This window comes from Lepisma saccharinum, chromosome 9 (genome assembly GCF_977018435.1).
Source record: "Lepisma saccharinum chromosome 9, izLepSacc3.1, whole genome shotgun sequence".
Lineage (NCBI taxonomy): Eukaryota > Metazoa > Arthropoda > Insecta > Zygentoma > Lepismatidae > Lepisma > Lepisma saccharinum.
This window is the reverse complement of record NC_139237.1, coordinates 85,266,146-85,338,234: the sequence shown is the minus strand read 5'-3', so window position 1 is coordinate 85,338,234 and position 72,089 is coordinate 85,266,146. Positions and strand designations below refer to the sequence as shown.

At 39.9% G+C, this 72,089-nt stretch overlaps 4 pseudogenes across 1 annotated transcript; all 4 read right to left on the bottom strand.

The window, feature by feature from the left end:
* Positions 1-4,208: 4,208 nt before the first annotated feature.
* On the bottom strand, positions 4,209-6,068 carry LOC145992524 (glucose dehydrogenase [FAD, quinone] pseudogene; annotated as a pseudogene).
* A 10,161-nt stretch (positions 6,069-16,229) lies between these two features.
* On the bottom strand, positions 16,230-32,886 carry LOC145992800 (glucose dehydrogenase [FAD, quinone] pseudogene; annotated as a pseudogene). The gene is made up of 2 exons (XR_014442216.1): positions 32,778-32,886; positions 16,230-18,270 (listed from the first exon to the last, which is right to left on the bottom strand). The product of XR_014442216.1 is annotated as a glucose dehydrogenase [FAD, quinone] pseudogene (transcript).
* Positions 32,887-41,827: 8,941 nt separating this feature from the next.
* Positions 41,828-43,687, bottom strand: LOC145992523 (glucose dehydrogenase [FAD, quinone] pseudogene; annotated as a pseudogene).
* A 9,697-nt stretch (positions 43,688-53,384) lies between these two features.
* On the bottom strand, positions 53,385-55,491 carry LOC145992799 (glucose dehydrogenase [FAD, quinone] pseudogene; annotated as a pseudogene).
* Between the last annotated feature and the right edge of the window lie 16,598 nt (positions 55,492-72,089).

Sequence of the window (72,089 nt, the reverse complement as noted above, 5' to 3'; positions counted from 1 at the left end):
AAATTAATTGAAATGTAAATAAGATTCATGCACAAAATTGTGATTTATTTCATGGTACCAAAACAATCGATTACTAAACTTTGTTTTAAGTGCTGAAACGTGAAGATTCTTGTGTTGTCCCTAATTAGAGATTTTTATTGACTAAAATTTCGTTCCATATCGCATAAAGTAATAGGAGTATATTTAAAATAATCAATGGTTTTCACTGCGAATGCTTCAGATTGAGTTCTTTATTGTTGAAACAAAATTTTAGAGTAACAGATGCGTTGCCTAATATCAACATTTAAAATAAAAAGAGTACAAAACTAATAGAATACAGAAGAACTGAAAACCTGTGGTATTTATCACGAGAACGGATAATGTAGTGATAGCATGAATGTGGAATATATGTCGGAAATGCTTTGAAAATGACGAAATTATATATAACAGTAAATAAAATATGTAAAATATGTGCTATGAGCTAAAATATACAGGGTGTCGCAAAACTCTGGTAGATATCATAAAAACAAGTAACTTTTCCCTATAAAGATTACCTCGAAAGCGCTTAGTTTTTGCGCTATAAGCGCTTAAAATCTATCCTGTACCTATGCAACCCAACACAGCAAACGCTTGCTCTGACATAACTACCAGGGGCGCGTGGCAGGGTTGCCACTAGCGTTCCTCGTTAAGAGAGACGAGTTCAAAGCAATAACTTTGGAGTCTTGCATGAGCAAAATCCAAAACAATAATGATACTTGCGATGTTGTAAGAAGCATTGACATTATTTATAAACTGACCAAGACAAATAATGGGCAGACTGAAATTCAAGATTACTCATTCTAAAATATCTCCATAATTGATTGATTGATATTAATTCGCTTTTCTGCCATCTTTGGCTAATCGCGAAGTTGAGTATGATATGATGAAATAACCAGTGTGATATTTAAGAAATTTCCAGTGGGGAGGAAATTCTACTGACTGTCTAGGGACAGCATGAAATAATGTCATATAACATTTCCCCCATAGATAAAAATTATCAAGCAGAGGGGGGAAACAAGTACGCAGAGGGGGTGAAATCCCGCAATCCCCCCTACAAATACCGCCCTGGAAATAACAAATGACACCAATATCTAGGCCAGGATTTAAACCCGAGACATCTGGCGCCGTAGCGAGCTGTGCTAACCACATCACCACCGAGTGTTTCGTGTATCATGCAATATCAACAATTGCAAGGGACACGTGAGATAGGGGAAATCAACGAACGAACAAATGTAAACATGATGTGTTTGCTGCCTAGTTTCAAACACGCAGACTGTAATGTTATTACAATTTATTTATTAGAAAGTTGTGAACAAGTGCTATTGCGAATCGGTTCGTTATAAATAGCAGGCAAACCTCTATACTGAAAAGAAACAAAAATCTCCTGCAGATGAATATTTTTGAGCCACTTCGGTGACTGAGTACGTTTAGTGATCAACATATGATCTCTCTACGGAATGTTCCAGACACGAGTTCCGACCTGGATAAAGGTGAAACTGGATCTTTCGTCCTCATAGTTGCTATTTGCCTGAATGTACAGAAAAATGACGTACAATGAGAAGAATAGAAATTCACAAGAATTATCCCGGAAGTTCATCTAGATGTCAAAATCTCGCTCATTTGCTACAAAACGTTGTTTCCAGGCTAAATTAAAGTTGACATTTTGGTGCCTTCCGAATCCCTTTACAGTTTTGGTTTTGGCTTTGGTTTTCAATAAGCACTAGTTTTAATGTGTGAATTTATTCATGTCTAAACGACGTTTTTCATTAAATTAAAAGCCGGCCCCCGTGGCGGAGTGCTTAGAACATCGCGCTACGATGCCAGGGGTCTTGGGTTCGAATCCTGGCCTGGGCATGGATGTTTCTGAGTATCCATTCATCAATTTCATCATATCATCCCTCATTCCCATCTTCGCAAAGTAGCCAAACGTGGCGCGAAAAGCGAAGTAAAATAAAGCAAATCAGTCAATCAATGAATCAATCAATCATTATATTAAAAGAGCCTTGCAATTATTTCCTTATGAGATGAACACGATTAGCAATAACGCTAGCACAGATAGGAATAATTTTCAAGTAAATTGTTATAACATTACAGTCTGCATGTTTGAAACTAGGCAGCAAACACACCATGTTTACATTTGTTCGTTCGTTGATTTCCCCTATCTCACGTGTCCCTTGCAATTGTTGATGTTTCATGACACACGAAACACTCCGTGGTGATGTGATTAACACAGCTCGCTACGGCGCCAGGTGTCTCGGGTTTAAATCCTGGCCTAGATATTCGTGTCATTTGTTATTTCATCATATCCTCATCTTCGCGATTAGCCAAAGGTGGCAGAAAAGTGAATTAAAATAAACCAAAACAATCAATCAATCAATTGTGGAGATATTTTGGAATGAGTAATCTTGAATTTCAGTCTGCCCATTATTTGTCTTGGTCAGTTTATAAATACTGTCAATGTTTCTTACAACATCGCAAGTACCATTAATGTTTTGGATTTTGCTCAGGCAAGACTCCCAAGTTGTTGTTTTCAAGTCGTATCTCTTAACGAGGAACGCTAGTGGCAACCCTGCCACGCGCCCCTGATAGTTATGTCAGAGCAAGCGTTTGCTGTGGTGGGTTGCATACGTACAGGATAGATTTTAAGCGCTCAAAGCGCAGAAACTAAGCGCTTACTAGGTAAACTTTATAGGGAAAAGTTACTTGTTTTTATGATATCTACCAGCACCCAAGCGTTGTTGAAAGAGTTTTGCGACAACCTGTATATGTAAATGGTCCTCCTCCGCGGCCGTGCGGTCTAAGGCGCTGTACTTTTGGCTCCGACTGCGGGACGGAATGGGTTCGATTCCGCCTGGGTTCGCAGCCTATGTATTAGGACTGGTGGCAACCCACCATCGCGAGGAAATTGGTGAGCTACGGGTGAGTAGCGTACCCCGTTCACCGATATCTCCTATAACGGCTGGGAGTTCGACGTGCTGATCACACGTCACCCCATTATTGGTTGAAGATCTCCACACCTCTAAGTAAGATTGTGGAAGATAGACTGTCAGTCGGGAGATAGCCCAAGGTCCTTACAGGGCTGTAGAGCCACGGGTTATTATTGTGTATCTATAAAGGAGGAATTCCACGTGAAAATCCTCCTGATCCTCAATTTCTAAAATTAAAGTAAATGATAAAACTTCATCCTATGTTGTGAATGAACAATCTAAATATGTCATTTGCATAAAAATTCAGGCATTGTACATAATTAAGTCCGAGCGTAGAAGATATATTATAATTGTTCGTCTATTTTAACTTTTGATTTACTTTTGTTCTCTATTGTGTCCCATCCGTGACATAAAAAAAACAATTAATTTCTCCTCGCTTACTGTTAAATTTTCCCCTCAACTCCACTAGAATATTAAAATGTCAATTCTCTCTTTGTCTTAAATAATTTATTTTTCATAATTGGACAATTCACAGAAATTAAAATTAATTTCTTATTTAGTGAAGAGGCAATGTTTTGTCTGTCCCATCCGTGACACAAAATTGTTCACTTATAACTACAGATCTGAGAAAGTATTTTAAGGTTAGTTATGTTTAATCAACCGTTTTGGGATTCATATTTCATTGCACAGAAACTATAAGAAAAATGTTGCTTAACAATCAGTAGAACGGTTCCTTTAATATTTAATATAAAAAATGTAGTCCACGTACACACACACACACACACATACACACACACACCCACACCCACACACACCACACACACACACACACACACAGACACACACACACACACACACACACCCACACAAACACACACACACACACACATACATACATATATAGAAAATTAAATTGCGTTTTCCGAGAATACTTACCACAATTCGCAAAGGTGATACAAAATAATATTGATTTTAGCATCATATGAAGATAACTATTTACATATAAACCCGTTACCTGGTAACAAGTAATTGAAAAGTATGTAGTCTGACACTTATAATAGCAATAATATTAAATATAAAAACAATTTGAATTAAAGAACTGTCAGATACATATAACTTGTTTATTTTACTAAGACGAAATATATATAATGTTTTGAAATTTAAAGTAATGACAAAATGTATAAAGCAAGTAGAGATTAAGATGCATGACTACTGCAGAAATAGGTTTTTAAAGAAGGGTCGGTATTTATCAGAAGTTACCTTCTACACTTTCCCCCATGCTTTCTTAATTAGGTCTGACCCCTTCTCCCCAATCATGTAGCAGGGAGTTGTCAGGTGGGCGCTTGGGAGGGTGGGTATAATAGAGGCATCGATGACACGAAGTCTTTCAACCCCGTACACCTTCAGTTCGGGACTCACAACAGCACCAGGATCCGAAGATGGACCCATCTTGCAAGTGCTACATTGGTGATGAAGTGGGAAAGAAAGGTGTCTTATTGCACACTCCCAGTATTCGTCTGAGCCAAATTCCAATTCTTCACATCCAGGCATTGGTCTTCGATAAAGAGTGGAGTCAAACTTTTGCAAGGGATCTGTTTCGCTCAATGCAATGATTTTCTTCACTCCCTCAACCATTATTTCAATATCGCGATGCACATCAAAGTAATTGTGGTACATAAGTGGATCATCAAACGGGTTAGTACTTCGAAGCTTCACCAAACCTCTACTTTGAGGTCGCAATGTCAGCGGCATACCAACCCATGCGTGTTTTAAGAGAATAGGCTTAACATACTCATCGAAGGTGTCTTTCCTTAGATTTATTCCCAACGCTATACTTGGAAATAGTTCCTCCGAACTTATGCTACCACATGCTAGAATTAACTCTACGTCAGGTCGCCCACTGCTTGGATTTATGTATTTAGTGTATTCCCATCCTAGAGCCTCAACAGCTCCTGGAATGGTCAGAAGACCGGTATGGCGAACAAAATAGTCCACAATGACTTCCGGATTGAGTAAGCGGTAATCTTTTATGGACACAGTTTCGTTTATGAGAAAGATTGCTGACAATGACGTAAGATGATCCTGAAGATTGTGTCCAACCTTCAGATCTTGTAAGACAGGAATGCCTAATTCATCTAGATGTTCCCGAGGTCCTATTCCAGACAGCATTAAGAGTTGAGGGGAATTAATGGCTCCAGCTGACAGAATGACCTCCTTGGTAGCTTTCACAGTTCTTAAACTCCCATGTCTAAAATATTCCACTCCATATGCTCCTCTGGACTCGGGATCAATGAGGACTTTGGTAACGTAAGTAAGTCTTGCGATATGTAAATTAGGTCTGTTCCATACGGGTTTTAGGTAAGCCGTTGCAGCATTTACTCTTCTCCCTTCTTTCGTTGTAGCTTGCACGTAAGAGTATTTAAATTGACTTGCCCCATTGTAGTCTCCTATCACAAAACCTTTTTCCCTCGCCCCTTCGAGAAATGCCGGTCTCAAAGGTGTCTGATAGTGGGGTTTCTCTATAGTAAGATATCCCCCTGTAGAATGATAGGGAGAGTTCATGAGTTCAGGTATAGTCATGTTCTCCAGTTTAAGAAAGTATGGGAAGATATCTTTATACCCCCATCCTGTGTTCCCCATAGCTTCCCAATCATCATAATCATGCCTATTCCCGCGAGTGTTGATCATGTAGTTGAGCATGGAAGTTCCACCCAAAGCCTTGCCACGAGGCCACGAACAGCGGTTTTCATTCATGGAAAGGCATGCAGAATCGGAAGGCTCAGTTTTGTAGCCCCAGTTGTAAGGTGTTAGTTGGTTGTAACTCGTTGTCAAAGGTATATCTGTCAAGAAGGACGCTTCTTCTCCAGCTTCTAAAAGAAGAACGTTCCACTCTGGGACTTCAGTGAGTCTATTCGCCACTGCCGATCCCGATGGACCAGCTCCCACGATGATGAAGTCGTACTCGTCCAGAATGATTTGGACATCTTCATCCCTTTTCTCAGGAGACGTGTTCGCTAGCCGTTGCACTTGCAGGATTTTCAACTGGACCGGAATATCCTGATTAGCATAAATTTCCACGAAGAGCAGCAGAGAAACGCACTTCAGGACTCCAACGGGGTTCATTGTTGATATCTTGAATAATATTGACATGACCTGAAAGAAGCAAACAATGCAGGTGTATGTAAACCAAATATAAATACTGAAGACAATAGTCTTGAACGTGTAATCAAGAGTGTTTCTAGACTTTTGACTTGAAAGAAGACCTTCTGGGATGAGCACTGTAAAAAAATTAAGGACTTCAATTCTTTATTTATAGGCGAAGTTCAGTCTGTGGCTACTCTACCACTTAACCCGCAAAATCTAGTACGTACAATAAAGCAAACAAAATACAATTACTACTATAACATAAGAATTCCATTACATTTTCACTTCTAAATATTTAAGAAATTTACACCCTAAAAAGATAAAAACCATTTCACTCATTCACACACATAAAAATGTTCATTTTGGGTTCAAATCTGCTCATTTTTTGTTTTGATTTCAACGTAAGCATGCTGAATCTAGTCATGTGTACTGAGGCTCTGTCCTTGCTCATGTAGAAGTACTTTTGTTACTGCCCTTTTAAAGCTGTTGTATGTCGCACACGAGGTAGCATCTGGTGGCAGCGCATTCCAACAATATGCAGAAGCAGCTTTGAAGGATGACAGGAATATTGATTTTGAGAATCTGTCCAGATGAAGTTTCTTAGAGTGTCGAGTCGTGTAGTTGTGTATGTCGTGTCTAAATTGGAGTCTGTCGTATAAGTATGTCGGTGTTTTTGTTTGCAGAAAATTGAATGTTTATTAGTTAATAGTTAGACACAAAACATAATGATTTTTTTTTAAAAAAAAAATGTGTATCTGTACGTATTTGCTTTTGTATACGTGTATCATTGACTGCTTGAATGATTTATGTTTTGTCGCTTTTCTTGCGATTTGGCTAATCGTAACGATGGAGATGTTGGCTGATAAGTTGAAATACATGAAGGTACAAGCACAAACATATGTGTATGACACTACAGAAAACCCTAGGATGATTGTACCACGGATAAAAAAGTTACGAAATTGTAAGAAAAATAGCAGGGAAAGTCCAAAAATCGATGTTCCTACAGGAAATTGCTGACGTGTTTTTTTGAAAAGTACCCGATTATATTACGTTATTTACTTGCTAACCTCTTATTTGTGAGGAATGAAATGTCCTCGTGACAGTTTGTTTCCAAACATGCAATCGGGACAAGGTCCGTGAAGAGTTTCCCCCAAGGGAGGAAGACTACGTTTCGACGGACCTTGATCCGGTGCACTGGATCTTGTGAAGTAACGCTTCGCCAGTTAGATGAAACATAGATATCTGGGGTTCATATTTAGCAGTGATCTTGATCTTTTGTAAAACGTTTTGGTCTAGAGGTGATAGCAAAATATAGCAGTGGCGCCTGTCAGTGGTGAATGGTAGAACTTCATGCGGATGGTTATTCACAGCGAAGATGGTTTGCTTATATTACGTTTCTCTGTAATTGTACTGACTGTTAATACAGGCGCCAGTGAATAGTTTGTCCGCAAAAATACAGCCTAGTGTGTACTACGTGGAAGAGAAATTGACATTTGACTGATTTCAGCTAACATCACCTTATACATTGTGTGAGTATGTTGTGAATATGTGTTGTATTTTGGCTTTTTGGCTGCGTCTAACAGTGTAAAAGCTGTTATTTTTATTGTTAATATCCAGAGTAAGAGTGTAATTTTGTAACAGAGTAAAATTTTCGAGACTGTGTTACAAGTATACAAAGATAAGAACGTCACTTCGAAAAACAAATGCATCGTGTGCGTCTAAATGTTTGTTTGTTTAACTTTAGTGGTATCCTACTATGAGTTGAACACCGAAGCGAACCTGAAAAATTTGAAATGAGAAAGGAAACACGTTTTCGAATTATGCTACTAGTTTCCAATGGATATCAGAAAACTATTGTGCGCAGAAGATTTCAATGAGTCCCAAGCTTCGTAACAGGCAAAAAGTTTCGAAACGAAGAATACATTTCACACGTATACAAACTGGTGGCATCACCTCAAGAGACTGTCCAAGGCAAGTCGATACATGATATTTTCAAGTTTACTGGAACATCTTTAAAGGGGATACCCAAATATCAAATGCCGGCCTCCGTGGTGGAGTGATTAGCACATCGCACTGTTAACACCAGTGGTCCCGGGTTAGAATCCCAGCCTGGGCATGGGTGCCCCTTGTGAGTGTCCTTTCATCATATCATTCACTCACCCACCCACCCATCATCATAATCATTATTATTATTATTATTATTATTATTATTATTATTATTTATGTAACATGTTGGAATTAGCTTTCAGGTTGAGCCCGTAAAAGTTATTTCAGATTTGTTGACACACATAACTTCTTACAAACTACTCTGGATCAGAATGAGAGAATTTAATAGTAATGGTTGCTGGTCTGTGTAATCAAAAGTTGATTAAATGCTTGCTAAGATCTTAGCCTGTTATATATTTGTTATAAATTGTCTAAAGAAAAGTAGACTTGGGCTCCCAATTTGAAAAACGGAATATTAGTTTTCTCATTCCCTTAAAGTCTTGTGTAAGACTGTTGCGTTATAACATCAGGGCTGTAGTCGAGGGTATACGGTGGTAGACGCCGTATAAATCGTGTTTAACCGTATACTCATTCGCGGGTAACGTTGTACATATTTCAGTTTTAACACGGAGAGAACAAACAAACAAACAAACAAAAGATAATCATCGAATAAGATAATACAATTCTCATATTCAAGCAATTCACAATTCGGTAGAATGATTAGCGGAAACGCCGTCGCAGTGTCCCTGGTTCTGTATCCACTGGAGGCATATAGTAGTTTGGTTCTCACTTTAAACAGTAGCCTATCTGTGCAAGAAAAGAAAAATACGCATAAAAACTTACCAAAAGATGACTTAGGAAGAGGGTATTTTGTGGCTGAAGTTCCTAACACCCTAATAAATGCAGGTCTAAAGAGAAACACAGTTTCACTTACCTCGTGTTAATCTCATCTCCACAGGATTGATTTCTAAATCAGAATCTAAGTCGTATTTTAACTCTGGTATCTAACAGCGGGAGGCATAACATTCTTCTAACGGAATATTTTACCTTACGGTTCACACTAGCTACATTAAGTGGAGCAAGCTGTATTTTTCCTGCTGTTTTGCACCCCAGCATATTACAAAAACAGCATTTATAATTGGATGTAATAATGCACTTCGGAATAAAAAGAGGACCGACATCGTCAGCGTGGTTCAGTTGTTAGCACAGCACACTACAACGTCAGGGGTCGTAGGTTCGAATTCCGACCTGGGGATGGGGTGTTCTTTATCAGTGTCCCTTCATCAGTTTCGTCATATCATCACTCATCCTCATCTTCACGAACAAAAATCAAATCAAATCAAATAATTAAAAAGGATAAACAAGCCTGAGAGACGTATTTTCAATAACCTTTTATTCAGCAAAGAAATTTAAGCGGCTAGTCGCGAAAGGCATGTATGAATTGTGTTAAAATGTTAGCTAAAAAATGTACAACTTTCTTAAATGGAAAAACAGATCCTTGTGCTGGAGAAGTCTGCACCCAGCTGTCGTCTCTGTAGTATACTTCTAACAGCTTTGTTGCTAGATATTTTGGAGCCGTAGACAGTATTATAATTTCACGCCGCACCCCCTTTGCCCTCCGAACCGACATTTTATGTACGTCCTTCGATGTTTTCTTCTTATGCCATGGTTTGTGATATTTGCATTCTAAAATTTTGAAATTAGGGAACAAAGAAAGAAGAATGCTGTTGATTACAAAACGAGCTACAACTCTACACGTTTATATGCCGTACTCCTCAATGTGCACCCCTCTAGTTGCTTTCAGAACATCAAGGTGGTAATCCACTTCTGCCCATACACGCCCCAGCATATCACCAGTAACAGTTAGGATACTCTCCGTTATTAGTCTTCGCAGAGTAGCAATATCTGGAACAGGAATGAGGTAAACACAATCCTTGACATGCTCCCAGAAGAAGAATTCCATGGGTGTGATATCAGGAGAGCGCGGTGGCCAGGGAATAGGCCCATCACGGCCAATGCACCTGTCATGGAAATGCCTATCCAGAAGACCTCGAACATCCTTGGACCAATGACTGGGTGTAATAGAGTGATAAGTCCATTTACCTTTGCTGAGAAGTCCATTACCAGTAACATTTAGTACTACGACATGCTTGAACAGTACCTTCTTCCTCAGTTTCCGAGCTATGTTTTTGTAATGGTACCGGGACTTTATGAACACCCTGCATATCAAATTTAAGAATATTTCAGTAATGTCTCAGTGTCTGAAGAATAACTTTACAAACCCTCTACCTATACTACTTTGTGAAACAGAAAATTCCAGGGTTGTGTTAACAGAAAATACCGTCCGTTCATTTCGATCTTCAGCCGAGAGATCGGGAGAAGCGTGGCGGGCAGCGCTGACGGAGATGCCGACATTTGTGGCCTGTAATGGCCGTTTACTTTTATGGACATATGCAGACATTTATATAAATATTGCAAAACGAGCACTAACCTGTGTTATAACACGCAAAAGTTCTTCTGTAATTCATCCACGTTCTGCCCTTATATACACAAATAAATACTTTAGAAACGATGTTAAGAGCCACAGATAATAAAACATTTTAATCATAGTTTGACCAGTAACGTCCTGCTTAAGTTTATATCCTTGAAAGAGTTTTGTGTCGATGGGGATCGTTTGGAGGTTTCGAATGTGCAACACTGTATCAAGATTACGCTGCAGACGAAACCGTTAAAAGTCAATGGTTTTCGTGAGCTTCCTTGGAATCCGAAATCTCCGAGCTCGAGTTTTTGTTCCTTCGCGACTAGATGAAGACAGAGCTGTGAATATAGTGGGGAGCAGATGTAAACCAAGAGCGTGTTAATTTCGTACTCTGCGCAAGAGTGTTATTCTTGGTTACTTGCCGTTACTTGTTTGTGTTATTGCAGTGTGTATGTGTGTTGTGTCAGTGAGACGATTGGAATGCCAGCCGCAAGGTTCACTTTAGAACAAATAATTTTTATGTATGACACGTGAAAACAGAACAGCAAATGTCGGCATCTCCGTCAGCTCCGCCCGCCACGCTTCTCCCGATCTCTCGGCTGAAGATCGAAATGAACGCACGGTACTTCGGCAATGTGCAAATTTATCCGTCGCATATTCTGACTTTGTTGTTTTTGGTCTTTAAAAAAAATGGCTGAACGGTGCCCTAGGCTTCAATATCCCAAGCCTACCCCTCGCTATGGCGAATTTGCACTATTGCTGCTGTTTTAAGTCCACTTTATGCACAGTAAGGCTAATTGGGACTGGACCTACATTTTAAAGTGGGATCCGAACCACTTGTGCCTCCACCGGGTATCGAACCCGAGACCTCTTGATTACAAGGCAATGACGCTACCACTGCGCCATGGGGGAGGCCCTGAATTTGCACTATTGCGACTTGCAGTTCAAATTCTTTGACGGACAAGGGTCGTTTTGAAAATAAACTACTAAATTATAATCCACAATTCTCCTGGATTGCTAGTGCAACAATTACTCGGAGCAGCCTTGGCTGCGCAATCTAACAGGAACTCCAGTTTCTGGCAGAGGAAAGAAATTACGGAAATGGACGCTGACATTTCAGGCTTACTACATCGAATAGTATCTTGCGATCTCTAAGTTTGCGTCTGTTCTTAAAAGGGCATTTCGAGATTACGTACTTAGAAATGGAATTCCGTTCCCGAACTATGAAGTAAGAATCTGAGGACGCAGTTCAGTCTAGATAGGTTTGAGCAACTTGCCATGGACGAAATAGAAAGTAGAATTCAATTTTAAGAAACTGTAAAACTAAAAAAAAGAATGCATAATTTACTCTATCGATTTACAATCACATGAAAATTAGGAGTCTATGGAAAGTTATTATTTAAAATTAACTCATTTTGATACTTAAGCGAATCACAGTTACCATTTTTTAATAAAAGAACAACTGCAACTGTAGGTTACAGCAAATATTGATGCAAATATTACTTCTTATCAGAGCAGAGATTGTGTTCAAACACTATGATGCATCTTGCATACTTATGTCATGTTTTTTTTTGTATCTTCTTTTTTATTTCTTTAAGTGTGTACTTGTCTTTTCACCATTTTTGTCTATGTGATTTGATTCACATGATTTTTATTACAATTAATTGATCAATAGTAATATTCTGTAGCTAGATCGTACATTTTATATTGTGCTGTATTAATACTGGAACCGGATATCAGAAATGTAAAATTAAATGTAATCTATGACTCGGGTTAGATGGTAGAACAGCCTCAGGCTGAACCTCAACCACGTGAATAAAGAATTAGAATTTGAATTGGAATTTGAACTTTTCTTCCCAGATAAATCAACACTGAATGCTACTAGCAATAAATGGATTTCTATGCATACTAAAAATGTGTTAGGTATTTATATAGTATATATTTAGTTAGTTATTATATATAGACTTACAATTGTGTAAAATGGCATTTTAATTCTTAGCTAAATAAAATGCAATAGGTTCATTCCACAGTCACGTATGTGACAACATACCCCAACATATGGACACAAATAAGGTATTGAGATGAAACCTATTTTGTTACATAAATTAGAATATTATTCATAGTAAATAATATCAGAGAATACATTACACTGAATATTTGAAAACACTAAGTTGCTGACCAAAGCAGTTTATTAAGATATGAAAACATTTAACATGTAACGTTTCAACCCTGTATCAGGGTCTTCCTCAGACGAAGAACTAAACTAAAATGATGAAATACACACACAGAAATATTACATACACATAGCAGGGTCACTAGCCACACACAACAAATCAAGTTGACAGTCTTTATCTTAGACGATTTGTCCAATGGAATTAAATACATATCGCCTCTTGACAGTTGACTAATGGGTCTACAACACTGAAAGGTCATTGGCAAGTCAATATTAGCAAGAGTCTGGAACTACCTGTTGATCATTCCTCCACCCCTCCTGCCTTTTTGGATATGGATATTATATTACAATTGAATATTTGACTGTTTCAATTGTTTTTATATAAAGATATTGTATGTGACAAAATATACACGTTACATTTGACATATATTTCTTCTTCAAAATTCTGTGAATTATTCAGAACAATGTGCATGTTCAATTCTTTTACAGGCTTCTAAGGGACTAACAAATAATTATCACTTAGCAGAATTAACAGAATAGAATCCTACTTATAATTATTTTTTGAGTAAAATTGCTCCAGTCATGTATGTGACAGGCGATCAGGTTTGTGACATTGTATGAGAATACATGGATATTGGTTACTTGGAAAACTCTTGATATTAATTTATTAATATAATATAATATAATTGTTCGTGGGGAACATTTTTTCTTCTGCTTATGCTACTAGTTTCCAATTGATATCAGAAAACTATTGCGTGCAGAAGATTTCAATGTGTCCTAAGCTTCGTGACAGGCAACTATTTTCAAAACAGTCAATACATTTCACAAACTGGCGACAGAAACAAACTTATTTTGGCCAATTCAAAATTCGGTACGATGCACTTCCAGAAGATAACTACCTCCCAGATTGATTATTGAAAACGTAGTCGGAGTGTCCCGGGTTCGATAATCGCTGGAGGCATATAATACTTCGGACCCCAATTTAAACAGTAGGTCTAGTCCCGATTAGCCTATCTGTGCATCAAAGATCCTCATAAGACAAACTCACCATAAGATGACTGTCCCAAGATCTTGACTTAGGAAGAGGGTATTGCAGTAGCCAAGGCCCTAACACCCAAAACCAAGGGCTCAAGAAAAGCAGAGTTTCGCTTACCCGGTACTATTCCTATCCCAGTAGGGTCGACTTCTAAATCAGAATCTAAGTCGTATATCAAAGCTGGTATATAACAGCGGGAAGCACAAGCAGTAGATTGAGTCCGTCTAACGGAACAAAATATCTTATGGTTGGCACTAGTTGCATTGAGTTCAACAAGCTGTTTTTCTCGTTGCATGTTTTTGCATATTTACATTACAAAAACAGCATTTGTAATTGAGTAATAATAATAGATTAGCACTGCAGAATGAAAGAAAGGCCGACCTCCGTGGATAAGAGGTAAGCACAACGCACTACAACGGTTCCAGGTTCGGATCCTAGACATGGGTGTTCTTTGTGAGTGTCTCTTCTTCATCAGTTATCATAAATAACAAAAATCAATTCAAATCAAATACTAGAAAAACTAGAAAGCATCTGAGCTCCTCATTGTTGAAAACCTCAGGTCCAGCAAACAAATTGAACTGGCTAGTAATTGTGTTAAAATGTTGACTACAAAAGGTACAACTTTTATGGAATCAAGATCCCTGTGCTTTAGGAGTGTGCACCCAGCTGTCGCCTCTATAGTACAATTTTAAGTCAGTAAATTTTCACTAATGTGACGTGCAGTTTAAATCCTTTGACGAACAAGAGTCGTTGCATCACATCACATTGGCACTGAGATGCTCGGTGAACTGGCTCGCTGTTTTGCTGAATGTCCTTGCAAGTTCATGTTAATATTGTTGCGTATTAAGTACAAAAGTGTTGTTGAACTGTGATTTAGCTTACCTTTTAACTCAAAACCTGGCGTCAAAGTCGCTTTCTGAATTCGTTTCCACAGATGAAAAACAACCCTCCATAGTACATCAGGTGTATTACAAAGAATTCTTTTAAAATTGAAATTGTAAATACGTAAAGTAAGAAAATCGCTTTTGTTTCTTAGTAAAACTACATCATGTTTGTTTTCCTTTTTTTATTCCACTTTACGCACAGTAGACTTAAAAACGTATTTCCGGGAATAAATGTTCCGGTACTCTTCAAGTAGTTTTGTTATTCTGTTCCTCATAAGAACTACTCAAAATATTGTGATATCTTTACAAATGACCGTGCATCCATGTAGTTACAAACACACACATACATTTCTTTCGTTTATTAGTCATATTCTCACCCACAAAAAGGTTTCGGTGTGGCATATCGTTGCGTACCCCCAACCCTCCCAAAAAAATCACGTAATATGTGTGTATTTTTCTTTATTTCACACTCACTATGTTGTAAAACTTTTCAATACGAACTCAGCACGCACTAACTAGACAGAGGTAGCACGCGATACAACCCTTGGCATGTAGGGTATCAGCTACGGAGAATGTATGATTATATGCGTAAATAAACCGTAATACTATTCAGTAGTTCTTATGATTAACATTGCATCAATATCGATTATGGATCCATAGCAAATTAATTTGGAAATAATAATTGAACGGACAAAAAGACACTGAATGTAATTAGCAAGAACAGATTTATACTTACTAAAAGTGTTAGAAATGGAAATACATGTTTAGTTATGTTAATAAAAATATGGAATTATATGTGAAAAATGGCAATGTTCATTTATAGCGGATCACCTAGCTAAATAAAATGCATTAGGCTTACATGAAATTAATTGTAATGCAAGATTCAAACACAAAAAAATTGATTTATTGTTTGGTACTAAAACAATGGATTACCCAAACTTCTGTTAGGTGCTGAACCGTGAATATCCTCCTGGTGTCCCTAAAGAGAGATTTTTATTGACTAGAACTTCGTTCAATATTACATGAAGTAATGGCAATATATTTGAAATGATCAATGGATTTCACTGCGTATGCTTGAGATTGCATTCTTTATTGTTGACAAAAATGCTATAATAACAGATGCGATTTCTAGATTTAAAATAAATGGTATTTATCACAAGAAGCGAAATTGTAGTAATCGCATGAATATGGAACAACATACGTCTGAAAATGTTTGAAAGTATGGAATTTATATGTATAACTAAAATATGTAAAATATATGCCAAAAGCTAATAGTACTCGTATATGTGGAAAATGTGGAAAATAAAATGAGCATTTTTCCAGCTTACATTCCACGATTCGTAAAGATGATACAAAATAACATTGATTTTACCATGATATGAATCAATCAATTTTTAATTTTGAACCTAACAGCTTTTAAGCCGTTTTTTGTCCATGAGTTATTTCCTTAACATCATATGAAGAGGTGTGTTTACATATAAATCTGTTCCCTAGTAACAAGTAATTGAAATATATATATAGTCAGACACATACAATAGCAACAACACTGAATATAACAACAACATCAATTAAAGAATTGTCAGATATTTAACTTGTTTATTTTACTAATACGAGATGTATAACATTTTGAATAAGAACAGATAGAGTGTATAAAGCGGTTAGAAAACAAGATGCATGACTATTGTAGAAATGGGTTTTGAAGAAAGTATTAGTATGATTGTTACCTTCTACGCTTTCCCCCATGCTTTCATAATAAGGTCCGCTCCTTTCTCTCCAATCATGTAGCTGGGAGTTGTCAGGTGGGCGCTTGGAAGGGTGGGTATAATGGAGGCATCGATAACACGAAGTCCTTCAACCCCGTACACCTTGAGTTCTGGATTTACAACCGCATCTAAATCATAATAGGGGCCCATTTTACACGTACCGCATTGGTGATGAAGTGGGAACGAAAAATGTCTGATGGAACACTTCCAGTAATCGTCCGAGCCAAACTCTAAATCTTCACATCCAGGCACCGGTGTTCGATAAAGAGTAGAGCCCAGCTTTTGCAAGGCCTCGGTTTCACTTAAGGCAATGATCTTCTTTATTCCCTCAACCATTATTTCAAGATCGCGATGTACCTCGAAGTAATTATGATACATGAGCGGTGCATCAAAGGGATTTTTGCTGCGGAGCTTAATGTAACCTTTACTTTGAGGCCTCATCGTCAGTGGTAGAGCGCACCACGTGTCTTTGTTCAAAGTTGGCCTCAAGAAGGCGTTGTAAACTTCATCCCGCATGCCCACTCCTAGCTTTACACTTGGAAACAATTTCTCCGAACTTATACAAGCAGTTCCTAGAAGTATCTCTACGTCAGGACGGTCACTACTTGGATCTGCATACTTGGTGTGTTCCCAGCCTAACGCCTCAACACCTCCTGGAATGGTAAGAGGTCCGACATGGTCGTTATAGTAGTCAAGGAAAACTTTTAGATTGAGCAAACGCGAATCCTTGAGAGATATAGTATCGTTGACAAAAAACGCTGTCGAGACTGAGGCAACATGATCCTGAAGATTCTGTCCAACCTTTAGGTTTTCTAGAACAGGAATCCCTAACTCTTCTAGATGTTCCCGTGGACCTATTCCCGACAGCATCAAGATCTGTGGGGAGTTTATGGCTCCAGCTGACAGAATGACCTCCCTTCTAGCTCTCACAGTTTGAATTCTCCCGTTCCTAAAATACTCCACTCCGTATGCTCTTCTGGACTCGGGGTCGATGAGGACTTTGGTAACGTGTGCTCGTTTTGCAAGATGGAAGTTCGGTCTGTTCCGTATAGGCCTGAGGTAAGCCTTTGCCGCACTCACTCTGCTTCCCTTCCTTGTGGTTGCTTGGGTGTATGAGTATCTTGTGTGTGTTGCTCCGTTGTAGTCACCCACCTCAAAACCTCTCTCCTTAGCTGCTTCGAGGAACGCTTCTCTGATTGGCGTATGGCCGGCAACTTTCTCTATAGTAAGGTACCCGCCTGTAGAATGATAGCTAGAGTTCATAAGTTCTGGGATGGTCATGTCTTCCATCTTACGAAAATAAGGCAGGAGATCTTCAAATCCCCACCCTGTGTTTCCCATAGCTTCCCAGTCGTTGTAATCATGCCTTTGACCGCGGGTGTTGATCATGTAATTAAGAACACTAGATCCCCCTACAACTTTCCCACGAGGCCATGAACAGCGTTTCTCTATCATCCCAAGACATGCAGAATCGGATGGCTCGGTTTTGTATCCCCAGTTGTAATCAGTGAGTTGCGCGTAGCTGGTGAACAAAGGGATGTCCGTTAAAGGGGACTCTTCTCTCCCTGCTTCCAGAAGAAGGACTTTCCACCCTGGGACCTCCGTGAGCCTGTTGGTGACTGCAGATCCCCCTGGACCAGCTCCCACGACGATGAAGTCGTACTCGTCAAGGATGTTCTGGGCATCCCGAACTTTTGTTTCAGGATCTGTGATTCCTTTCCTATACACTTCTAGGATTCTCTCATACACTGGAAGATCCAATATTGAATAAACTTGTACGATGAGCAGAGGGAGAGGAAAGACATACTTAAACAACATGCTGGTCTTCTTTGTTGATTGGTTGGATAGGAGTCAAGTGACCTGAAAAAAGAACGTGAAAGCGTCAAGCTCAGTAGTACAGATTCCTAAACATCCAATGTAGTTTAATAATAAAATCTAAAGAAGAAAACGTTCCAATTTTTAAGTTAGAGCTGACGGTGAATCATGGTTTCATGTCTAAGCATTGTTTGTTTTATGGGTTTCACTTCGTTTCCCCCATTCAACTCAATGCGTTTGATTTGCCTGGAACTTGTCCCCGCTAATTTCAGGCGATGTGCAATGATCCTCGTTCCTCGCTGGGTGATTTCATCTCAAATCATACAGGTGCTGTCAACTCACCATCACGGATTTTGCTGAAAAGAAATCTATGTTAAAAGACCACATGACGCATGTCCAATAACAAAATATTTTTATTTTATGTTCATTTGTTACAGTGTTACAAGCTCACAAAGAAAGACACTATTTGATAAAAGAATTTACGTAAGGGAAATAATGCAATTTTCAAACCACTATAAATAAAAATAAATAAAAATTTAGAGACTTGAGGTTTCTTTTATTTGAGAGCTTGTTCAAAGCACTTACAAAACCTTACTAACGAATATATTTATGAAACCCTCTTTAACTCTAAAATGCAAAATCAAAATACTCAATTATTTTTTTTGAAAAAGTCAAGAACCACAGGACATGAGTTTTGCTGTGATAATATAATATGGGAACTGGACTAACTATTTGCAATGCCATTTCTGCTCTAACGTCTAACGTTATATAGAAAATTCTTTGTAAAAATTGAAACAATCCATTTTGACCTCTTTTCAGAAATCATTTTCTCAAAAACACCCATCTCAAAATTTCTGACAATTGTACCATATAGTCTTTGGTTACTGTACTTGCAGGAGGTGCAATCAGACCTTGCAATATTTTTGTGTGTAACCGGGCACAATTTTTTAAAAAATATCCTCCATGTTTCATAATTTTTTTTAAATTTTTACTGAACAGTGTTGCCAGTGTAATATATTTTACAGTAAAAATTATGGAACATAGAGGATATTTTTTTAAAAAAATTCTGCCCGGTTACACACAAAAATATTGCAAGGTATGATTGCACCTCCTGCAAGTATAGTAACCAAAGACTATATTCTACAATTTTCAGAAGTTTTGAACTGGGTGTTTTTGAGAAAATGATTTCTGAAAAAAGATCAAAATGGATTTTTTAAAATTTTTACAAATAATTTTCTACGTGCATAAGGTTAGACGTTAGAGCAGAAATGGCATTGCAATAAAATAGTTCAGTTCCCATATTATATTATCACAGCAAAACTCATGTCCTGTGGTTCACTTTTTCAAAAAAAATGTTGAACTTCGAAGAAAATCGAATTTGATTATTTTCATTTTACATTTTAGAGTTGAAGAGGGTTTCATTAATATATTCCTTGATAAGGTTCTGGAAGTGTTTCGAACAAGATTTCAAATAAAAGAAACCTCAAGTCTCTACCATTTTCTGTTTTTAATTTACAGTGGTTTGAAAATTATATTATTTCCCTTACGTATTTTTTTTATCAAATAGTGTCTTTCTTTGTGAGCTTGCAACACTGTAACAAATCAACAGAAAATGTATTTTTTTAACATGTATCATGTGGTCCTTTAACATATAATTTATTGAGCTGATTTTGAAATTCGAAGGTGACATATTTATTACTTACCTGTATGATTTGAGATGAAATGGCCCAGCTGTGTTTTTATCCTTTATATCTTCATCATATATTTTTAATACGTGTTCCAATATCTTTGAGGTTTCCCATTGAAAGAGTGACTCATCATGAATATTAAAGAGAGAAACATTGTTGCCTGTATACATGATCCGAATGTATACTTCCCTATAGACCGTGTTAAAAATGTAAACATAAACATTGGTGAAAGTCTTGGCCGGTCCCCCCGGAACTTCCGGTTTAGGCCAGTCCCCGTTGTTGCCAGTGCAGATTCACCGGCATACGAAGTAAGAAATGAGCGCTTGTTTTCATCTGTTGTGCTACGATAGTCAAGAAAGGTATTTGTTAAAGTTCTACTATGAAGGAGTGGACGTCTAGAATCCGTCTGATGATCAACTGCAGAGCAGATTATTAAAATATGACGTGTCTTTGTGGCCGCCAGTTGTATAGCACACTACGTACATACAAGTATCTCATGTACACGCACGACGAACGTTTAGGTATTCAATTATTTTGTAAATGGAAAAGCGAGGGAAAGATAATTCTATAATACTAGTGATATTATTATATTATAAAGTATGCTTAAGTGAATCTTTGCCAACAAATCTGCAGAAGTAATGACACATAACAAAGGCGCTTAACGTCGCCTTTCCGCCTGAGGGATTTAGGGAAAACCTACGCTATGGCATGCCACTTTCACTTGCACGAATTTACTTCCAGCAAACAAGGGAGTTTTCAGACTGAAGCGACAAGCGATATCGGGATTTCGCACAGAAGCATTCGATCTAAAGCAAACCATGTACCAGTCACGTTTGTGCAATTAACAGGCCTTCGCAACACAATGCACTGTATTGATAAAACGGCCCATTCCGAGCGACATGAAAGCGACAAGCGACACCTGCAATTTGTCGTGTCGCTTTAATTCGGAAGGTGTTTATTTTTGAATGTTGGTTTCCAAGAGACACGTATTGCCGCAGTCTGAAAGCTTCCTTCCAATTCGCCACGAGAAAATGAAAGGTGTCTCTTGGACTGGACTGTCTTCTCAGTACCATCATCGTGTCGCCTCGGTCTCTTGTACTCGTATGCGAGGTGAATTGTTTTTTTTAGAGTAAAGGGGCCGTTGCCATTGGCGTCCGGAAGGGGGGCCGTGCCCCCCTGGAAAATGAAAGTCAACCAAAAATTATGTATTTCACACAAATAATTTCATTTTAGCCACAATAATATGTGTTAATTATTGCATGAACATCATAAATTCAAAATTTAAGCAATGTTCTTTAGGGAACAATACTATTTTTGGAGAAAATGTGCCTTGTTTGCCCCCCTGGAAAAAATACCTTCCTTGCCCCTCCCTGGAAAAAATCCTGCGGACGCCCATGGCCGTTGCTTGTCGCTTCGGTGTGTAATCTCTGTGCCACTTAAAAGTGAATCATCAGTGATCAATGACATTTTTCGAACCGAAGCGACGTGTCGCTTAGATTCCCAATGTCGTGTATTGTTCCGCCTGAGACTTGATTTCCCATGAGCGATAAATGCTTATTTATAGACTAAATGGGCAATTATAACACCATTAAGCCTTGTTTCCATGATTATGAAAAACTAAATATGCTGACCAAGGCAGTAATTTATTTTATTAAAAACATAAACTAAACGTAACGTTTCAACCTTCTAGCAAGGTCTTCTTCAGACTCTGTATCAAGTACAAAAGACTTTTGTACTTGATACAGAGTCTGAAGAAGACCTTGCTAGAAGGTTGAAACGTTACGTTTAGTTTATGTTTTTAATAAAATAAATTACTGCCTTGGTCAGCATATTTAGTTTTTTTTACTAAATGGGCCTGTGTCGCTTGTCACTACGGTATGAACCACTGCTGTAGCGTGTCGCTTCGGTTTGAAACCTAAGATGCATGCTTCTCACCACAACACAATACGCAGATAAACGATCAACATGCTTGTAACAAAGTCGTGAAAATCCTTTCTTGTTGGGGCTCACCCATGGCGCAGTGGTAGCGTCATTGCCTTGTAATCAAGGGGTCCCGGGTTCGATACCCGGTGGAGGCACAAGTGGTTCGGATCCCACTTTAAACTGTAGGTCCAGTCCCGCTTAGCTTTACTGTGCATAAAGTGGACTTAAAACAGCAACTCAAACTCCTTTCTTGTTCTGCTTGTATCAACAGCTTTCATCTCTCTACGTCCTTCGGAAACCTACGAAGTGATACTTGACTCAATAAATTTGTTCCCGATCGAACTGTGCAACTAGCTGACACCCTACTTCCTTGTAAAAGAATCTCCACTTTGCCCTTTCATATTAACGTCCATAGCATCGTAAGCGTAACCGGATGTTCGAGGGGGACCAGACGAGTGCGCATGCTCCGCAATAGCTCCGCCTTTAACACCGTCTATACACGAGTATCAGGACTGTATATTTTCCCCAACAGCAATACTGACTAGGGCCCCCTTCAACTAGAAAGGTCTGATTGAACAACAGGCTCTGTCGTCACACAGATATTCGCTGGATTCCTTCGTCTGGCAATGAGGATCATTCAGCCTGCCAACTCTAGCATAACTCTACTAAATCTAACACAATTTGAGCTTCGTTTACGTATAGTACACTGTGTTGTACCTACATATTGTTGATTTGTAGTACCTAAACTCACGGCACTGAAATTAGGCGGGTGGCAGAAGTTCGCGCTGTTGCCACGTCGGAGCGCAACCCCGTGTATTCGGAGGTTTATGAGCAGCCGGACGTGTAGATATGGGAACCCATTTCTGCGGCCTGTAGTAGCGAACTTTCAGTTCAAAAGATCAGCAGCTCTGTATCGAATGGGGCTCGAAAGTGCCCCGGAGAGAGGTCGGTCTGACGCTCGAACTAGGCAACGCAGCCCGGTTGACGTTGCCACACAGTGCACGGGAACCAGCGACTTTTCTCCCGCTCTTGCTTTGCTTCCCCCACATGTGGCACCGCCCAGACGCCTATTTTCATGGCCGTGAGTTTAGTGTTCAAGACTCTTGAGCACATTCGAGATTTTGGTATGGTGTTTGAAAAATGTATCTAAAATCAAATTTGCATAGCAAGCGGATGTGTACTACCTGATGTTTTTACAGACACGTCATGTATTTTCTTTGTAGTAATTCAGTGTCAATCAGTTAAAGGAAACTGTGAAGCAGTGCTGTATTGTTGCATAAATATATTTAGATGTTTCATAGCGTCGAAATGAGGTGTCACGCAGTGACTTTAAGAAATGGCGAATAGAAGAGAGAATAGAATAGAATGGTCTTTATTTAAGCAGGCGTCTTTCGGCCTCGTGGGCCGTTCTTACAACCAACCCTTGGCAAAGATACAATAAATGATTAAAAACAAAAATAAAAAACACATAATGATCATGATAATACAATAAAGATAATATAAAGATTATACAATGATAAAATAATACATTGAATAGATTAGTATATATACTGTGCAGTAAATATAAGTAAAAAGTATTTAAGTCTTAATTATTAATTAATGAATGCCTTAATTATTTTTATACAGTATGAAAGTTCAAGGAGTGACGTGTTTTTTATGCTAAAAATTACGAAGCGAGACCGAGAAACGGCTAAGTCTCGTTCTGTCTCGATACCACCTCCTTTCTCGATTTTTGTTGTCGAATCAGTCGTCTGACTGCAATTCTAGAGGCTTGAGTTCGATTTATCGGATGGTTCGTTTCAGGCAAGATTTTTTCCTCCGTTCATGCTTCATGATTGAGGGTAGCTCTAACTGGGAAGAATATTCCTCAATAATAAGGTGACTACTATGAAATCAACCTGAGAAACGTTGTAAGGTGTTGCCATGGCCACATATGAGGGTAGGGTTTAACGGGTCCAAACCCCTCCCATGTATGTGTGTGTGTGGTGGGGGACATACTAAAAAAGTTATAGAGTCCATAACAATATCGTCCAGAACTATTTTGATAAATAACTTTTTCATTTGCAAAATCACAACGATTACTCGTTACGTTGCTCCTCAGGTTCCAAGAGATTAACAAAAGTACCATTAACTTATACATTTTCAAAAACCTGACAATTCTGGGGCCAATTGCTCTTAACTCTTGTAACGCCTATGTTCCCCCCCCCCCACAAGTCTCCAATGATTTCGCACTCTGCTAATAAGCATGGATTATTTTCTTTAAAATGTGAACTCGACAATAACACGAGAAGCGGGAACAAATAACGATTTTTGCGAAAGATAAACACAAAATATTTAGGTCCTTCGGCGTATTGTTCCGTCGTCGCCTTATAAGCAAGGGGTTCCAGGTTCGATACCCGGTCCAGGCACATTGCACAGTGATTCGCAGATGCCACTTTAAACTGAATGTCGAGTCCCGGTTAGTCTATCTCTGCATAAAGTGGACTTAAAACAATTCAATTCATAATTGTTTCACTCTCCCTCAAGAGAATGCCATCGTAGTCCGCACTTTTACAACAGATGGCTCTGGCAGCAGCCGCCCTGTAGCGTCATCTTACGCGATTTTTCGAAACTAGTTCCAGAGTGGGATACAGTGGCGATATATGCTTCCATTTAGCGGGAGGTCCTTACATGGTTACTATATTTTGAAAAGTGCAAAATAAGGAAGACCCTCGCATTTTACACTAACTTAACAGTTAATACATTGTATATTTTGTTTTGTTGTTTTTATTAATGCAATTTGTTACTTATACGTATATATACATTATGCTTATTTGTCGAAAGCCAACCCCAAAATAATTTGTGACTGTCTTCTACACTAACAAATAGCAAATATCTGTTTTTTTTCCATTGTACAGTGGGATCCATGAGTATTACCATGCATCACCATGTTCGTGCACTTTATTTGACCCAATAACAGCTTCAAGAATTAAAAGAAAACTCAAAACAAGCTGTTGACAACTTCTGCACGAGCATACATAAAAATCCATCGCTTAAAAACACATAGGATGGAAGAGAAAACTTAATGAAATTAGTCATGGACAATTTGTACGGTAATACTCATGTATCCCACTGTACGTACATATGTTTATAAACTAATAGGGACATTCAGAGTTCAAGAACGCTGTAAAAATGTCAACGTTCTAACTAAGTTGATAATTTCGATTCGTTTTGTTTAGTAGTTGATTTAAAGGTATTGTCTTCAGTTTAAATGGAAACAGAATATGTAACGCATTATTTCAAGTGATATAATATTCTAAGAAGTATAAACTATGATCACTTTACCCCTCCTTTCCTGAAAAATCGGTTAGGCCTAATCATAACATTATTGTTATTATTAATGTAGTTATTATTTATTAAAGTATAGATCACGTAAATGAGACATTATAAACAATAAATGAAATAAGGTTTCCCACTTTCAAAAGGTTTGATCTCGGTATGACTTGCATAGCTAGCGTTTCTCGTCTTTTCTGATCAACCTTTATGCTGAAGTTGAGTAATGACAGAAGTGTTTATCAGAAGAGCCAATCTTCTTGAGAGAAGCTCTATTCTTCATCAATCTCCCAGAAAACCTTACCCCACATTATCAGATCCACAACTCTAGATTTTTTCTTTGAGTTTCTTGAAGACGCAAGAAATTTGAATTCTTGTTAAAATTACGTAGTAAAGAAACTTCATGCTTATTCACTGCTCTACAAATAACGTACAAAACATCTTTGTCAAACATACAAATGTCTCTCAAATTTAGACTTGAAGATAACTCCTAGACTTACATAAAACGGGACAAATAGTGGCTTTTTAATAGTGTGGACGGGACGACCGGGACACGCCCCTGAAACGGGACTGTCCCAGTCAAAATGGGACGGTAATGTGCAGTTATAAAGCAGAAATATCAGTATAAGCGCACCTATAAATTCCCTGGAGGTACGAGCCGGGGGCAATTGTTAAAACCATCGTGAAGGCCACCGTAAATATGTAGGTTATTTAATTTATGTTTCTCAGCCAAAAGAAGATTCTGAACCTCATATCACTCCGGTGCACACTTATATATCGGGAAAATTGAGCTCCAACCACAAAACCTTCATTTACAACAATCATTCATTGTTCCAACAATAACTGAATAAAACACACCGCTTCCCCCGTCCTCAGACATTGCTATTCCATCCGCTTTTAGAAAAATATAAATAACTTGTTACCATACCAACAATCTTAATTATTAATGTGAATTACTCTGTTAGTTTTTCTGATGCTATAAACAGGGACGGCGACAGGGGTGGGCACGGGTGGGCAAACGCCCACCCAAAAATTCCTGTGCCCACCCGATTGCCCACCCAATCAAATTCAATAAGTACATATACTCGGGGATATATGAATGATTAAATATTCAAGTGTAACCTGGTGTTCATAACATGTACATTTTACTTGTAAATATTATCTACGCTGGAAATGTTCACATATTATCAACCCATAAAAAGCCACTTTTGTCATTGTTGAAACAAAAACTGTGATCAAATTAATACTTCCATGTTTAAAAGCAGCTAGTAGGCTTAGGAGGCTCAAAATTATGCAGGGTATGATCAAGATTAAATCAGAATTGAGGGTGAACTTGAGGGCTGCAGCTCCGGGCCTCCACTACGTATATATATTCCGGCCTGGCTATGGTTAAAATAATCTCCAAATAAACAAATCTAAACATCATCTTAGCGTTACTTCCACCTGCAACACAATAAATTATTTCGACTTTTTAATTAATATTAGAATAATTTAATCAAGAAGACTTAGTTAGATGGGCAGGCCATGTGACACGAATGGCAGAGGAAAGAATAGTTTACAGGATTCTTGTTGGGAAACCTGATGGTTAGGGAACAGTAGGAAGGCTAAGACGAGGATGGAGGGATAACGTTGAGATGGACCTAAAATAAATCGGTAGGGATGGGAAAGATTGGATTGATCTTGCCCAGGATAGGGACAGATGGAAGGCTTGTGTTGCTCCAGCCATAAACCTTCGGGTTCAAGTATGCTATAGAGCAGGCATGTCCAACGCGACCGGTCGATCGCGGGGCGTTTGTTGGTCGATCGCAGTTATCTATTGTGATTATACGAATATACGTTATTTGAAATCAACTTCTATAATGTATAATGGTTGAATAGGTACAAATTTTTGCAAAGATTAACGACTAATAGTAGCTCACTGCCTGTTGTGACAATAAAAAGTAGATAACTGCTTGATTGAAGTTGGATATGCCTGCTATAGAGTATAATATAATTTTAATTAGCTCTGCATTGAAATTCCAGAAGTGTCCCTTTTTTTTATTACAATTTTTATATACCTGTCATCTTCAAATATCAATATAATATACGAAATATCAACTTTATATTCGTTCTACTAATAAGAAGGAATCACAACAATCACTACAATACCGAAGTGAATAAATTTTAATAAATCAGTTATATATGGAAAAAGCTACAGAATTATTCAATTGCTAATGAGTGGCTTATCCTATTTAGAAATCCTCGTTCCACACATAAATGTTGTCACATGAATCAGCCGAAAATGTAAACAGAATCTTTAGATGCAGCTGAAGTAAAGAAAACAAAGTTATGTCACGAAGTATATAGAAGACGATTTTGTTAGTTTGTTTCTAAGCCCACTTTTATGCTCAGATAGGCTAATCGGGACTGAACCTACAGTTTAACGTGTAGTCCGAACCCGTGTGCATTGTGCTTCCACCAGAGAAAGGGGGAGTCGAAACAAGACCTCTTCATTATAATGCGACAGCGTTATGCCATTGGGGAAAAAATATACAGAAAGAACTCGCAGCAAACGTGGCATTTTATCACCACAGAAGATGCGTCTATTTTAAGAGAGTGATTGCCTGAGACAATTATTTGAGACTTTCGGAAAACAACGTCATTGTTCACGGAATTAGCTGCCTTGATCCACTAATGAAACGCCGTGCGATTGAAATTACCACCTCAACTTTCAAAGAGGTATAAACTAATGATGAAACTTCAATTTTGGAAGAGTAAGTTCTGGTTGATTTGTTTTATTTTAAGTCATTTTTCTGCTAATTTTGATAATGACGACGACAAGGTTCAATGGTGATTAGATGAAAGTAACGAAGTGGTGAAAACAAACACGCTGACACTCAAAATACAAACCCTCATAAATTATTACTTTGACAGTGGTTCCAGGCGCCAGGGACTCGTTGCCCTGAAAGAATAAGGTTTCCAGGGTATGCTGCACAGGATAGAGGTTGACATTCTAGTGTGTTCGAAATGGTCACGCCATACAACCCAATGAAAAATAGATGAAGTATTACTGGTACGATGATCAACTTCGATGAATTTCTTGTGTCCTAAATCATTTTGTTACCTCAAAAAATATGTTCATGTAACCATACGTGTATTGCTTCTCCCGCATTAGTAATATGACAGTTCTTCAGAAAACGAAGAGCAACTTAGCTAATAATCTCTTAAATTCTGAACAGATTTCTCAATCTTATTTGTTTATTACTTATGACGAGTGATATTTTGTCAAAATAGCCTTTCATTAGCCTAGAGATACTTAATGGACAATGAACGAATAATTGGTTTTCCGTGTGTGTTTTAAATCATTCCTAATAACGTTAAGACGTTCATTTTAATCCAAACATTCAGTGGCGGCGATTAGGAGGAGCGGGAAGTGGGGGATGCAGTTCCCCAGCCACATTTTGCCACTTTTTGCCCCCGCACTATGGCCTCTTTATACTAAGCCTTTTATACCAAGAAAACGTATATTCATGGGGTGCCCACGGGGGGGATTATCGCGCAGGCTGCGCGATCGAGATTCTTTGGGGGATTTTTTCCCTTCAAATAACGTAAAATTGAACATTTATATATTTTTCCAAAATACAGGTAAAAATTTTACACCTTAAATTCACCATATTTAATCCATTAGATGAAGAAAAGAAAGCGTTTAAGGTCATTATTGAAGGTGCGAAGGGGGGGGGGGGATAAATATCCAACTCTTATATGTTAGGCCTTAATTGACACGTGGGTTCTGGGGGCAATTCTGAATTATACGTTGGCGGGGACAGTATTCAACTCTAAGTCTTAGATTATGGCGGGTATTTTAGTTAGAGGGGCATTGAGCATTAAGGTATCCAATTCTTGTGTATTACTATTGTCTTAGAATGTTGCAGAAATTCTGGTGTGGAGACAGAGAATTAATTTTTTGGAGGAGGCAATATCCAGTCTTCAATATCAACAGTCGGGCATCCCTGATGGCGCAGTGGTAGCGTCGTCGCCTTGTAATCAAGGGGTCCCGAGTTCAATACCCGGTGGAGGCACATAGTGGTTCGGATCCCACTTTAAACTGTAGGTCCAGTCCCGATTAACCTTACTGTGCATAAAGTGGACTTAAAACAACAAATCAATCAATCAATCAATATCAACAGTAAGTCTAAAATTGGCATGGACATTTTTGTGGTAGGATTGAGTAAGAAATTTAAAGGGGGAGATAGGAAGCTCTTGATAAAGTGTTAAATCTTAGATTGTCAAGGGATTTCTGTAGTGAAGAGAGAGTTTGAACATTAAATTTTGGAGACTGTATTTAGCGATATGGTATCCACACGTTTTCGACCACGAACGTGCCAAAACAGAAGTTGGAAAAGACTAAATATCCCGGGATCCTAAGATCCCCGTTAAATTAATATTCTTGAAAGCCTGCAAAGACATGGATGTAAAAATGTTCTTGCTTGCTTCGCTCGCAATAATGTGTTTGTTACAACAATATGTGTTTGGCGCTTTACTGAGGTGGATGTGAATTTTTATGCTATAGCTGCATTACAAGACAAGAGCGATATTCTCCATATTCATGAGTAACATCACTTCTTAAAATATAGTGCATAGTGTTGGTATACTGCTTAGGGATTACGATATAGTTTCAGGGCGCAAATGATATGATTTGGGAGGGGGACATGATTTTTGTGGGGATGCGCCATTGGCCTTGGGGGGGATGGGCACCCCTGCGTATATTGTCCTTGCCCCTCAAATGTTGGCACCCAATCGCTGCTACTACAAACATTCAGATAGATTTGTCAGTTGTACATACAAACCTTGTAAGCTAAGAGAAGTAACCCCCAAGGAGTAAGAAAACTCTTTCAGTCAAAAACTTATACGATGAAAATACTATGCTCAGGAACATGCATTTAAATTACGAGAAACTTCACGATTGTCTACCATCGCACTTTCTATCATTGTCGCCGAATACATAAAATCAAGTATGTGCCTTGTATTTGCAACACAAGCTTAAACCTAATTCACATTTATTTCACTGTATTAACATGCATGAAAGAATGTGATTAGAATGTATGGCTGGTGTATGGCTGCGCATGTGTAAACACTTCCTTGAAATAATTGTGTCCATCAGAGACAAAACGAAAGGAAATGGAACAATATGCGAGAATAGATTAGAAAAGAAAAAAAGGAAAACAAGGAAAGGGAAAAGAAGTAAGAGGAAAATCGGGAGTGTAAGAGAGAGGGGGTACATACGTCTTACGTACACATACATGGTCTTACATTTATACTGCCCACCCTAATCTATGACTTTGGAGCTTCTGCCCACCCGGTCAAAAATTTCTGGCGCCGCCCCTGGCTATAAATAAGAGTAAGGGTAATTTCTGTATTGATGTATATTTTTATGAAACATAAATTTTCTCGGCCTATTGCTCTTCATATTTTATGCGTTGTATTAGTATTGTTGTATTGGTAATGTGATGTGGTTGTTCAGCCGGCAGCGAAGTGAGTAACGAACTAAAGAAATCCCCGGTTTGAATCCTGGATAAGAGAAGGATATGTATTTTTGTGTCCTGATAAAAGTGAAGGTCCCGCAATTAGTGTCAATTAAAGCATTAAAAGTGCATCAGTGATAGTAAAATTCATTGATGTATTTCGAGTTCTGTGTGTATCTATTTATGGATTTGGTTTATTTTACTTCGCATTTCTGCCACATTTGGCTAATCGCGAAGATGAGGATGATGGACGATATGATGAAATTGATGGAGGGACACTTACAAATAACATACATGACAAGGCCAGGATTCGAACCCGGGACCATTGGCGTCGTAGCGTGATATACTAACCACTCCGCCACGGAAGCCAGCTTTAGTTCTTTCTATCCGTTTTTAAATATCTCAGATGAGAGTAAATATTGGACGGGGGAGGAACAGCACTGCCACGCTTGGTGTACTATTGGGGGGACAGAAGTTCCCTGCCCGCATAAATTTGACTCCTGTTGTCTATTACTAGTATTGTTTAACAATTTTATATCAATTTCCCCACCAGCCTCACTAAACTTCCTGGTGACGCCCATGCACCAAAACGCAGACATTTCTTGTGTCTTGCTATGCTTCGTGCACTCAAGGTTTTCAAGTAACAAGATACATACATCCATTAAATGCAAGGGCTGAAGGACACCTTTCACACATATTGGAATTTCAGGAAGGAATATTTTATTAAATAATGTGCTTCTGTGCTTTTCTATGTTCTTGTCCAAATTAAGGCCACGTTTGAGTCCTGGTATGGGTGTGGATGCTGTTTGTAAGTGTCCCCCCCAATCATCACTCATCCTCGCCAGTGATCTTTCCCCCTTACCCAATTTCCTCAGCACGTGCCGAACTCCGTGGTGGAGTGGTTAGCAATACGCGCCACGACGCCACTGATCCCGGGTTTTTCAGTGTCCCTTCGTCAATTTCACCTTTCATCACTCATCTTCATCGGTCGCAATTAGCCAAAAAGCGGGAGAAAAAGCTGCGCTAAATAAGAAAAGTCAAACACGCCCATAAAATTTTTGACAAAAGGCCCAATTTATGATCATTTTGGCCCTATACGTGCATCGCAGTGCTTTCTGCACATCCAGAGGATGTATATGTTAGTGGAGTAAGAGACAGGAGAGAGAGAAGGTGGATAATAGGAAAAGAAGAGAGTGAGGAAGAAATGGAAATTAGAAAAAATGTATTTTTGTTACACTTGTTATCATTTCACTTTTGGCCAACCGCGACAATAAGCATGAGTGAAGATATTAAATTTACGAAGGGACACCCACAAAGAACACGCTTTCCCGGCTGCGAGATCAAAAGTAGAACACTTAACGAGGAATGAGGAGAATGAGAGTGAAAGAAAGTGAAGGTAGAGAAATACATAGCGTAATAGAGAAAAGAGGAAGTGAAGAAAAAAGGAAATAAACATAGAAAGATAAGGAGAAATGGCGAGTGTAAAAATACGGTAATAAATATATATATATATATATATATATATATATATATATATAATAGAAAGGGGAGAAGAAATGAAGAAAATTAGAAAATAGAGAAATAAAGAGAGAAAAGGACAGAAACTGGGGAAAAGAAGAAGCAGTTCAGAAAATAAAGAAACATAGAGAGAGGGAAGAGAGTTAAACAGTGGAGAGAAGAGAAGATGGAGAAAAAGAATTGGAGGAGATGAAGCAAAGACAGTAAGAATAGAAACAGAAAAAGAGAGAGGGAGAAGAGAATGTGAGTGGTAGAAAAGAGAAGTGAACAAAAGATTGAACAAAAATAAACAGAGAGGGAGAGATGGAAGAAGGTATGAAAATGATAGATAGCGAAGAAGCTAAGAAAGAAAGAAAAATAAATGAAAAGACACAGTGAAAGAAAATGTGGAAGAGAAAAGATGAGAATTCAAGAACTACCGAAACGCAGCCCAGCTGAATGCTTTGTCCACCCAAGGACCGATGCCGAAAAAAACAAAATGCTGTAATAAGTACCACATGGTAACTTTTAAACCACACACAATAAACACCCAGACAATATTTATTTCTCGAAACTATCGTTGCAAGCATCGAACGGTGACTGATCTATCAAACAAAAGATTAATGCTCACCTGATCCAAGCTAGAGACAGAATTAGCGCGTCTTTTCAACTCAGCGCATGGAGGAGAGTCTGCGATACCTTGAGACAGCTGAAGGTCGAACAACCTAAGTGATGGGTTATCTTGTTCCGTGGCAAGTTGAAGAACCTGCTTGGAGCATTAACCGCCAAAAATGGAAGAAGAAAAAAAAAGCATTGTAGTTTTATTTTATTCACAACCATTCTTCCACTCGTCTTATTTCTTTGTGCAAATTAGTCAAAAACAAAAGTAAGAACATGCACTATACAACTGCTGATAAATAGTACAAAAGGGATTTCCAATTGTTTAAATTACATGCTAGGAACCAGTTTGCATAAACGTTAACAGGGCTAACAAACTTACCAAGATCATAAAATGCCATCGGCTGACTTAGATCTACAGGTAGAATGGTTTTTGTTTCCAGCGTCTTCTTGTCTCTGTCATGCTCATGGAGGTGCATGGCATGGACTGCAAAAGCAGAGGTAAAAGGAGGGGGGCACTTGCCCCATGACCCGTGTTTCATGGGATTCAGACCAGACCAGACACTTATTGAGGAATTAGTTTGGGTTTCAAGTCCACTTTATGCACAGACAGGCTAATCGGGACTGGACCTACAGTTGAAAGTGGGATCCGAGCCTCTACCGGGTATCGAACCGGAGACCCTTTGATCACAAGGCAAGGACGTTGCCACAACGCCATCGCAGAGGCTAATGGAAGAAATAGAGAAAATGTTGTTAGTGGAAATTAGCATTTGGGCTCGTAATGTGAGTTATGCCAAAATAAAAAAAGACTGGATTAAATAACCGAGATTACTGATATGCTCTATTTGGTAAAGTATCTACTATATTAAGAAGGATTCCAGATACTACGAAATCGATCAGAAATATTTACTATTCATTCAACTGTAAGACTGGTGTGAAGATGGGAAAATGTAAATTTCACATGAAAATAGAACTGAACATAAACTATGAAAATTTCTACCACCACCGAGATGTATAAATATAGAAATAATGACGAAATATTATTTGAATCTTTACTCTTTTACTCTAGTAGTTAAAATAATCAAGTCTGATATTAAAATCACATTTTTATTTAAATATAAACATCATTGACACTGCGAAAAACTAAAATATACAATATAATTTAAAATTTCCAGAAAGTTTCGTTCACTCATAGTCAGGGACGGCGACAGGGGTGGGCACAGGTGGGCAAGCGCCCACCCAAAAATTCCTGTGCCCACCCGATTGCCCACCCAATCAATTTCACTAAGTACACATACTTAGAGATATGTGAATGTTGCAATAAATAAGTGTATTCTGATGTTCATTACATGTATATTTTTACTAACGAATATTATCTATACTAGAAATGTTCACATATCATCATCCCATAAAAAAGCTGATTTAACTTTGTCATTAGAAAGCAATAAGGAATTACTAGGGATCTTGAAACAAGAAAACTGTGACCAATTGAATACTTCTATGATTAGAAGCAGCTAGTGGGCTTAGGAGGCGCAAAATTATGCAGGGTATGGTCAAAATGAGATCAGGATTTAGGGTGAGCTTGAGGGCTGCAGCTCCGGGACTTCACTGGGGTAAAACCGCTTTGAAAAGTACCACATATAGAAAAAATTAGGTACTTCGGATGTGATGAAAAAATGTAGAAATACGTATAACTAACCACTACCTGTAGCTTGGCGAAAAGATATAACTGAAACTGTGGAGGGGATTGGGGGTGCGGTCTTGGATTTGTAAGCTCCGGGGTCTTCACATATATAAAGCCTGCGTATGATTAAATTAATCTCTAAATAAACAAATAAAAACCTCAGCTTTGCTTCCTCCAGCAACGCAATAATTACTTCGACTTTTTAATTAGGTCTACATTGAAATTCATTCTACTAATAAGAAGCAATCACAATAACCGAGTTATATTAATTTTGATGTAACAGTTATGGGCTTGGAAAAAGCAACAGAATTATTGAATTGATAATGGGTGGCTAATTCTATTTAGAAATCCTAGTTCCACACATACATTTTGCCTATCAGTTACGTAATCATGCGATTTTTCTTGTAATTAACTTACGTAGAATTAAAAGAAGAAGGGGTTGGAAGGAAAGCTTTGTTTTGAGGGCGTCGGAGAACTAATCAATCACGATGAGAATGGTTAAAACTTTAGAAGCATCAGAGGTTTAGCCGAAAAGTTAAACAGAATCTTTAGATGCAGATGAAGTAAAAGAAAAGGTATGTCACGAAGTATCCATAAGAAAATCTTGTTTATTTGTTTTTATGTCGAATTTTATGCTCAGATAGGCTACTCGGGACTATGCCTACAGTTTAAAGTGGAGTCTGAATCAGTGTGCATTGTGCTTCCATCAGGAGAGGGGGCAGTAGATGAACCTCTTCATTATAAGGTGACAACGTTATGCCATTGGAGAAAATAAATATACAGAAAGAATTCGCAGGGAACGTGTTATATTATGCCAATAGAAGACGAGTTCATTTAAGAGGGTGTATTGCCAGAGACAAATATTTGAGACTTTCGGAAAACAATGTTATTGTTCAAGGAGTTAGCTGCCTTGATCCAACAATAAAACACTGTAAAATTGAAACTACCACCTCAACTTTCGAAGTGGTATGAACTAATAAAACTCCACTTTTGGAAGAGTAAGTTGTTGCTGATTCGACTGATTTGTTGTATGTGAAGTCACTTTTCTGCTAATGGCGACGATGAGGTTCAATGGTGATAGGTGAAAGTGACGAAGGGCGAAAACAAATACACGCAGACACTGAAAATACAACCCCCCACAAATTATTATTTTGACTGTGGTTCCAGGCGCCAGAGACTCGTTCTCCTGCAAGATTAAAATTTCTAGGGTATACTGATCGGTTGTGTTCTAATTGTGAACATTCCTAATTGCGAATAGTGCCTGAATCGTCCTAATTGATAACACATGAAACTGATAACTATTTTCACATGCTAATTGCGAACACAGAACTGAAAACCTGTTTTTAAAAACAGGTAAGGGTAAGACACGAGAATTCTGGTCTTTGCCAGCACCGAAGGAAGAGAGACTTTGATGACCCAAACACATTTTTTTTATGGATGAAACGTTCAAAAGCTGTGCTAGCCAGTTTTCTAAGACATGCAGACTTGAGCAGTACGATTTTAGAAGCAAATATTGCACCTCTAGTCTTTGCGTTTCCACCAAACAAGCAGAAAGACATTTTATTTATGAATGTTTTGATTAATCTTGAGGGAAATTCCAGAGTGGAAACTGTAAACATTGACTTCGAGGCTGCTGCTATTTCTGCTTTAAAAGAGGTTTTTACCACGATTAACATTCACTGTTGTTTTTTTCCACTTTACACAAAGTCCTTGAAGTAAAGTTCAAGAAACAAAGAGGAGCATCCGTATGTGAGCGTCTTTAGCTTTTCTAAACCTAGAACATCTTGAAGAATGATGGCTTCATATTTACAAGCAAGCTCCTCGTAATGAAAACCTTGTGAAGTTCTTCGACTATTTTGTGGACCGGTGGATCGGAAACTCCATACTGCCAAAAGATATGTGGAACTGTTTCAACAGGAGGCACCGGACAAATAATGCAGCGGAGGGATGGAATCATAAAATCAATCTATTGGTAGGCCACATCCAAGAGTGGCAGAGCTCTTTAAATGGTTAGAGCCTGAGGCAGAAAAGTCAAATGATATAATTATGAGTATGGAATTGAACGTGGAAGGTGTCAAGCGAAAGAAAATATATGTTTTGTTAGACGAGAGGATAGCAGGAAGCACAGACAAATACAAGGAGATTCGTGATATCCCTATTTTTTTAAGAACAATATCATATGTTTTGAAATTTGACTAGGTAACGTTCACCGCATTATTAATTGACAAAGTCATTGATTGTATTATTAATTAAATAAGCTCTTTTTGTACAATATGTACTGTATAAATAATGTATGTACTTCGACGAAGGCTTTAATCATATTGGATTTTATGTTACAACTGACATGCTTCAATTTCAGGTCCAACTTTTACACACCAGTGACCCACAGGCCACTGACCAGTCTCAAGTGTGGCACTGAGTTTCTTTTAAAATATAGTTAAAAGGAATCAGGAAATTGAGAGAAAGTTGTAGGTCACAAGGGAGAAAAATGTGTTCACAATTAGAACGAACCCCTTCGAGTGTATCCCTGTTCAGGCAGTAAGTGTTCGCAGTTAGGACTGTTCGGAATTAGGAATACACATACTGCTCAGGATAGAGGTTGACATTTGAACGCTTTCGAAAAGTTACCGGCATAGTGATCAATTTCGATGAATTCCTTGTGTCCAAAATCACATTCTACAAAATGTAAACTTTTGTTACCTCAGTGCATGTGTTCATCTAACCCTACGTGTATCACTTCTCCCGCATGATTAACGAAGACTTACTTCAGAAACAGAAAAACAACTTAGCTAAAAGATTTTTCAATGTTACTTGACTATTACTTTTGGCGGATATTTTGTCAATATAGCCTTTCATAAGCCTGGGGATACTTTATGCAGAATGAACAAAGAATTGGATTTTCTCTGTGTGTGTTTACATTCTCAATAAGACAAATTTTAATCCACATATCCGATGGCGGCGATTAGGAGGAGCAAGGGGGGAAGTTCCCCCGCCACATTTTGCTACTTGTTTTACCCGCAGTATGGCCTCTTAATGCTACCAAAAAAGTAAACTGTCCTTGCCACCAAGTTTTGGCACCCGATAGCCGTTACTGCAAACATTCAGATACATTTGTCAATTGTAATAATCTTATAAGCCAAGAAAAGTGATCATTAACCCCCAACTTTCAGTCAAAAACTCATATGATGAAAATATGACCAGGAACATGGATTTAAATTACGAAAAAGTAATTTACAGCTTCAACATTGTCTACCATCACAATTTCTATCAGTGTCGCCTAATATATACAGTGAAGTAGGTATGTGCCTTGTATTTTTGCACTTGAAGAACAAAATGTGATTAGTGTGTATGGCTGCGCACACACAAACACTTCCTTGAAATAATTGTGTCCATCGGAGACAAAGAAGTGGAACAAGATGCAAGAATAGATTAGAAAAGGTAGAGGGAAGACACCAAACACACACACACAAATACATGTGATATGTTGTGCATGGCAGTTAAGAGAAACATCTGAACAATGGAACGAGAGAAAGTGAAAGGGAGAAAGAGGTAACAAGCGGAGAAAGAAAGATATAAGAAGGCATTAGGGAGGAAAACAAGAGATGAAAAGGAAAGGGAAAACAGAAGGGAACTCAGGAGTGTAAGAGAGAAGGGGATACATATGCATGCATGTCTTACATGCATATATATATATATATCCGTGCGTTCATTTCGATCTGCAGCCGAGAGATCGGGAGAAGCGTGGCGGGCGGCGCTGACGGAGATGCCGACATTTGCGGCCTGTAATGCCCGCTTATTTTTATAGACATATGCAGACATTTATATAAATATTGCAAAACGATCACTAACCTGTGTTATAACACGCAAAAGTTCTTCTGTAATTCATCCAAGTTCTGCACTTATATACACAAAAAAATACGCTTTAGAAACGATGTTAAGAGCCACAGATAATAAAACATTTTAATCATAGTTTTGACCAGTAACGTCCTGCTTAAGTTTATATCCTTGAAAGAGTTTTGTGCCGATGGGGATCGCTTGGAGGTTTTGAATGTGCAACACTGTATCAAGATTACGCTGTAGAAGAAACCGTTAAAAATCAATACTGTTCGTGAGCTTCCTTGCAATCCGAAATCTCCGAGCTCGAGTTTTTTGTTCCTTCGCGACTAGATGAAGACAGAGTTGTAAATATAGTGGCGAGCAATGTAAACCAAGAGCGTGTTAATTTCGTACTGTGCGCAAGAGTGTTATTCTTGGTTACTTGCAGTTACTTGTTTGTGTTATTGTAGTGTGTATGTGTGACGTGTCAGTGAGACGATTGGAATGCCAGCCGCAAGATTCACATTAGAACAAAGTTTTTTTATGTATGACACGTACCTACGTGAAAACAGACTTGTGTCGAGACGTGTGTAGGCAATTTGTACAGAAATTCCCAGGCGTTTCAACTCCACACAGAGATACGGTTAGACATCTTGTCCTTAAATTACGAGAAACTGTATCGTTAAATTTTAAAACACCTAAGCAAAAACGACGGATTCTAACCGAAGCAAAACTCGATGATATTGGTGCAGCGTTAGAACGTTCTCCAAACAAACCTCTACGCCGTGTTTCACAAGAGGTGGGCGTGTCAAAATCATCGGCACATACAGTCACTAAGCTACTAAAATTAAAACCATACTCTTATAGCACAGGTTAGTGCTCGTTTTGCAATATTTATATAAATGTCTGCATATGTCCATAAAAATAAGCGGGCATTTTAGGCCGCAAATGTCGGCATCTCCGTCAGTGCCGCCCGCCACGCTTCTCCCGATCTCTCGGCTGCAGATCGAAATGGACGCACGGTATATACTATATATATACGTTTATATGGCCTTACATTGATACCTGCCCACCCTAATCTATCAATATACAGCTTCTGCCCACCCGGTCGAAAATTTCTGGCGCCGCCCTTGCTCATAGTTTTTGCTTTTAGAAATATTTAGGTCTAATACTAACTTCACAACTTTGTACTTACTGTTTCTACGCAATAATACTAATAATAATAAAATTAATAATAATATAAATAATTGTTTAGAAACCATTACACTCTTCTGAAAGACATATGTCATAATGAGTGGGGCACATTTGCAGCACATCTTAAACTCTTTTATAATTGAATAGTATGTGTGTGATACAGTTTTGTTCAACACTTACCGTATATTGTAGTTCATGGATTAGTTGAACCTTCTCGAACAATCTACATGCGAGATTTATAAGTATTGTTAATAGGTATTTTAAGAAGTTACTCAAGTGTTATTTGACTGCAAGAAACATAGTTCTTTTTTGGACGATTTACAGATTCAACAACCATTATTATTAGAAAATAAATATTTTTAGCATTACATTTTAAACGATTTATTTGTTTAAAACATTTTTGTCCTTAATTAAAACACTATTTAAAAGATTTAAAACTTGTTTAATTTTTTTGGTAATCTTAATTTTTAAAAATGTGATAAAAATGTTCATCTAAAATAAAAATAAAAGAGACTGCTTGTTTCACAGTTAAGTGGCTATGTTACAACAATATAATAATGTTTTATTTGTTGTTATCTGACGCCAGCACATTGTATCTAAAGTTCAGGGCTCATTTCTTCTTCTGTCATTCACACGAGGGCAAACATCATAATTATGTTGAATAGAAATCGCGTTACAATACAAACACTATTCTAAGCTTCACACAGATATCTTTATTCTTTTACTGGAGCAGAGTTCAAAACAAAGTACTAAATTATTACTTAGATTTTCATCATTAATTCTTTACTTAATTATGTCAGTCATCATTATCATTCGTTACCCTTGGATAACTGGAGAGCATAATTTCTTACACATCAATTTTGCATAGTGCTTTCTACTCAGGGGTGTAAGCAGGGCCGGATTAAGACGAAATTGGGCCTGATGCTTCATCAATTGATACCATTAGCTTGAAATATTCGGTGAACAATAAACACAACGACGTTATAGTTACGTCACAGCGCAAAGAATAATAGTAACTGTATAGTAAGTAACACTGTGTCTAGGGTCCGAAATTGGTGCTCCAAATTTTCATTCTAAGATTTATTTTCATGTTAATATAGAAAAAGGAAACTGTTCAGCTTTCGGAAAAATCTCTTCTCTTTTCATCTGGGCCTATTTCAGGAATGGGCCTAATGCTGCAGCATCGATAGTACCCACCTTAATCCGGCCCTAGGTGTAAGGAATGAGGAGTGATCTTTACATATAGGACACCAAACTGTCAACCTCACTTCCACGTAGTATACCATGGACTGCATTTTGAAGGCTAACGAGGCTCTGGCGTCTGTGTTTTGTCCATGTGTGTTCTGGGTGCCCCTTTACAGCCTCAGGTTTTAACAGAAGTTTGAATGTTTTAATACTTTAGTAAACGACATTACAGTTAATTCAGGTAAAGTAAGGGGCTTGACCCCGTATATCATGACGGGTGCAAAATAGCCTTAATGTTTTGACGCACCCAAAATCTCAAATTCAAATTCAAATTCAAAGTTTTCCACTCACAAACGAAACATGGTTCTGGATAATTAGAGGGGGGACAAGTCTTCATTGCTCCCCTGTTTCAGACGCCAATGATACTGGTATATAGATAAATTCGTACCATTACCGCAGGCAAGACTTTGTGTGCAATAATAAAATGACGAATATAGTACTTAATAAGCATGCATTGAAAACATGAAACCAGTTAAACTGGGAGATTTTTAATACATAATGCTTAAAGTATTGCTGATTGGTCGTGTAATCACATTCACAGAAGATTTACAAAAAAGAAAAACTTTGTTTTTCTAGTTTATTCTCAATGAACAACGTTTCGACAATGAATTGAAAAGTCTCTTTATGACAACATGTTTCTTTTTCAAGAACGAAATCTAATGTTAGTTATAACAAATATAATCAGTAACAACTGGATAAACAAGTAACTATTAAACATTAACATTTACAAGCTATCAATTAACAATAAATGTCTAAATACTCTGCATTGTTACAAATGAATTTGCCTCTGTTAAGGATTTGAAAACTAAATTCGCAGTTGCTGTTTTCCATTTCTTTGCTGAGAGAGAAGGAAAAGATGAATGGATAAACATTGTAAAGTGTTTTTTTAAGGTCACCATCATCTACGTATGTTTGTGAACTGTTTTCTAACAGTAATATGCCTTTTATTACATTGATGACTGTTTAAAAATTCATTCAAAATTCAAATTAGAAATAGCATTAAGTTGAAGCAGAAATGGTAAGATAAAATATTGCGATTAATAAAACAAGAGAGCAAAATATAGGATGAGCAATTTCTCTTGTCAAATCTTGAAACTTTGCTATGTAAAACAAGACGTATGAGTTTACACTTGTCTCCATGTTTGTTTTATCAAGTCCGCCCCTTTCTCCCCAATCATGTAACAGGGTGTGGTCAGATGAGCACTTGGAATGGTGGGTATAATGGAGGCATCAATTACCCGAAGCCCTTCAACTCCGTACACCTTCAACTCCGAGCTCACAACAGCATCCGAGTCCGAAGAAGGTCCCATCTTGCACGTTCCACACTGGTGATGGATTGGGAACGAGAAATGCCTGATCGAACACTCCCAATATTCATCGGAGCCAAATTCCAAATCATCGCAACCAGCTACTGGAGTTTGATAAAGAGTTGACCCAAGCTTTTGAAAAGCATCGGTTCTACTTAAAGCAACGATCTTCTTAATGCCTTCGATCATTATTTCAATATCCCTACGCACATGGAAGTACTTATGATACATGAGAGGTGGATCAAAAGGGTCTTTGCTTCGAAGCTTGACGATGCCTCTACTCTGAGGTCTCATCGTTACTGGACTACCGCACCATGTGTCTTTGTCTAGGTTCGGCTTCATCATTGTGTTGTAAGTTTCCTCTGTTAACCCCAGCCCTAACTTAATGCTTGGTATTATAGCCTCTCCACTGACACAAGAACTTGCTAGAATTATCTCTACATCAGGATGATCGCTTTTTGGATCTGCATACTTTGTGTGTTCCCAGCCTAATGCCTCCACACCTCCTGGAATAGTTAGTGGTCCTGTATTGTTGATGAAATAGTCGAGGAACACTTTAAGATTGAGGAGGCGGGAATCCTTCAAAGACACCGTATCGTTTACGAGAAACACCGCTGACATTGACGTCAGATGATCCTGCAGATTGTGCCCAACTTTCAAGCCTTCTAGAACAGGAATCTCTAGCTCTTCCAGATGTTCGTGTGGTCCTATTCCCGACAGCATCAAGATCTGTGGGGAATTTATGGCACCTGCTGACAGAATCACCTCCCTCCGAGCTCTCACAGTTTGAATTCTGCCGTCTCTAAAATACTCCACTCCTTATGCTCTTCTGGACTCGGGATCTATGAGGACTTTGGTAACATGTGCTCGGTTTGCAAGATGGAAGTTGGGTCTGTTTCGGATTGGTCGTAGGAAAGCCTTTGCTGCACTTACTCTGACCCCTTTCTTTGTTGTTGCCTGTACATAAGAGTATTTCGATTGGCTCTCCCCATTGTAGTCCCCAAGCTTCAAACCCCTTTCCTTTGCAGCTTCTAGAAATGCCGTTCTCAATGGTGTGTGGTAGGGTACTTCCTCTACATTAAGATACCCTCCTGTCGAATGATAGCTAGAGTTCATAAGATCAGGTATAGTCATGTTCTCAAATTTCAGAAAGTATGGTAACAGGTCATCATACCCCCATCCTGTGTTTCCCATGGCCTCCCAGTCGTCATAATCATGCCTATTGCCACGAGTGTTGATCATGTAATTAAGAACAGTTGATCCTCCTACAGCCTTTCCACGAGGCCAGGAGCAACGCTTCTCTACCATCCCAAGACATGTAGAATCGGATGGCTCGGTTTTGTAGCCCCAGTTGTAGTCAGTGAGTTGCCCATAGCTTGTGAATAAAGGGATATCTGTCAAATGGGATTCGTCCTTTCCTGCCTCCAGAAGAAGCACTTTCCACCCTGGGATTTCCGTCAACCTGTTCGTAACCACGGATCCAGACGCACCAGCACCCACCACGATGAAGTCGTACTCTTCTAGAAGATTCTTAGTGTTTGCTTCGTGTCCTTCAGCATCTGAAACCACTTTTCTGTACAGTTCCAAAATTCTGTCCCAGACTGGTATATTTACAAGAGCATTGACTTGTATACAGAGCAGAAGAAGCGTACAGGAGAATATACAATTAATCTTCATTGTAGACAAGCTTGAGGACCTCCTCGGTAGATTTGCTGCGTTCGGCTGAAGCAATCTGAAGAACACAACAAGAGAAAATAGTAAGTTATATTTACAAACTAAGTTAAACGACAGTTCGATATTTAAATATGTGCTCTCTCTCTCTCTCTCTCCCCCGTCTGTCTCAATCCAGGTTCGAACTCATAATACGGTATAGGGTATAAGCGTGCTTGTCCCACAACCAATTTCATTGTTCATCACAGATTAACCCAATAGGTAGAACAGCGACTTAACCGAAATAGAAAAGAATAGAATGCATCATGAAATCATTTAAATATATGGAAGATAATTATTTTATGAAAAGATTCTCTCGGGCTATCGACCAGGTGAGTTGTGGAAAAGATTCGAAGCATTGGAGAGCTAACGTCACTCTCATCTTCAGCCTGACCAATCTCGAAAGCTTGGAATCTTTTCCACAACTCACCTGGTCGATAGCCCGAGAGAATCTTTTCATCATTCATTGCCAGGAAAGTTCCAAGTCTTACTTGAATTATTTTATGTTTCTATTTTCGTTATTGTTGCAACGATACAAGCATAACTATTTTACCTAACAAAATTAATTTCAAAGAATTGTTCTGCCTTATATATACACAATTATCAGTCAATATTTTTTGCAGTTTTCTTTTGAATTTTGAAAAGGGCGGTTGCCTTAAAGACAAACGGAGAGCATTCTGAAACTTAATCGACATGTAGTAAAATAGTTTTTGTGTCTTGTAATTAAATCTAAACAATCCCTATTTCTGGTTTGAAAGACATGTGAACACCCTAACTCCTCATAAATGTCAATGTTTTCTTTTATATACTGTAGAGTAGGCATTGGAATACAAAGATAGCAGGAGCTGTCATAATACCTAGTCTAACAAAACTCAACTTCTAGTGGCCACGGCTTGGAAGAACACACATTAATCTTACACATATATTTTGCAATTTTATTAACCTTTTTATGTAATATCATTATTCCTTAATCGACAAAGCCTTGCGGTTAGCTGGGGGGATGCTTAGTTAAGCCTTCGGGTTAGCTGGGGGGATGCTTGGTTAAGCCTTGAGGTTAACAGGGAGGATGCTTGGTTAAGCCTTGGGGTTATCTGGGGGATGCTTGGTTAAGCCATGGGGTTAGCTGGGGGATGCTTGGTTAAGACTTGGGGTTATCTGGGGGGATGCTTGGTTAAGCCTTGCGGTTAGCTGGAGCGATTCTTGGTTAATCCTTGGGGTTAGCTGGGGGGATGCTTGGTTAAGCCTTGAGGTTAACAGGGAGGATGCTTGGTTAATCCTTGGGGTTATCTGGGGGATGTTTGGTTAAGCCTTGGGGTTAGCTTGGGGGTGCTTGGTTAAGCCTAGGGGTTAGCTGGGGGATGCTTTGTTAAGCCATGGTGTTAGCTGGGGGTGCTTGGTTAAGCCTTGGTGTTAGCTGGGGGATGCTTGGTTAAGCCTTGAGGTTAGCAGAGAGGATGCTTGGTTAAGCTTTGGGGTTACCCTTGGAGATGATCCAATGGTTTAACAAGATGCCAATGAGACAGATGGCGGGAATGCTTTGCGAAAATGTTCCCAGCTGGTGGGGATACCATCTCCCTGCACCCCCCCCCCCCACTTCGAGCACTGACCGGGCACGTATGGTCCATCAACCTTTTACTACCTAAGGTAATGAGTTTTTCATGTTCCTCCGCAAAACCTGTCCAGGAATTTGCACAAGTTGTGTGCAAATACAAGTTTGAGGCACGCTTGCGAATTACAAGCAATGTGCTCATTATGTGTCACTTGACAGAGATAGGCAGAAGACACGTTCATGCGCGTCCGAAATTTAATCGGCCATTCACGACTAACACAGAAGACAAACAGATGGCATCGACTTATATTCTCTCTAACTTTATACTAAATTGTTAAGACTCTAATTGTGATTGCCTAGTTGATAAACTAAAGGTCTCAAATCATAGGCGTCGAACCGGCTCGTTGGCCACTTGGAAATTGGCATCTTTCATTTCAAGTTACAGAATGTCAAAAAGCTTGTTATTTTTTAATTTTAATTTTAAGTATTTATTGTCAATAATATAAATACAGTTCAGTATTCAAACACTCAGTAACTAAGTAAAAATGCATTATATCTGTAAAAAAAAAAAAAGAGTGTAAAATACAAGAGCCGAGTTTATCTAGGCCACGGACGTGGCCAAAAATTTTTGTAAGGAGATCAGGCCATTGGTAAAACTTGACAATAGGTCTTTTCTACAGTTACGGCGGGTGTTCTATATGCTGGCAAGGGCAGTGGGGAGCGGGGAATACGCAGCAGACCAACCAGACAACAGCGGTGGCGCCGAGAGTTACGACGTCGAGGGGAGGAACTACTAGATGCAGCTCGTTCTACATGCTGATGCCTTTCTTATCGCGCTGGATTGGTCGCTTCCCCGTTCCCCACTTCCGTTGCCAGCATATAGAGCGCCCGCCGTAACACTGGAAAAGAGCTTTAGTATAACTTATAACATTATTAATTAACCTGATGATGTTTTTGATTTTTATTATAAAATTAAAACTAATAAAAGTAAACCAATTAGTGAATATCCAGCACAACTGTTTACTATTGTTTCTTACATTTAGTACAATTAGTGTACTGAAATGCGTAGTTATTAACTTTTACACACCTTGTTCAAGAAAAAGTTTTGAAGGTTAGGAGGAATTTTTAACAATAGTGTTTATGATTGATTTCCTTTATTTTACTTTGATTTTTGTGCCACCTTTGGCTAATTTGCGAAGATGGGTATGAGTGATGATATGATGAAATTGATGAATGAACACTCACAAACATCCATGCCCAGGCCGGGATTCGAACCCGGGACCCCTGGCGTCGTAGCGCGATGTGCTAACCACTCCGCCAGAGCAGGGGGTCAGCACAATAGTGTTTATGTTGCATGACGTCCCACATAAAGCTCTAAATTTCTGGTATTCTGAAAACTGTAAAACCGTTTATTCTTTGGTTTACTTGGTCGAGTGGTTAGCACATAGCGCTATGACGGCAGGGGTCCCGGGTTCGAATCCTGGCCTGGGCATGGATGTTTGTGAGTGTTCATTCATCAATTTCATCACATCATCACTCATCCTCATCTTCGCAAATTAGCCAACAGTAGCACAAGAAGCGAAGTAAAATATAACAATTCAATCAATCAAATGGTAGAATATCAAAGCATAAACTCGTTCCTGTATTTACAATATTCTTTCGATTTAATGCCTTTTTACTTCGTTATTCTCTTCGAATATTAACTAACTGATGGTAATTTCAGTCATTAACTATAAAAATAACTACCTTTCTCATTTTTGTTACTTGAAATGAACGATACCAATTTCCAGGGGAGGGGAAAGACCGGTTAGAAGCCCAGACCCTGATGACGCCCCTATTCCCAAGATATCAGAGGTACTTTGGTATTATACGGAATACCTCATTTCAGAACTTCTGTTTCCTGTGAAAACAAAAGAAACACTTATGGACATAATAGACCTAACCTAACCTAACCTAAAATTTAACGTAGACAAATGAGGTAGTCTATATAATACTAAGTACCATATCAGTTACTAAATTTGTTGTATAGATGATATATTGATTTACCTGTAGTTGTAAACCCAGCTTCTAAGGGATCAGTCAAACTGAACAAAGAAAGTATATTTAGGCTTCTACTTACCGATATAACCACTTTTCGGTACCACCAGCTTCGGTGACACATGAAACCGGCAATGCTAGAAAATACGGAAGTAGTATTTTATAATATTTCACTTGATCCTTGAAAACTTAGGTTCCCATTACTTACGTACGCGAATACCGAGTATAATTACTATAAGAAAGGAAAGTTAAATTATATAACTCTCCTTTTTCACAGCTTTGTAAGTTAATTTTAACTTCCGGTGTTGCTCTTCAGCATGTACTGAATCATATTGCACTTTCACTGCAGCAAATGGTCGATTGTCATTTTTTTTTGTTTCGGAAGCAAACTAATTGGAGAGAGATAGCCTTGTCATATGATTATTTAGTGATTGGAAAAGTCATTTACAACTTACAAGCACTTGCCGGAAGAAATAATAGTTGCGTTATAGCATGTGACTAAGCCACTGTTCTCAGTTGTCCAAGAATTTCCACATTATTCTTCTTTGTTTACTTGGCTCTTGAAGGTCCGCTTACCATATTTATTAGGATTATGTAACTTCGTACATTGTTCTATATTATTATTAGGGCTACTTCAGCATTTTTTTTTTTTTTTTTTGGAAAGGGTGAAGTGTTCCCTAAATATATATATACATTCATATTATGAAGAAACTAATTAATTAAGGTGCATTTTAAGGACATATTTTTGAATATTGACCATTTCTGCGTGATAGAGATTATTTTGATGGATTTTCGGTCATATTCAGCATATTTTCGCTTTTTCAACCAAGAAATATAGTCATTTTGGAAGTGGATTCGTACTTACTCCCATGTTCACTCAAGGTTTGTTTTAGTGCAGCAAAGTCTTTTTCATTTTTATTTGAAAATTTGCAGAAAGTATTCATTGTGCATTGCAACTCAGGGTCTATAAAGTGACTTAAAAATAGTACGTATGTGAAAACATCTCAGCATTTAGATATTGATGTCTGAAACAGTCCAGTTATAACGGCATATTTTTCAAATCATAGTTTATATTTTGTACAATTTTAGGTCATAAGAGCATATTTTGGTGATTTTTTAAGTCATAAAAATCCCAGCCTTAATTATTATTATACTTTCATTTCGGAATCTCAGTGTTTGTTTTCATGTTTTTATTAAGGGTTATGCATTCCACTTGTTGTTGATTGATTGGTTTGGTTTATTTCACTTCACATTTCTACCACATTTAGAAAATCGCGAAGGTGAGGATGAATAATGATGTGATAAAAGCGATGAAGGGACACACAAGGAACACACATGCCGAGATTCGACGCTGAGACCTCTGGCGTCGTATCGCTGTGTGATCGCCACTCTACAACGGAGACCGGCGCCGCCTTGGTATTATTACTATTATTATTATTGTATTGCGTTAGAATGTACGGGATGACCTGGGGATTTGTTTAAAGAACAACCTATTTTCCAGTAGGTACACCCTGGGCTGCAGGCTAACGAGGCTTTGGCGCCTATACCCACAGACAGTATAATGTGGAACTTGTGTACCCTTTCCTGTTCGTGTGTGTTTATAATGTATCTTTATCACTTTCATTTAATTACTATTTATCTTTTACATTGCGATTAACCAAAACTGGATGGCAAGAGATGTATGATAACACAACAAAATATTACTTTATGCCTTTTTTTCTATCCCATGTCTTTAGGTTAATCTATCATGAGAGATAGTATGTGTGTGTATGAGTGAATCTCACTTGGGTCATTACTGCAGGGAGATCATTGTTCACATTGTAATATTTAGATTGCAAATAGTTCTCTTCCATAAATACAGTTTGGTCCAAAAAAATATCCCCACCCAAAGGTTTTATTGAAACCACATGGGAATGAAAACTAATCTAATTCTATTGAAAACAACGTAGTATTTTTCTACACTATTTATCGTCAATTTTCTTCTTCTACTATCCATTATATTTTTCAATTTTTGTGAAATTTGTCACAACATCTTGTGTTCTATAAGAGCTATGACCACAAGACAGGAGCACGGGTTCCACTCTGAGGGTCGTTAATCTTAAATGGGAATTTTCTCGTCTATATCCCTACATAAGTAGATCTGGGACACACCCTCAGCCTTTCATAAATGGGGGAAACCGCTAAGGGTAAAAGTCGCTCAACAGTGGTGCTATTATAGTCATAACATGCCCTACGTGCCTCATGACACAGGGTAATGCGCAACCAGGAGCGACGCCAGAGCGCACCACTTAATTTTCTTCCGCACTCCTTAAGCACCTCCATCTGATATGTTATAAAACTTAGTGTATAATAAGATGTTTCAATCCAATAATAAAATAATAAAATACTGCGTCCTTGTTTTCAATAGAATTAGGTTAGTTTTCATTCTCATGTGTTTTCAATAAACCCTTTTGGACCAAACTGTATTTTCCCCCTCCTCATAGCCCGTCAGTTCCATTGCCGTGCTAAAAAATTGAACAGTTATTGACCTGTTGTAAGCTGCAATATTATGGATCTTCGTTCTCTCTTGATGCCTACAATTATGAATATTCAAAATATATGATTCGTCACGTACGTCGGCGCATTCTTCAGTAAACTGTAATTTGAAATCATGCTGATTTACATGTTTTGTTTTTTTTTAATTTTAAAACTAAAGTCGTTTGTCTTTGAATTTATAAACCCCAAGGATTTACTCAGCTTTTACATTCTGACGACAGTTTTGGTCGTGTTGCAAAAGCAAATTTAGAACTTACCTTTTCATAAGTAAATTTGGAAAACTTTATGCGAGGGGTCCCCGGTTCAATACCCGGTGGAGGAACATAGTGTTTCGTATCCCACCTTAAACTGTATAGGTCCAGTTCCGATTAGCCTTTCTGTGCATAAAGTGGACTTATAACAAAAATTCAAATTCAAACTCAAAACTTGATGCGGTTGGGAGGGTGTGAATGCGTACTGATGAGCTCAAAAGATCTTTCCAAACTACCTCCAGATTATTTCCTATGGACAAGACTATGGATGGTAAAAATACAAAGGAACGCAACAGATCAGGACTTAACCGACTTACCAGAAATTACAAAGAAATGGTAAATTCATTTTTTCCCCCAAGTTTTATTAATCCATTCTTCGGAGCAAAGAGACAAATTTAATATTTTCTCCTGCACAAAGACTGTACAATAATAATTATTATATCATCTTCTCATATTATTCATAAGATTATTTTCGGATGATATTTTTTACACCACTGTTCATCATTTACTTATCTTGTGGTTTTTGTTCATTTTGAATGGTTAATTTTTAATATTTATGGATTTTAAAAAATCACAAAATTATATTATGAACTACGAACTTATACCATTTGGCTTTCAATGTATACTCTCATATTTGAATAACAATTGGAGTATACCCAAGATCTACAAACAAGAAAAAATGTAAAAATGAGTATCTGGATTATTCAAATGTATTTATTGCCAATATATATATTTTTATAAATTTTATACTCTTCAGTTTTAGTTATAAAAATTAAATACCGTTTAATTATTCTGAACTTTCAGGAAAAAACACTATAAACTGTAGACCAACTAATCACAAGAAATTCGTTTATTTAGTCAAATACCATTATTATTTGACATTAATTTAGATAGGGAGACGCACAAATATTGCTATTTTTTTAAGCTTTTTACCAGAAGGCTTTAAAACAACAATGGCAACACATATAATAGTTCACAATAGAAAATTGGAGCATTCAGTTTTAGAATAATTTGGTAATACCTACATACTCGTATGTTACGTGCAGTTCTTTTTTCCATGAATGACCAAGCCTTTGATGTGTTTAGAATTGAATATTCATTGGCGGTTCACAAGACCATTCAACCCAGTGGTGTTGAATGAGGTATATCTACCATTCCATTTTCGATATTGAGGCTGCCACAAACTTTGGAAGTGACTTCTTTCGCCTTACAATCATGAGTTACAACAGGACAGGATCCCAACTACATTGGTTCATTGCAGTAATTGAACTTGAATATAATGTTATTCTACACAAACTAAATGCAAAATGCGCTGCTCAAAATCATAAGTTGAGTTGGTGTTGAGTTGGTGTTTTAAGTCCACTTTATGCACAGTAAGGCTAATCGGGACTGGACATACAGTTTAAAGTGGGATCCGAACCACTTGTGCCTCCACCGGTATCGAACCCGGGACCCCTTGATTACAAGGCGACGACACTACCACTGCGCCATCGGGGAGGCCTCAAAATCATAAATAGAAGTTTATATTGAAACACTATATCCGGAAGACTAATATACTATAACTCGTATATGTACTGTGCAGTTTTTTTATTCGGATTTTAAGTCCATGTATGTGTATGCAAACGCAAAATGAATTAGACTTATTTTAAGACTGCTTTTAAGACTATTGGCAATTGCACAATACTGAAATGTTGATTGCACCATTTATATAAATTCACATTCCGTAAATGTAGCGTTCTTAATGTGTTTTTAGGGGAGATAAGAAAAGCCATCTCTCTGCAAGCTAGCAAACTTTGTTATTTTCCGTTTCATTGTTATCGTTGTGAAACAGAATATCCAGCTTTCATTTTCACCTTAACAACAACCGAATAACAATTTCCACGTCAAGCATTGCTATAGTAGTTATATTATGGGACCGGAACTTCTGGTAAACTCAGTACCTATCATTTATGTGCGGGACATCAGAAATATACAATGAACTGTAGACGTAGACACCAGTAGCGTAGCGTCCTAATACGCCCATACGCCCGGCGTTCCCTGATTTAAAATTTTAAAAATGCGTAAATGCTGTAAATATAAAGTAAAACGTGACTAATTATATACATGTTTGAGCATAATGGCATTATAAAAGCTATTTTTCGCGATCCGTCTACAACGCTCCACTAACAGCTCTCCTTGTAGCATTTCTCTAATGTCTTTGCTTGCCGGACGCCGGCTAGGTTTGACGTACGGGACCATGCCTGCCTGTAGGCAGAGAGAAGGAGGGAAAGCTTGTGGCTTGGATCTCTACAGCACGGGCGAAATGCTCTCGCCATACCCGGGCGTAAGGAGACCTGATTGGTTCTAGGGGCCATGCCCCGATTCAAGGCGCTGTACTTCCGATGCAGACGACAGAAGTAGAATTCGTACCCGGTTTTTCGCGCTCGTGCCTCTGCTCATGCTGTGTGATGCTACAATACGCAATATTGACTGACGTATCTTTCTTTAATGACCACTGCATCGTGTAATTTATCGCAAGAACAGTGAAGTGCATTAAAAACTAAAAGAACAAAAAAGTTTTTGTCAAACAAGTTGATAAAGTCCTCGTGGTAGAAGTTCAGCCTGTGGCTGCTCTACCACCTAACCCACAAAACTATTTATTTTAAAAAAAATATTTTTTCGTTAGTATCTAACTGCCTAATATTGTGCCAGTGGAAATGTTTAGTATTCGTTTCAAAACTCTTAACATTGTATGATCTCTTGACAAAATTATTTTAAAATGTTTATCAGCATTCTCAAGATACAATAAACAGTGGTCTGAAACTCTGAATTACTACTAATAGGCACTGTTACGTCAGTAGAGTGTACGATTGTTGGATCATCCACCCCCCCCCCTTCGTGTCAGTGTGTTTTGCACAGCGCGAGAGGTTTCCGGTTCGAATCCCGAGCCTACGCATGTTTGTTCTTCGTGAGTGTCTCTTCATCAATATCATCACTTATATTCATATTTGCAATTAGCCAAAAGTGATAGAAAGCGAAGTAAAATAAACCAAATCATTCAATAGTTGTATCATCCACAACAATGAAGTCTACTGTTGTTCTAAAGGCGCTTGTGATTGAGGTAGGTTTTTTAATTACTTGCGTCATGCCGAAAGGTTTCCTTGATTATAAAATACTGTTTTGCTACACATGTGTTACGTGTGGAGAAAAATACTCCGAATGGTGTGCGGTGTTTCTGACTTGAGCAATCTAATTAAAAATGGTATAAAACACCAGTGCTCCAAGCATTTATTGCACACTGAGGCATCTTATTTTCTACATAAAACAAGCATGGATCATGTTTTATCGGAACCCGGCTGACTTAATGTAATAAACACAATGAGATTGTGATTTTAAATAGACAATACATATGTCGGCTAATTCCATAAGTAAACTCTTAAGCAAAAAAAAAAAGGCCTACCCTTCCTTCTAACTTGGCGTTCCCATCCGAAATGCTCATGCTACGCCACTGGTAGACACACGGTGCCTCATTCTCGTTTAGATAAACTGCATATTTGGAATTTACTTTCGACCGAATTAAATACGTAGTTTCAAGAAGTTCAGTTTATAATTTCCCCCATGCTTCCTTAATCAAGTCCGCTCCTTTCTCGCCAATCATATAGCAGGGTGTGGTCAGATGAGCACTTGGAATACTGGGTAAAATGGAAGCGTCAATAACACGAAGCCCTTCCACCCCGTACACCTTCAATTCCGGACTTACAACCGCGTCGAGGTCCCAAAACGGGCCCATTTTACACGTCCCACATTGATGATGTATGGGGAAAGTGAAGTGTCTGATGGAACATTCCCAGTACTCGTCTGTGCCAAACTGCAGATGTTGGCAACCAGCGACTGGCATTCGGTAAAGGGTCGAGTCGAATTTCTGAAACGCTTTCGTTTCGCTTAGTGCAATGATTTTCTTTATTCCCTGGATCATTATTTCGATATCGCGACGCTCGTCGAAGTAATTATGATACATGAGCGGTGGATCAAAGGGGCTTTTGCTTCTAAGCTTGATCCTACCTCTGCTTTGAGGTCTCATTGTCACAGGAACAGCACACCACGAGTCCTTACCTAGAATCGGTCTAAATATTGAGTCGTAAGTTTCTTCTGTTACCCCTAAACCTAACTTTATACTTGGGAACATTGTCTCTGCGTTGATACATCCGCTTGCAAGTAGTATCTCGACATCAGGTCGATCGTTGCTTGTATTCGCGAAATGCGTGTGTTCCCAGCCTAGAGCTTCAACAGCTCCTGGAATGGTTAGGGGTCCAGTGTTCTTATTGAAATAGTCGAGGAAGACCTTAATGTTATATGTTCGGCGATCTAATAACGTCACGGAATCGTTCACAAGAAACACCGCTGATACGGAGGCCACATGATCTTGAAGATTGTATCCAACCTTTAAGTCTTCTACAACAGGGATCCCTAATTCTTCCAGATGCGCGCGTGGTCCTATTCCCGTCAGCATCAAGATCTGTGGGGAATTGATGGCACCAGCTGACAGAATCACCTCCCTTCTGCTTCTCACAGTTTGCACTCTTCCGTCTCTAAAATACTCCACTCCGTATGCTCTTCTGGTGTTTGGATCGATAAGGACTTTGGTAACAAGTGCACGTTTTGCTAGATGGAAGTTGGGCCTGTTCCGTATAGGCCTGAGAAATCCCTTTCCCGCACTCACTCTGCTTCCTTTCCTTGTAGTAGCCTGAATATAAGAGTATTTTGATTGGCTCTCCCCATTGTAGTCCCCACCTTTCAAACCTCTCTCCCTTGCAGCCTCGAGAAATGCAGTTCTAATTGGTGTGTGGTAGGGTATTTTCTCTATAGGAAGATAACCACCAGTAGAGTGATATGTGGAGTTTGCAAGCTCAGGTATTCTCATATCTTCAAATTTCATAAAGTATGGTAACAGGTCGTCGTAACCCCACCCCCAGTTTCCTTTAGCTTTCCACTCATTATAGTCCTGCCGCTGGCCCCGGGTGTTGATCATGTAGTTGAGGACAGATGATCCACCCACAGCTTTGCCGCGAGGCCAAGAACAGCGTCTGTCTTTCATTCCCAGACAAGCAGAATCGGATGGCTCCGTCTTGTAGCCCCAGTTGTAGTCTGTGAGCTGGGCGTAGCTCGCGAAGATGGGAATGTCCGTCAGGGAGGATTCATCCTTCCCTGCCTCCAGAAGAAGGACTTTCCACCCTGGGACTTCCGTCAGTCTGTTCGTAACCACCGATCCCGATGGCCCAGCTCCCACCACGATGAAGTCGTACTCCTCAAGAAGGTTCCTCCTGTCCCTGACTTTGGCTTCAGGATCGGTGACAGCTTTCCGGTATTCTTGCAGCATTCGTTCCCAAAACTCAATCTTTGCTATGCCGTGGATTTCCGCGAGGAGCAGAAGAAACGTTGATAGATACAACGCATATGCTTCCATCTTCGCTGACTTGATGCGTGATGTATAGGAGATCTAAAAGTAGATGAAATATTTAAAAATATTATACATGTATAATACGTATAATATAATACATATAATAAAAATAAATATATTGTCATTGCCTAACATTTAAATTCACATTAAATTTGATTGTATTAAAATTATTCAGTGTTCAGTGAAGCTGTGTTTGTATTATATTATTTTTATCGATACAAAAAGTTATGCTTCATTTACTCTCATATGGATTTCATATTTGTACAACTTATGTAATTAATCCTAGTGTTCATCGACTATTGTGTGACGTATAATACGTTTGTATTTGAAAGTATTTAGCGATACTCTGTTGTGATTGTACTATATTGTGTTTGTATTTTGTTCTGTTACTTTGTATAACATATCTACTGCCATCTCTATATTTTTCTTTGTATTTTGTGATTTTGTAATTCTGTAGTTCTGTATTTCTGTAATTTTTAAAATGTATATTTATTTTTTATTATATCTGTTTTTAAAATGATTCTTTATAAATGAAACAATATGTTCTGTTAAGGATCTTTGCTAAATAAATAAATAAATGTGGATCAAAACAAATTATAATCATAATTTCTAATACACTAATAAATCCTTCACAAATAATATAAACCAGTTGTAGCTCTAAGTGTGTTTGAACATCTACCTCTATCCAACTGAATAGAGTTAATGACGCAAGTGTTAGTGTTGGTCTTATAGGTATTTATGCTGACCCCCGTGTGGGAGTGGTTAGCACTAGGGATGGCCAAACGGATCCGGGTCCGAAAGTTTCGGATCTGGATCCGGATCCGAATGTTCCGGATCCGAAAATCCGGAACCGGATCCGAGATTTTAGTATCAAAATCCCATTATAATATTACCACACCTTAAAAGGTATTATGATCTTCGATTACAAAGAAATTTTTCATTAGTTAGTCTTACAATATTTTTTTTCAAGTGTTGTTCCTAAAATACTTTGCTACGCATTGGCTATAAATTCCAATTTCTGCCAACAATCCCCTAACACACTCGTGCACAAAAATAATCTTACTTGTTTAACATAAAATGTCAGAGGTGATTTTGTAAATGCCATTGAAACGAATATGTAGCCTATTCATTCGAATGTATTGGAAATGGAAACACACATAAATGTGAGACATTCCATTCCAGGATGAAACCTTTAACACATATAACAAGATAGAAATGTTATACAAAAATTATACAATTTTTCTACAGTTACAGTTTTACAAATTAAAATAAAACATTATAATATATGCAGTGTTATATAATTACAAACTAACAAGGGAGATTATCTAAGTCTCCCCCTCCGATTTCCATGAAACTTGGCATATGTATAGAGGGGCCCAATGGAAGAAATACGTGTTTTTTTGTTTCAGCTAAAAAATTGTTTTAGGGGGCAAAACCCCCTCAAATGACAAGATAAGGACAAATTTAAGTAGACATTTGACCTCTGTGTCCCCCTCCGATTTCCATGAAACTTGGCAGGTGTATAGTGGGGCCCAAAGGAAGAAATACGTGTTTTTTGTTTCAGCTAAAAAACGGTTTTACGCAGCAAAACCCACTCAAATGTCAAGATGAGGACAAATTGAAGTGGGGATCTGACCCCTGTGTTGCCCTCCGATTTCCATTAAACTTGGCAGGTGCGTGAATAAACGGGCCCAAAGAAAGAAATGTGTTTTTTTGTTTCGGCTAAAAAACTGTTTTAGGGGGTGTAATGATGCGATCATTACTGGATCCTTTTTATGTTATAAATTGTGTATGGCTATGTATTCCTGTACTTTTGGGTTCTTGGCCGTTGGGGAGCGGTAAGTTTCCAGTAACGGTTTAGGTCATTAGCGGGGCCTATAAATAGGAAGGGCAGAGGAGCAGTCGGCCTCAGATGTTTGGCGGAGTACAGCAATGTAAGAGGTATCTTTTTCTCTGAGGGGAGCGCCTGGACGAGCTTTCTTTCCTTATTATGTGAACCGACGGCGGGGATGTTAACTTTCTTTCTTTTAATACACACACTTGCTCTTTTCACATTATTCCAATAGTTTATTTCATGTGGGAAACCGGGTACACAACACACATACCTTCAGCCACCTTTTTTGGTACTGAGGGTTATATTTTTTTTTACTCGTGGAGCCAGTGGCTACGCGAGTCTACACACTCTCTTCGGGAAGGGGGGACAGGGCACACCGGAATGTAATTTTGTGAATAACGGCCAAGAATTAACTTCTGTAAATATAATATGAATAAACCTATATATATCTAAAAGGAAATGGGCGTTAAGTTGTAATTTGAAGAGGTACGTGTCTATTGCCTAAACTAGCATCCACAGAACTTCAGGTACTGCAAGTTTTGAACCTCGGGACAAGGATTCAAAAATGTATGGTTGTGTATATTGTGTATGTTGCTGAGAATCAGCTTAAAAGCACAAAGTATACCGTTACATACTGGGGGCTCAGAGTCGGGATATTTTTTTGTGAAAAGTACTGAAGGCATTAGTTATTGTGAAGTGGAAAGAAAATAATAGAAGACAAAATGGCAATTCAAATAGACAGGGAGCTCATTAGCAAGTTGCTAGGTAATACGAACTTGGAAGGAAGGCGTGAGGAAGATATTGTGGGGGAACTTCAGAGACTTTCTCTAAATGTTACACAAGGAACTTCGATAAGGGCCTGCGAGGAAAAAATGAGCAAAATCTTGGAAAAAAGCAACATTAACATTCCGATCTTTAAGGGAAACGTCGGCGATGTAAGTCCACACGATTATTTGTATGAATTACGCAGTTATCAGGAAATCATGGAAATTGGGGATACTTTTCTCTTAGATAGAATCTTGCCGCTTTCGTTGAAGGAAATCGCTGCAGATTGGTTCAGATTTTCGAGACCATTCGGCACTTTTAGGGAATTTGAGAAGGCGTTCTTGGAAGAATTCTTTAGTGTCGATTACGACTCGGAAATAGCAAGGATCATTCAGAACAATTACCAGTCACCAGACCAGTCTCTTCTTGCATTTATTCGACACACCAGGAAGCTTTTTGCAATGAGGGAGAAACGGGGAACAGAAGACGAGGTCATCCAGCACGTTTTGAAATTTTCCCACCCTAAATTCAGAACGCACCTGTACGATAGAACCTTTGCAACCTTGAAAGATCTGGAGATTCGCGCTATGGACATTCAAAAGAGATTGTATTCAGAAGCCCTGTACTATTGTCCAGAACTGAGGGACAACACTTCGCCGCATCTGTCTGCCATGCCGACTTCAGCGAGTGGCACAAGGCAATTAGCAGCCGCGGGGACAATGAACACTTTCGGCCGCGTGGGAACAGAAGTATCAATGAGTGCCATAAATCCGGGTTTTTTCAACCGCTTGAGCCTTTCCGGGAATATTGGAACCCCGTCGAGAGCAGAAGAACCGGCGAGGAGAAGGGGGTATGATGGTCCGCAGAAGGGCGCCACCTGTGCCGTCTCTAAAGATACCGTTAGACCAGAACAGATAACTCCGGTTCTTGCACACGTAAAAGGAAAGTGAAACAGGGGGAGGAATAGGGAAATACGTAACTGCAGAAATTTCACTTCTGGCGACAAAAAACCGTTAGTCACCTGTAAGGTTCAGGGAAAGGACTTCACGCTATATTTGGATTCTGGTGCGTCTGTGAGCACCGTGTCTGTTGAGATCGCAAGAGAACTGGAAAAACAAGGAAATAAGATTAACAATAAACGTATTAATATTTCTTTGGCAGTAGGCTCTGTACAATCATGTGGGGAAATGTATCTTACTGTACATTTGAATGGGATGAAATTTAAGCATAAATTCGTCGTTCTGCGCAATTGTTTCACGGGATTTATCGCAGGTCGTGGGTTCATAAGGAAGGCCGGCATATCGCTACATTTGAAGCAGGGAGGCTACAGTTTTGAGGACAGTAACGTCATTCATTTATTTTCTGCGGAGAAGAGGGAAGTGGGAAAGAGGCTTCCGTTCTCGCAGCAGGGGAGGACGTCGACTGTGGAAGCTGGAGCTGGGCTAACCGCGACGATGACTGCGACGATGGAAAGAAATGAAACTGTAGCTGAAGCAACCGCGACGATGGGAAATTGCAAACCACACCCCGGAACTGAGGAAAGTGCGAAGCAAATGAGGAAGCAACAGAGGGAAAATTTGCTTCGGAGCACAAAACTGCCCATGGTTCGTCTCTCTGGAACTAAAGATATGGAAAATTCTTCATTGTTGCCATTCTCTGCCACTGAGGGAAATGAAGAATACAATTCTGAGGAGCCACGTAGGTTTCTGGACACAGCCTCCCTCATTTCCGAGCAAATGAAAGACAAGTTTCTTGCTGACGTAGCGAGGGCTACAAGGAATGAGGAGGTGGAAGGAACGAAGAAGTACAAGGAAAAGGTAAAGACCCAGGCCAAATCTTCGTACTTCGACAACGAGGGAATTCTTAGGAGAAATTTGCCTACGGAAAAGTACAAAGAGAAGGGAAAAGGGAAAATATGGGCACCTACTTCTCTACGTTCGCAAATTCTCGTGTCGTTGCATGATAATGCATTCGTTTGTCATCCTGGGAGATTGAAAACGTTAGCGAAGGTTAGGGAACAATACACTTGGATAGGCCTAACTAAAGACGTTATCCAGTATTGTAAGTCGTGCCAGCCATGCTGCGTATTAAAAGATGACAGGAATAAGCAAGATTTCATGTCAAGTAAGGAGGAAACGAAATTCAGGATGGAAGACGCCAAGAAGAAAGCTTGTGATAGGAAACGCCGAAAATGCACGTTTCAGGTGGGGGATAAAGCTTGGCTTAAGGAACTTCCTATCTCTGGTAAGGCCCGCAGAGTAACCAGTAAATTCTCGGGGAAGTCCTCTGGATCACACGCAATTGTGGAGCAAACTTCGGCAAATACTTTCAAAATGAAACACAGCGGGGACGGAAGAATATTGAGAGCCAACAGTGACCAGTTAAAGCCTTATTCTTCGCCACCTGACTTTGCAAGGAAAGTAGCCGAACCCAATTCAGCAAAGAGAGCGCACGTAACTTCGGCAGGAGGAGCAAGACGAAGATATATCTTGGATGCGTTACAAGCTGAGAAACAGATTCTAGTCTAATTTCAAAGGGGGATTTTTTGTAAATATTGTACATAGGGACTTATCTATCTTTTCTTTATTCTATCTTTCACTTATTTTCTCTACCTCATACTTCATACAGTACTCGTGCAAACGTTTCGTTCCGCAGTCAACAAAAGTAACGCAAAGTTAGTGCGTATTTTTTTACCGCGTAATTTCGTCGAGAAGTCGAAGTTCGGTGGCGAGTGAACGCAGTTCTAGCGCCGGGCATAGCAGTGACATCTTCGGATGTAGAGCCTGTTCGATCCATTCACGTGGAAACCGGTCGAAGCGGTGACTTCCGATCTCGGCAGGAGCGCAGAGCAGTGGCGTTGCCGGGAGTCGAACCAGCAGCCTTGGTGACTTGGATGGATTTCCAGGAGACTGTCTCTCATTGGTCCAGGAGGAAGGATGGAAGAGATGCTGAGTGGGTAAGAATCGACGTGGGTTAACTAGCTCCAGTGCTGACGGAAGATCGCGGATCTCGAAGTACACTTGTGGACAAAATTAGAGTGAACATTGACTGTCAGTGTCGTGTTATCTAATGAAAGTGTGTTTGTAGTGAACAGAAACTGCGGACAAGTGTTTTGTGTATATTATTATTATTTTTTCTAGGTTACAGAACTTTGATTTTCCTCTCTTCAGGAAGGGGGGACTATGTAATGATGCGATCATTACTGGATCCTTTTTATGTTATAAATTGTGTATGGCTATGTATTCCTGTACTTTTGGGTTCTTGGCCGTTGGGGAGCGGTAAGTTTCCAGTAACGGTTTAGGTCATTAGCGGGGCCTATAAATAGGAAGGGCAGAGGAGCAGTCGGCCTCAGATGTTTGGCGGAGTACAGCAATGTAAGAGGTATCTTTTTCTCTGAGGGGAGCGCCTGGACGAGCTTTCTTTCCTTATTATGTGAACCGACGGCGGGGATGTTAACTTTCTTTCTTTTAATACACACACTTGCTCTTTTCACATTATTCCAATAGTTTATTTCATGTGGGAAACCGGGTACACAACACACATACCTTCAGCCACCTTTTTTGGTACTGAGGGTTATATTTTTTTTTACTCGTGGAGCCAGTGGCTACGCGAGTCTACACACTCTCTTCGGGAAGGGGGGACAGGGCACACCGGAATGTAATTTTGTGAATAACGGCCAAGAATTAACTTCTGTAAATATAATATGAATAAACCTATATATATCTAAAAGGAAATGGGCGTTAAGTTGTAATTTGAAGAGGTACGTGTCTATTGCCTAAACTAGCATCCACAGAACTTCAGGTACTGCAAGTTTTGAACCTCGGGACAAGGATTCAAAAATGTATGGTTGTGTATATTGTGTATGTTGCTGAGAATCAGCTTAAAAGCACAAAGTATACCGTTACAGGGGCAACCCCCTCAAATGTCAAGATGAGGACAAATTTAAGTGGGCACTTGACCCCTGTGTCCTCCTCCGATTTCCATGAAACTTGGCAGATTTTTAGAGGGGCCCAAAGGAAGAAATACGTGTTTTTTTTTGTTTCGGCTAAAAATCTGTTCTAGGGGGCAACCTCCCCTCAAATGTCAAGATGAGGACAAATTGAAGTGGGGATCTGACTCCTGTGTTCCCCTCCAATTTCCATGAAACGTGGCAGGTGTATAGAGGGGCCAAAAGGAAGAAATACGTGTTTTTCTGTTTCAGCTAAAAACTGTTTTATGGGGCAAAATCCCCTCAAATGTCAAGATGAGGACAAATTGAAGTAAGGATCTGACCCCTGTGTCCCCCTCCGATTTTCATGAAACTTCGCAAGTGTATAGAGGGGCCCAAAGGAAGAAATACCTGTTTTTTTGTTTCGGCTAAAAAACTGTTTAGGGGGGCAAAACCCGCCTCAAATGTCAATATGAGGACAAATTGACGTGGGGATCATCTGACCCCTGTGTCCCCCTCCGATTTCCATGAAATGTGCAGGTGTATAGAGAGGCCCTATTCCCCCTGTTTCTTCCTATGCCATATTTACGTGGTTTCGGGGTCAGATCCCCACTTCTATTTCTTCTCATCTTGACATTTGAAGGGGGGGGAGGTTTGCCCCCTAATACAGTTTTTAAGCTGAAACACAAAAACACGTACTTCTTCCTTTGGGTCCCTCCATACACCTGCCAAATTTCATAGAAATCGGAGTGGCACACAGGGGTCAGATCCTCGCGTCAATTTGTCTTCATCTTGACCTTTGAGGGGGGTTTTGCCCCCTAAAACATTTTTTTTTTTTTTAGCTGAAACACAAATACACGTATTTCTTCCTTTGGGCCCCTCTATACACCTGCCAAGTTTCATGGAATTCGGAGGGGGAGAATTAGACCTCCCTTGTAAGTGTATTAATTAATTACAAATCGCGCACGCGCACACACACACTATATATATATATATGTGTATGTATGTATATTATATATACATGTATATTAGCAGGTAACAATATGTTATAAACACATTCTTACTTTCCAAAGAAGAGCATGTGGGATGGCAAAACGGATCCGGATCCGGATCCGAAAGTACCGGATCCGGATCCGGATCTGAAAATTCCGGATCCGAGGATCCGGATCCGAAAAATATTAGGATCCGGATCTGGCCATCCCTAGTTAGCACAGCGCCACACGACTCCAGGGGTCTCGGATTCGAATCCCAACATGGGTGTTCCTGGTGAGGGCCCATTCATCAATTTCATCATATCGTCACTCATCCTCTTCGTCATGATTAGTCAAAAGTTGCAGAAGAGCGAAGTAAAATGAAACCAATCAATCATAAATTATAAGGGCGAAGTTCCGATTAGCCTCTCTGAGCATAAGGTGAACCTAAAACAAACTTAAAGTTAAAGTACGTCACTGTACGCAATATATAACAGATACAAATGTTTATGTCTGGCGGTCTACGAAGTTATTGTACTATAACAATAAGTAAACCAACCCTTGATGACGGTACGAGCCTTATACCTAGTGTGGCGATAAATACTGTTACAAACTTTCGGCTTGGAGTGTACATCCGGTAGTCAGGCTCATGAGCCATGCTTTCCTGAAGTTCACTCCTGACCATTGTGTGTTCATCTGTGAAAGAGCAAGCGTGTATCTTCTTGTGCTTAGCATGGAGTGGGGCGAATATGAAAACAGAGTAGCCGTAATTGCTCTGCATATGGTTGGGAAGTCACTCACTGAGATTTTCCAGCCCCTAAAAATCCCGAAGATCAGCAAAAGGTTTGTGTATCAGACAATCCAGAGATTCACTGAGACTGGTAGCATGAAAGATCGCCCAGGAGTTGGTCGACTTCACAACGTATGAACAGCTGCGGCTGTTAAAGCAGTGCTGGCTCGCATCCGCCGAAATCCCATCCGGAAGCAAGTGATAATGGCACAGGAGCTGAACATTTCACAACAATCAATGATCAGGGTACTTAATGAAGACCTTGGAATTGAAGCTTACCGGTGGAGTACTGGAAATTTCCTGACGACGCAAGTGAAGAAGCAGAGGGAACTGAAATCGAGACAGCTCCTGCAGCGGTACGTTGCCAATGGGCATTTCAGGATTATCTTCACTGATAAGAAATTGTTCACCACTGAATAAAGTTTTAACTGCTAAAATGAAAGAGTATATGCTTCAAACTCTCGAGAACTTTGTCAGAGAATTCCCAAAAATCAGAGATGTCACCAGCCCTCCTCAGTCATGGTTTGGTGGGGGGTGAGCTATGAGAGTTCCACCAGTCCTCATTTTTTTTTTTTTAGAAAAGGGCTTAAAAGCCGTGCGAAAGTGTATGTGGAAACTGACCTCGACCCTCTCGTGACACTGGTGAACCAAACAATGTTTCACAATGAATCCTGGATGTTTCAGAAATATTCTGCCCCAGCTCATAAGGCAAGGATGACGCGACGGTGACTGGAGACCAGTGTACTCGATTTCATCTCCACTTGTGATTGGCCATCTGATAGCCATGATCTCAGTACCTTGGACTACAAACTGTGCCCAGAGCTAGAGGGGACTGTCTGGAAGAAGAGGCACCCTATAGAAAGTTAAAAGCGCTCTTGATAGCAGCAGGGGCGGACTTTCCCATCAAGACCATCCGTGCTGCAGTAGATGTCTGGCCAGGGAGACTTCGAGCCTGTGTGAGGGGGAAAAGTGTACATTTTGAAAACTGATTGGTGCTATTTGTGTGTAATATATGTAAGTGTAACATACTATAAGAACATTTAAAAATCTGAAACCATATTCAATTTATTCACAAAATAGTGTGTAACAGTGTAACGAGTGCATCCACGGTCCCCGAAATGACGTGTCAATCATACCCCGGCACGGGGCCAAACGTCGTTATGTGTACGGGAGACCGGTCGTGACTCACGGTCCAGTTATCAAGTTCGGTACTGAGACGGTCGTTTATTGTCATACTATTGCGAGGCGGAGATTAATACCTTGAAATGTTACACTGTTTTGTTTACCTTTGATATGTAGATTCGAACATTCATAAAACACTAATAGCATAATATCTGGTACCTGAAAAACGTCAAATAACAACACTGACGAACGGTAAAAAAGTGAATATATATTGTAACAACAAAGAAATATTGCAATCAACAACTGTTTACAAAGCCTCCTCAAACGCTCACTCATTCACTCTCTCTCTCTTTCACACACATGAGGTATTTTTACATGTGAAGTATGGATACAAATCATGGATCTCATTAACATACCATTCCTTTTAATTTTAAACCTTTATGTGAATTTAGGGCATTCGTCTGCCAGCTCCTGTGCTCTTTTAAATTAACTTAAGTGCCAGCCCTCGGAAAGCGGTTAACTAAGACAATTGGGTCGGCGTGGTTAAACCTTTCGTTCCAATGAACGTATGCATCCAGTCGTGAGCACGACATTATAAAAGTTTCTCGGACGGGGGTGTTACACATAAGCCTCTCTCGTCCAATGAGAACAACTACTCAATCACATAGTGATGCAAAAACTTAATTGGCTCCAGCTGCCGGAATACACTAATCAATCGTCGGCGCGAGCAAAAATTACCTTAAAAACCACTATGCAACAAATAATACTATTTCACGCACACGACCTTACAATAAAAACAACTACGCTTTCCATAATTAAAAAGGACTCATCAGTCAACTATTGACAAATTAAATGGCGCGACGGGGCGGTCGGTTACACAAGAAATGGAGCACACTTTGACAATTTATACTAAATATTAAAGAAATGAAATGGAGCTTCTAACCCTGATTGCAGACAATTAAATTAGAACATCTGAACATGAAATTACCCTTTTTTATAACAATACCAAAACAATTTTTAGACGCGGAAGTTAGGTTTGGGTTTTCCTGAGTAACTTTGCAAATAAGTGAGACTTCGGCGTTAACTGTACGGTGTTGATACTGACGACGCACGTTTACATGTACATGAGACCCTCTGACGTATACTGTACCAGACTCTGCTACATGGCGTGGTCCTTCATCTCTCCTGGACGCGGGACTTGCACACGGTTCCTTTGTGGCGAAATTGTCCTCCGAGGTCGATCGCGACGAAGAATAATTGCGACGATATGGTGTACTTGCACCTCCTCAGAACTTCGGGCGTTCCTCTTGTCACTAGCGTCGGGTGTACGTGGTCACGCGTCGGTTCGGAATCTCTCTGGTGACGGGCTTCGATTCGGCGTCGTCTGGAAGCGTCGTTCTGGAGTCGTCCTTCAATCTCTCCCTCTGGCTTCGATCGGCGTCGTTCTGGAGTCGTCCTTCAATCTCTCTCTCTGAAGACGTCCTTCGGGCTTTGGTTGGGACGTCGATCTGACGGCGTCCTTCGGGCTTTGGTTGGGACGGCGATCTGACAGCGTCCTTCGGGCTTTGGGCAGTGTTTGGTTTCGGCGTCGTCTGACTGGCTTCGGCGTCGTTGCAGGCGTCAGGGAAGCGACGGCCTCCCTTCTCAATCTTCTTTAGCCCTCCATCCTTATGTAGTCCACGCTTGGCAAAAACAAATCACCGCGTAATCTTCACCAAAATAAGGCGCACACTGGTAACTCTCTATCTGCACGTTGCTCACAGTACGTAAGGAAACAAAGTTCACGGACACAAAGCAATGATCACGCGAGAGTGTAGCGCGGAGATGCTCTCTCTGTGAAATCCGGGTCAAAACTGTGTTTGGGATGGTAGCACCGCCTATATATAAGAGATTCGAATTCTTCCGTTGAACAGGACGCTCTAGTGGCTTGGCTTCGCTTTCTCAGGGGATGGAAATGACCTCTCTCCATTGTCTTGAAACGCGGTCAAGTGCGCGTCGTCGATCCTTGCAGGCTTGAGCTCCAGCTGATCTCTCTGGTCATCCGTGAACATGGGTTCGAACGCCCGCTGCGACTCGAGCCCGGTAGCGGCGAAAATAATCTTTCCTTATCTCCGCGTTGGTGCAAATATGTCATGTTCTAAGCGGCGGCTGTCACTCAAGAAAGACCCGTCCCCAGTTTCCGACGTCTGGCTCGGATACGAGTTTATTCACAAAATAAGATCAAACCTCACACTTTCATGTTTGTGCATAAAATGAATCAATAAACAAAAAATAATTTATATCGAACTGCGTTTCACATGTCACTAGATACCGTGATATCTCGCCCTCCTTCCGATCAAAAAATTCTGTAGGCGAATAAAATTTTTCACTACTCAGGGGCATGAAATTTTGACTACAAATTTTTTTAACACCCTGTACAAAAAAAGTCAACCAGTTCGATAACACAAAACACATGATATAAATGATACCTCCGATTTACATTATAAATATACATTTTATACACTCTGGGTATGGCGCAATGTTATTTTATACTTCTAAAATGGCGCGATGTCGCTTAACCATGTTTCGCCATCCCATTCCTCCCTTCGGCGCTGACGACCTGACGGGCCCGGCTGTGGAGATGTGTTGCTGGGATTCGGCCCGTTCGCGTTTCGCGTCGGGCTCCTTTGAACCCTCGGCGGGCTGCGCCTTGTGTGCCCGTTGTCAGAACGCGGGCTCTCCGGTCTACTGTCGGGGTGACGTTGATAATAACCATTGTTCACTCGCCCGTTGTAAAAGTTGCTGTCGCCGCTGTTGCCATGGTGACCCGGCGAACTGCGAGTCTGACCACCTCGACGTCTCTGTCCCCGATACTGGCGTCTCTGTCGTGGCGAAGGCGGATCCTCTCGAAGCTGGCGAACTTCGGCTCCTGGAGCGCGTTGCTGCCCATCGTAACTCCTCTGAACGAAATGAACGCGTGGGTGCTTGTTTCCCCGGTTTCCTTCATCCTCCGGTCGTCTCCTTTTGTTCCATCTGTCACTCCGCATCCTCTCGCGTTCCTCTTCGCACTGGTTCAGGTTCTCGAGCGTGAGCGACATGGCTTCTGCGTCGAAAACGCACGCCCCGTTGAGATGCCGTCTTATCTCTTGCGGGTAGTGATAAATTAGGGCCGCAATTATCTCCGACGTGGTCATCTGTGGCTGGAGAGCCTGGAACTCATTGAACTTACGCCAGAAATATTGCGAAAAAGTAAGTCCCCCGTTCCTGTCGTACCTCTCGTTCCTCAGCTGGATGAGCATCCTTTCCACTTGCATAGGGCGCTGAAAGTGTGTCAGGAACGCTTCCCTAAACGCCGAGTATGAATGAAAGTGTATTTCATTCCGATCGAGCCAGTTCTTTGCCCGATCTTGCATTAGGCCTTTCAGCACGAGTAATCGCTCCCCATCCGCAAGTCCTAACTCCCGGGCCGTTGCTTCGAATTCCTCGATGAAGGCAGACGGCAATATCCTGTCGGCCCCGGAGAACTTCTTGAAATGTTTTTTATATTCAGGCGGGAACAGAGCTCTTCTCGTTGGTGCTGGTTCAGTCCGTATATCTTCCCGGTTTGAAGTTTGGGCTTCGAACGGTCGCGGCGATGGATAATGTAGTCCAGGTTCCACTTCGCTTCCCCCGTTGACAAGCGTAGTCGGTCTTGCGTCACTCGCGCGCCTTGAAGACGAGGGGACCGCAGCTGGCTGTGATGACGTCATGGCTGCCGGCTCTCGCGATGATCCCGGGACGTCAGCTACGTTCAATTGTTGCAGTTTATCCTCGATTTCCTTTATCTTGTCGGAATTCCCTTCCGCTATGCTCGCTGCTCGCCGCACTTGTCGCTCGAGGGTATCGTTGCTCCGATTACAGGCTGACTCCAGCTGTGCACATTGTTGGCCGATGTGTTGCAAAGCACCTTCCTGCTCACTTACGCTCTGCGCCAGTGTTGCCACCTTGGCTTCCTGTTCATCGATGCGAGCGTCGGTCCTGGCGATCCTGGATTCGATTCGAGCCTCGGATTCTTGGATCGTCTGAAGGAGCCGTTGCGTCACTTCTTCTCCGGAGGCGCGAACCGTCCCTTGTAGGCGTTCTTCCATCCCTCGCACGTCGGTCTGCATCCCTTGCACCTCAGCCTGCAATCGCTGGATGTTGGCTTGCATCTCGGTCTGCATTCCTTGCATGTTGGCTTGCATCTCGGTCTGCATTCCTTGCATGTTGGCTTGCATCTCGGTCTGCATTCCTTGCATGTTGGCTTGCATCTCGGTCTGCATTCCTTGCATGTTGGCTTGCATCCTGGTTTCCATTCCTTGCATGTTGGCTTGCATCTCGGTCTGCATTCCTTGGAGCATCTGGAGAAGCAGCTGGAATTGGTTGGCACCACTGCCACTTCCTACGTCATCTTCTTCCTTGCTGTGGTCGCTGTCCGCACGTGACGATGTACCCCCCTGGGCACTTGGAATCTCCCTTTCCATTCCTGGCGGGCTCTTGCACTGGAGACAAACCGGTCCGGAATCTCCCTCGCTGTCGACTTCGAAATCATGAAATTCCTGTCCACAAACCTTGCAAACCATCATGACGTCACTCTTGTTCAAACAGTCTATGCGACGATTTCTTAATCTCATGAAGGCCTTTCCTTAATTATCTGCTCAATCTTATGTCACACTTTGGGACAGTTAAGCAAACTTACGCGAGCTCACACAAAATGTGAATTACAAATCGATACATAAAAAGAAAAAGGAGGTCCGTCGGGAATCCCTTATCCCGCAACTCAGCCTGATGCCATAAATTACGCCAACTACCAAAAATAGTACACAAAAAGTACATAAAAAATGCCCTATGCAGCTGCCCTTGCTGCTTTCGCCGAAAAAAATATCTGCCCTATTGTTACCAATTACGCCCAAAAACGTGTCCTTACACGTGAACCTACGACAAATACATGAAAATAACCCTCGAAATACAAAACGAAAAACACACAAATAACCAGGAACCTAACACAAGAATTTTATGCGTGACGTATACAACAATGAAATTTCTACCGCTCTCGCAACCTGGCTTTCCTGGAAAGACAAGACAAAGTTGCCGTCCCATGTTCGCGGTGCCAAATGTAACGAGTGCATCCACGGTCCCCGAAATGACGTGTCAATCATACCCCGGCACGGGGCCAAACGTCGTTATGTGTACGGGAGACCGGTCGTGACTCACGGTCCAGTTATCAAGTTCGGTACTGAGACGGTCGTTTATTGTCATACTATTGCGAGGCGGAGATTAATACCTTGAAATGTTACACTGTTTTGTTTACCTTTGATATGTAGATTCGAACATTCATAAAACACTAATAGCATAATATCCGGTACCTGAAAAACGTCAAATAACAACACTGACGAACGGTAAAAAAGTGAATATATATTGTAACAACAAAGAAATATTGCAATCAACAACTGTTTACAAAGCCTCCTCAAACGCTCACTCATTCACTCTCTCTCTCTTTCACACACATGAGGTATTTTTACATGTGAAGTATGGATACAAATCATGGATCTCATTAACATACCATTCCTTTTAATTTTAAACCTTTATGTGAATTTAGGGCATTCGTCTGCCAGCTCCTGTGCTCTTTTAAATTAACTTAAGTGCCAGCCCTCGGAAAGCGGTTAACTAAGACAATTGGGTCGGCGTGGTTAAACCTTTCGTTCCAATGAACGTATGCATCCAGTCGTGAGCACGACATTATAAAAGTTTCTCGGACGGGGCTGTTACACATAAGCCTCTCTCGTCCAATGAGAACAACTACTCAATCACATAGTGATGCAAAAACTTAATTGGCTCCAGCTGCCGGAATACACTAATCAATCGTCGGCGCGAGCAAAAATTACCTTAAAAACCACTATGCAACAAATAATACTATTTCACGCACACGACCTTACAATAAAAACAACTACGCTTTCCATAATTAAAAAGGACTCATCAGTCAACTATTGACAAATTAAATGGCGCGACGGGGCGGTCGGTTACACAAGAAATGGAGCACACTTTGACAATTTATACTAAATATTAAAGAAATGAAATGGAGCTTCTAACCCTGATTGCAGACAATTAAATTAGAACATCTGAACATGAAATTACCCTTTTTTATAACAATACCAAAACAATTTTTAGACGCGGAAGTTAGGTTTGGGTTTTCCTGAGTAACTTTGCAAATAAGTGAGACTTCGGCGTTAACTGTACGGTGTTGATACTGACGACGCACGTTTACATGTACATGAGACCCTCTGACGTATACTGTACCAGACTCTGCTACATGGCGTGGTCCTTCATCTCTCCTGGACGCGGGACTTGCACACGGTTCCTTTGTGGCGAAATTGTCCTCCGAGGTCGATCGCGACGAAGAATAATTGCGACGATATGGTGTACTTGCACCTCCTCAGAACTTCGGGCGTTCCTCTTGTCACTAGCGTCGGGTGTACGTGGTCACGCGTCGGTTCGGAATCTCTCTGGTGACGGGCTTCGATTCGGCGTCGTCTGGAAGCGTCGTTCTGGAGTCGTCCTTCAATCTCTCCCTCTGGCTTCGATCGGCGTCGTTCTGGAGTCGTCCTTCAATCTCTCTCTCTGAAGACGTCCTTCGGGCTTTGGTTGGGACGTCGATCTGACGGCGTCCTTCGGGCTTTGGTTGGGACGGCGATCTGACAGCGTCCTTCGGGCTTTGGGCAGTGTTTGGTTTCGGCGTCGTCTGACTGGCTTCGGCGTCGTTGCAGGCGTCAGGGAAGCGACGGCCTCCCTTCTCAATCTTCTTTAGCCCTCCATCCTTATGTAGTCCACGCTTGGCAAAAACAAATCACCGCGTAATCTTCACCAAAATAAGGCGCACACTGGTAACTCTCTATCTGCACGTTGCTCACAGTACGTAAGGAAACAAAGTTCACGGACACAAAGCAATGATCACGCGAGAGTGTAGCGCGGAGATGCTCTCTCTGTGAAATCCGGGTCAAAACTGTGTTTGGGATGGTAGCACCGCCTATATATAAGAGATTCGAATTCTTCCGTTGAACAGGACGCTCTAGTGGCTTGGCTTCGCTTTCTCAGGGGATGGAAATGACCTCTCTCCATTGTCTTGAAACGCGGTCAAGTGCGCGTCGTCGATCCT